Here is a 71,739-nt window from a genome sequence, read left to right as displayed (position 1 = left end):
ATGCTTCTTCCCTTCGGAAATCTTGCTTGTTATTGTCCTGAATATTAAAACTAAGAAACTGTGTGGTTAGAAAGAACAATGAAACAATCCTTTCGAGAGATTACCCAAGCCTTTCATATCACCACAAAGTGATTAGTTCTCCTAGTTGATTAAAAACAGTCATGCAGGCTAGAATAATTAAATATACTCTTTACTCAAGCCTTTCTAAATAAATAGTAAATAATAGTCTCTAAAGCCACTAACTAAAATCAAAATGCAAATTTATAAATTCAACAAATTCTTTAATGTTCAAAGCTCAACTAAATGTTTCAGAATTCAATTACAACTTGGTTGCTTAGTTTCTCACTTGAGTTTTTTCACACACATAAAACAATTCTGAGTTTTTATTTCTTCTTCTTCGTCACTCCTTTGTTTTCTTCTTTTCTCGTCGTTTAGAAGTTCTAAAACTTCTAAATTCTTCTAATTTTCTTCTAATTTTCTTTTCTTGTTCTTTCGACCGTTTGTCAATGTTCCATCTCTTCCTCCTGTGACACTGACTCCGCACTTTCAGTTTCTGTGTCTTGCAACACATCGCTAGCTATTCTGACGCTGTTGGAAGCAGTCCTCCAACACTTCTGCTCTTCTACCCTCTGTTTGCAACAAGGTAGGGGATCCACGTTAGATTCTCTGTTTCGGCAGAAACTGTTGTGGAGACACAATGTCACGTTTCTTTCCAAATCTTCCTTCAACATCTCTTCCTTCTCCTTTCCTCTACGTTCACTCGTCCTGGAAATTCTCTTTGCAGCGGTGGTCACTGCATTCCGATGAGTCACGAAAGCTCGCTTGAAAGCTCCTGCTCCAATGTCCAGCTGATATCCACTGTACACCCTGCCGTGCCTCGACATATGCTTTTTGGCATATTCGTACAACCATGCAGTCATGTTAGCTCTGGACCATGGCATCAATCGTCTTCTTGCCCATATCTTTTTCACTTCCATCGGAATGTTTAGAATCTTGCACGTTGTCTCAAAAAGATCTAATTCTTTTAGACAATCCAATTTCTGCAACTGTTCTCTCGTCGGTGCCTCCTGTCTATTGTTTTCTCTCACATAAGCTTCCAGCCATCGTATCGCCATCATAACTCCCACTATCACTAATGTTATGGGCCGTGATGAGTCTGGTAAACCCATGGAGAGCAGCTCTCCAGAGTCCCAGATCAACACCAGATTACTACGCTCGGGATACCACCAGGTCTGCAGCAAGCAGTGGCAGGGAAACTCGTCATGCGTCAACATGATGCTCCTCCAATTACGTTTTCCCGAAGCTTCCAGTAATGGTTCCACTTCCATCATCACTCGGTGGACTTCATCATTCTCATCTACTGTATTGTAATCCGTAACGGTTGATCCTCTCTGTTTCTGTCTTTCAAAGTTACTGAAGTTCCCACTCACGTATCCCATGAACTTCCTTCCCAGTATCGATTCCAACTCGTCCTTTGTTCTCTCTGGAACTACTGAGAACATCTTACATAGCAACTCGTAAGATTTTTTGGACATTCTCGTTAGTCTCACACACTTTGGCACTGAGAAGGCTTGATCCACGATCGTTCTCGTACTCTTTACATCCACAGCTACGAAATGCACCAGGTATCTACTCTTGCACATTGGAGCCAATGTCGATCCCACCAAATATCGTGCTCCTGATGGTCTACAATAAGACTCACTATGTCTGATGTTCATTTCCGTCTCGATCGCTTCCCTCCATTTTCCTATGTACTTTTGCTCAGTTTGCAGAACTCCTGGGATCACTTCTACACTGATGGCTGTGACCATCTCATGTTTCTGTTCTAGTTTCAATAGTGACTCTAAAGAACCAAACATGCTGTAGAATCCTAGTGCAGTTACTAGATTCATCTCGGTTCCTCCATGGCAATCTGCGATCAGTTCCTTTTCCGTCTTTGCTTTCATCACGACATTCCCAAACTATATCGTCAATTGCTTGTGTTGTCTCTCTAGGGTTTTCACACAATCCAGACCTCCACAAACGTGACCTTCCAGTCCACAGACTTCCGCCAAACAGCTACTAGGTTTGACCCAGTCCACTGGTACCCAGCCAGGCAACTCCACTTTGTCTTCCCCGTTGCTCCTAGAGGCTGTTATCATCACATTATATATGATGTTAAGGTCACGCAGATTACAGTCTGTGTTCAGCTCCCTCTGCACATCTTGTGTCGCCCCTAATATCGATTCAGCATTGGGACTAGGACACCATGATGGTATCATCAGTTCCCACACTACCATCAAGCTCGTTCTCAGTAGTTCATCTGAGAATCCCAACCCAAACTCCACTCTTTTGTCGGATTTTGTGCACGGAAGGTGCAGTCACTTCTTCTTCCAAGACCAGTCCCAATTTGGTCTGTGGATTATTAGCGCTCTTAATCGTTACAATCCTCGACGTCCAGAATCTTAGCAACACTGCATGCGCGTAATCGAAGAAGCAATCGCGTATGTCTTCACTCAGGAAAGGGTTGTACTCTATCCCAATGATTCCGGACACGTAGCTGTACGACTTCTTCTTGATCGGCCCACAGTACTCACTGGATTTCGGTAGTGCCCCCATAGATTCTTCAGTGAGTCTCAGCTCCTTGTTTGAAAATCTCCTGATTTCGTCTATCTTTCTCATGGGCTCTAACTCCTCAGGTTCTTTCATAGTCACCCTCATAGGCTTGCTTTGATGCATCTCCAGTAGTGCTAGCAATAGTAAGGCTTTTGCTCGTTAATCGCCCTCCCTCAACATCTTGACACAGGTGCTCAATGCTGGTACTGAAATCTCCTCTATCAGGAATTGAATGAAACAGAGAGCATCTCTCCGCTTCGCGCACGCTACTGCCATTCCTTCCTGGATTATCAGATCCCTCAGGTTCGTCATCAGGAATACTTTTTCTTCTTTTGACCTTTTCCTTTCTTCTGAGTCATATTCCCCGCGAGTTAATCCCATCATGCACCAGGCGAACCTCAATTGTAATTCGGTTCTCACGTAAGGTACTGCCATGACAGCGTGTATTCACGGCGTAGTCCTCATTTCCTCTTCGAAGTACTTCAACACCACTGCTTTCCATGGAAGGCTCACTAACTGCTCGATCGTTTCCGCCTGCGTCTCGGATGACGCTAAAGTTCCATATGCCTTCTGCTTGAGGATGGTGCCACGCAACATTGTCTCCAGATAACCTTCCATGGCCATTTCGTCTTCCAGAGCCATCACATACCCTCTAGCCGAGTTTCGAAATTCTAACTTCTCCATGTATCCATCGGCGGGTTCATCTATTGACACAGTCTCCGACACTGTCAGTCGGTTATACTCCACTGGTACTAGTTGTCCTGCGACGTTTCCCTTTCCGTGGTTCATGGGAGATGGTTTAAAGTCTTTCATCGTGCTTTCTCCACATTGGCTAAGTATTTCCATTTCTAAGGTTGCTCCAGTCAGAGTGCGGTCACTCCTTTTGGATTTGTAACAAGTCGACTTTATCCCTGCCATGAGAATGGATGGCACCATCGCTATACATCGGTCAACATTCTGTTCGTGCCAGGTAATTGATAATCACCTTGTCCCAAATCCCTTGCCTCTTCGACTCATTTTCGTTTTGCTGAATTGACAGCTTTTTTTGATATCTCTGAATCCACTTTCGTCTTTCCTATTTTTGATATCTCTGAATGCACTTCATCTTCATCTCATTGATCTTATCAATCACCAATTTGGATCGCATCGTTCCCCTCCTGGTTCTTGGCAGATACACCACCTCTCCTTTACCATCCTGCGGTGTCATCTTGATGGGAGAGTTCGCTTCACTTTCATCAGTGGCTGAGTCAATCAACAGCTCACTCAATCTCCCTTCACACTCATCAAGTTTGTCAAGGACTTCCCGCATCAATGGTCGGTTGAGACCTGTTTTCAAAATGGAATGGGTCCCATAGCTCTGAACCACTGTCCAGACTTCTTCCATGAACGCCACTCTGTCCAATCCATATCCCGTCCTACTTTCATGGTCTCGATGATGTACTTCCCACTGTTCTTCGGGCAACGTTCCCAAGAAAGGTACTCTGGCTGAGCCCTCTATTCTTCTTCTCCTTGGTGATTCCATGAGGCTTCTTTGCTCGTTATTTCTTGAATTGCCAGGAGAGCTGCTCTCCGGCAAATTCCGTTTCCTTTCCGTAAAGGCTGACGGAGGTTCCAGTTTCGAAATGCCTTCATCCGCTGGCTCAGTCGCCTCCAACGTATCAACGTTGTTCTCAAGATCACTGAAGATATTGAAATCCAGGCTGGATACTCCTCCTGTCGATGCCCTGTTGAATCCACTTGCATCCTGTTGCATGGGTTCTTCCGCTTGACGGCTTCCTCCCTGTCCGTCATCTCCTTCTGACGTATCATTCTTCGAGCTTGAGGGCCCCTGCTTTTCATTGTCGCCCCATCCAGGAATTTCGGCATGATCAGTGTGCCAGCTGATCCATCTTTCTCTTCTCCATGGACCACTTTGATTTCCTCGCAGCCGAAGGGTGCTAGGAAGGTTCTCACCTGCAGTGTTCCTCCTACTTTCAATTCCGGTTTCACATTAGTCAGGATCAAGGAGGCCTCAGACAGTTCGGTCCAGCCTCTCATCTTCATAGGCGCTAAGCCTAATCCCGCCCATTCCTCGTCAAATCTTCCAGGCTTGGGAGTCGAGGCGTTGCTTATTCGCCTTCTCGTCGCTTGATCCGTATAGGCAAATCGTGTGTATTGTAACAAAGTATGTATCCATCGTTCCCACGAAATTCCCTATTCTCCTTTCATTGGTTTCAAATGCTCTCAACCTAGGAGTTTGTACTACGGAGACTGCTCCGAGCAACATCCTTCTTATCAGAGGGAATTCGGGGATTTCTTCCGGCAGCTTCTCGTAATCACCCCAGTCCTTCGTCTCTTCTCTCACCTTGTGATATGTTGCAGTGAGACGAGGCACTCTGGTTATCTCACCATTCGTTTTATCATAGGGTCTCAGATTCCAAAGCTTCGGAAACACCTCGATGTGTCCTCTTTCTACTTCTCCCATGCGATCACGAAAGTGATCGTCAAAATTGATGACGGTCATTTCTGGCTCTGATGTTTTCGCAACCAACAGATCTTCGCTCATGAGCTCCCGCAACATGTGCTGCTCACACCAGTTCAGCGCACTACCGTCCACTGCTGATATGAGGTTCAGGTGCAGCACCGACCTCCTATACGCCTCCACTTTGACATCATTTAATGGTAGTATCCGTTCGATCACTGTCACAAACTCCGTGGCTCCTCTGATCAACGCTAAGGGATCAGTCCTCATGCCCAAACACATCTGTTAGTAGGGGCATGCCCCCAACATGTCGTCTCACATCTTCCTCTCTCTCGAAAGTCTCATACTCTCCCGTTCCAAAGCGATTTTGTTGTAGGAGATATTGGATAAGAGTTTGTCTCAGGTCTCTTATCTTATTCCACGAGTCTGTGGATTTCTTCATATCTAAATTCCTCGCCCTCTCTCTCATCTGATCTGGACAACGTGTCAACTTCATTAGTCCTCCCAAGTTTCCGTGGGTAATCGCAATCAGTGTTAGAAGCCCATCTAACCGCAGGTTCTGGATTCCTTCGGTGAGCAGCATCGCCGGTCCTTTACCGAAACTCTCTGCTCCAAACGTCACGAACAAGGCTAGTAGTTCCACTATTGACACTTCCACTACTGCTTGGAGGAATTCCTTTATCAAGTAATGAGAGACTTTCGGGTAGACTTTTGCCAAGAAGGACGCGGTCCATCCGGCTCCCAACCCTTCCAGCATGCTATCTGTTCGTTCAAAGCCTTCTTTCCCCTTCACTTCCTGGGTCCAGAAGGTTTTCAAGGTAATTTGGCCCATTCTATTCACTAACTCAGCCGTCTTTTCTTCAGCATTTTCCGCTAGGTTTACCTCCTTCAACAAATAAGCATGGATTTTCTTCATCATTATAGGGCCTTGCTCAAAAGCATCTGCACCCAATGCCGCTACTCGAGGACTTAGATGTAACCACTGGTTGGCCTCCGATTTGGTCCTCAAAACCATCGCCTCCAAATGAGCTCTAGTCTCCTGTGAATTCTTCCTTCTCGCTTTTTCACCCGTTACTTCCATTGCTCGGAACCATAAGTCGTTTGACATCGCTGTGACCACTCGATGGTCGTCGTCTATTCCCGGTTTAAGTTTGAGCTGTCGACTGAAGTTGGACAGTTCCAACCCCAGCACCTCATCCAACACTAACATGTGCAGCGCATGGTCCTTGAATCCTCTCATCGCGTTCGAGATATCTGACCACACCGCAGGTAGTTATGCCCTGAGTGGTTTCAGGTTCTCCATTTCTATCATGCGATTTGGGGCTGATATGATCCCTAATCCCGCCCATTCCTCGTCGAATCTTCCAGGCTTGGGAGTCGCGGCGTTGCTTATTCGTCTTCTCGTCGCTTGATCCGTATAGGCAAATCGTGTGTACTGTAACACGGCGGCATTTCTCCCTACAAAGTATGGATCCATTGTCCCCTCGAATGCTCTCAACCTAGGAGTTTGCACCACGGAGACTGCTCCGAGCAAAATCCTTCTTATCAGAGGGAATTCGGGGATTTCTTCCGGCAGCTTCTCGTAATCACCCCAATCCTTCGTCTCTTCTCTCACCTTGTGATATGCTGCAACGAGACGAGGCACTCTGGTTATCTCACCATTCGTTTTATCATAGGGTCTCAAATTCCAAAGCTTCGGAAACACCTCGATGTGTCCTCTTTCTACTTCTCCCATGCGATCACGGAAGTGATCGTCAAAGTGGATGACTGTCATCTCTGGCTCTGATATTTTCGCAAATAACAGATCTTCACTCATGAGCTCCCGCAATGTGTGTTGCTCACACCAGTTCAGTGCACTACCGTCCACTGCTGATATGAGGTTCAGGTGCAGCACCGACCTCCTATACGCCTCCACCTTAACGTCAGGGAACGCAAACGTGACCGCTGGTCCATAGATCACGGTCACAAACTCCGTGGCTCCTCTGATCAATGCTAAGGGATCGGTTCTCATAACCAAACTCAGATCGGTTAACAGGGGCATGCCCCCAACATGTCGTCTAACATCTTCTTCTCTTTCGATAGTCTCGTCTTCTCCCGTTCCAAAGCGATTTTGTTGTGAGAGATATTGGATAAGAGTGTGTCTCAGGTCTCTTATCTTGTTCCACGAGTCTGTGGATTTCTTCATATCTAAATTCCTCGCCCTCTCTCTCATCTGATCTGGACAACGTGTCAACTTCATTAGTCCTCCCAAGTTTCCGTGGGTAATCGCAATCAGTGTTAGAAGCCCATCTAACCGCAGGTTCTGGATTCCTTCGGTGAGCAGCATCGCCGGTCCTTTACCGAAACTCTCTGCTCCAAACGTCACGAACAAGGCTAGTAGTTCCACTATTGACACTTCCACTACTGCTTGGAGGAATTCCTTTATCAAGTAATGAGAGACTTTCGGGTAGACTTTTGCCAAGAAGGACGCGGTCCATCCGGCTCCCAACCCTTCCAGCATGCTATCTGTTCGTTCAAAGCCTTCTTTCCCCTTCACTTCCTGGGTCCAGAAGGTTTTCAAGGTAATTTGGCCCATTCTATTCACTAACTCAGCCGTCTTTTCTTCAGCATTTTCCGCTAGGTTTACCTCCTTCAACAAATAAGCATGGATTTTCTTCATCATTATAGGGCCTTGCTCAAAAGCATCTGCACCCAATGCCGCTACTCGAGGACTTAGATGTAACCACTGGTTGGCCTCCGATTTGGTCCTCAAAACCATCGCCTCCAAATGAGCTCTAGTCTCCTGTGAATTCTTCCTTCTCGCTTTTTCACCCGTTACTTCCATTGCTCGGAACCATAAGTCGTTTGACATCGCTGTGACCACTCGATGGTCGTCGTCTATTCCCGGTTTAAGTTTGAGCTGTCGACTGAAGTGGGACAGTTCCAACCCCAGCACCTCATCCAACACTAACATGTGCAGCGCATGGTCCTTGAATCCTCTCATCGCGTTCGAGATATCTGACCACACCGCAGGTAGTTATGCCCTGAGTGGTTTCAGGTTCTCCATTTCTATCATGCGATTTGGGGCTGATATGATCCCTAATCCCGCCCATTCCTCGTCGAATCTTCCAGGCTTGGGAGTCGCGGCGTTGCTTATTCGTCTTCTCGTCGCTTGATCCGTATAGGCAAATCGTGTGTACTGTAACACGGCGGCATTTCTCCCTACAAAGTATGGATCCATTGTCCCCTCGAATGCTCTCAACCTAGGAGTTTGCACCACGGAGACTGCTCCGAGCAAAATCCTTCTTATCAGAGGGAATTCGGGGATTTCTTCCGGCAGCTTCTCGTAATCACCCCAATCCTTCGTCTCTTCTCTCACCTTGTGATATGCTGCAACGAGACGAGGCACTCTGGTTATCTCACCATTCGTTTTATCATAGGGTCTCAAATTCCAAAGCTTCGGAAACACCTCGATGTGTCCTCTTTCTACTTCTCCCATGCGATCACGGAAGTGATCGTCAAAGTGGATGACTGTCATCTCTGGCTCTGATATTTTTGCAAATAACAGATCTTCACTCATGAGCTCCCGCAATGTGTGTTGCTCACACCAGTTCAGTGCACTACCGTCCACTGCTGATATGAGGTTCAGGTGCAGCACCGACCTCCTATACGCCTCCACCTTAACGTCAGGGAACGCAAACGTGACCGCTGGTCCATAGATCACGGTCACAAACTCCGTGGCTCCTCTGATCAATGCTAAGGGATCGGTTCTCATAACCAAGCTCAGATCGGTTAACAGGGGCATGCCCCCAACATGTCGTCTAACATCTTCTTCTCTTTCGATAGTCTCGTCTTCTCCCGTTCCAAAGCGATTTTGTTGTGAGAGATATTGGATAAGAGTGTGTCTCAGGTCTCTTATCTTGTTCCACGAGTCTGTGGATTTCTTCATATCTAAATTCCTCGCCCTCTCTCTCATCTGATCTGGACAACGTGTCAACTTCATTAGTCCTCCCAAGTTTCCGTGGGTAATCGCAATCAGTGTTAGAAGCCCATCTAACCGCAGGTTCTGGATTCCTTCGGTGAGCAGCATCGCCGGTCCTTTACCGAAACTCTCTGCTCCAAACGTCACGAACAAGGCTAGTAGTTCCACTATTGACACTTCCACTACTGCTTGGAGGAATTCCTTTATCAAGTAATGAGAGACTTTCGGGTAGACTTTTGCCAAGAAGGACGCGGTCCATCCGGCTCCCAACCCTTCCAGCATGCTATCTGTTCGTTCAAAGCCTTCTTTCCCCTTCACTTCCTGGGTCCAGAAGGTTTTCAAGGTAATTTGGCCCATTCTATTCACTAACTCAGCCGTCTTTTCTTCAGCATTTTCCGCTAGGTTTACCTCCTTCAACAAATAAGCATGGATTTTCTTCATCATTATAGGGCCTTGCTCAAAAGCATCTGCACCCAATGCCGCTACTCGAGAACTTAGATGTAACCACTGGTTGGCCTCCGATTTGGTCCTCAAAACCATCGCCTCCAAATGAGCTCTAGTCTCCTGTGAATTCTTCCTTCTCGCTTTTTCACCCGTTACTTCCATTGCTCGGAACCATAAGTCGTTTGACATCGCTGTGACCACTCGATGGTCGTCGTCTATTCCCGGTTTAAGTTTGAGCTGTCGACTGAAGTTGGACAGTTCCAACCCCAGCACCTCATCCAACACTAACATGTGCAGCGCATGGTCCTTGAATCCTCTCATCGCGTTCGAGATATCTGACCACACCGCAGGTAGTTATGCCCTGAGTGGTTTCAGGTTCTCCATTTCTATCATGCGATTTGGGGCTGATATGATCCCTAATCCCGCCCATTCCTCGTCGAATCTTCCAGGCTTGGGAGTCGCGGCGTTGCTTATTCGTCTTCTCGTCGCTTGATCCGTATAGGCAAATCGTGTGTACTGTAACACGGCGGCATTTCTCCCTACAAAGTATGGATCCATTGTCCCCTCGAATGCTCTCAACCTAGGAGTTTGCACCACGGAGACTGCTCCGAGCAAAATCCTTCTTATCAGAGGGAATTCGGGGATTTCTTCCGGCAGCTTCTCGTAATCACCCCAATCCTTCGTCTCTTCTCTCACCTTGTGATATGCTGCAACGAGACGAGGCACTCTGGTTATCTCACCATTCGTTTTATCATAGGGTCTCAAATTCCAAAGCTTCGGAAACACCTCGATGTGTCCTCTTTCTACTTCTCCCATGCAATCACGGAAGTGATCGTCAAAGTGGATGACTGTCATCTCTGGCTCTGATATTTTTGCAAATAACAGATCTTCACTCATGAGCTCCCGCAATGTGTGTTGCTCACACCAGTTCAGTGCACTACCGTCCACTGCTGATATGAGGTTCAGGTGCAGCACCGACCTCCTATACGCCTCCACCTTAACGTCAGGGAACGCAAACGTGACCGCTGGTCCATAGATCACGGTCACAAACTCCGTGGCTCCTCTGATCAATGCTAAGGGATCGGTTCTCATAACCAAGCTCAGATCGGTTAACAGGGGCATGCCCCCAACATGTCGTCTAACATCTTCTTCTCTTTCGATAGTCTCGTCTTCTCCCATTCCAAAGCGATTTTGTTGTGAGAGATATTGGATAAGAGTGTGTCTCAGGTCTCTTATCTTGTTCCACGAGTCTGTGGATTTCTTCATATCTAAATTCCTCGCCCTCTCTCTCATCTGATCTGGACAACGTGTCAACTTCATTAGTCCTCCCAAGTTTCCGTGGGTAATCGCAATCAGTGTTAGAAGCCCATCTAACCGCAGGTTCTGGATTCCTTCGGTGAGCAGCATCGCCGGTCCTTTACCGAAACTCTCTGCTCCAAACGTCACGAACAAGGCTAGTAGTTCCACTATTGACACTTCCACTACTGCTTGGAGGAATTCCTTTATCAAGTAATGAGAGACTTTCGGGTAGACTTTTGCCAAGAAGGACGCGGTCCATCCGGCTCCCAACCCTTCCAGCATGCTATCTGTTCGTTCAAAGCCTTCTTTCCCCTTCACTTCCTGGGTCCAGAAGGTTTTCAAGGTAATTTGGCCCATTCTATTCACTAACTCAGCCGTCTTTTCTTCAGCATTTTCCGCTAGGTTTACCTCCTTCAACAAATAAGCATGGATTTTCTTCATCATTATAGGGCCTTGCTCAAAAGCATCTGCACCCAATGCCGCTACTCGAGGACTTAGATGTAACCACTGGTTGGCCTCCGATTTGGTCCTCAAAACCATCGCCTCCAAATGAGCTCTAGTCTCCTGTGAATTCTTCCTTCTCGCTTTTTCACCCGTTACTTCCATTGCTCGGAACCATAAGTCGTTTGACATCGCTGTGACCACTCGATGGTCGTCGTCTATTCCCGGTTTAAGTTTGAGCTGTCGACTGAAGTTGGACAGTTCCAACCCCAGCACCTCATCCAACACTAACATGTGCAGCGCATGGTCCTTGAATCCTCTCATCGCGTTCGAGATATCTGACCACACCGCAGGTAGTTATGCCCTGAGTGGTTTCAGGTTCTCCATTTCTATCATGCGATTTGGGGCTGATATGATCCCTAATCCCGCCCATTCCTCGTCGAATCTTCCAGGCTTGGGAGTCGCGGCGTTGCTTATTCGTCTTCTCGTCGCTTGATCCGTATAGGCAAATCGTGTGTACTGTAACACGGCGGCATTTCTCCCTACAAAGTATGGATCCATTGTCCCCTCGAATGCTCTCAACCTAGGAGTTTGCACCACGGAGACTGCTCCGAGCAAAATCCTTCTTATCAGAGGGAATTCGGGGATTTCTTCCGGCAGCTTCTCGTAATCACCCCAATCCTTCGTCTCTTCTCTCACCTTGTGATATGCTGCAACGAGACGAGGCACTCTGGTTATCTCACCATTCGTTTTATCATAGGGTCTCAAATTCCAAAGCTTCGGAAACACCTCGATGTGTCCTCTTTCTACTTCTCCCATGCGATCACGGAAGTGATCGTCAAAGTGGATGACTGTCATCTCTGGCTCTGATATTTTCGCAAATAACAGATCTTCACTCATGAGCTCCCGCAATGTGTGTTGCTCACACCAGTTCAGTGCACTACCGTCCACTGCTGATATGAGGTTCAGGTGCAGCACCGACCTCCTATACGCCTCCACCTTAACGTCAGGGAACGCAAACGTGACCGCTGGTCCATAGATCACGGTCACAAACTCCGTGGCTCCTCTGATCAATGCTAAGGGATCGGTTCTCATAACCAAGCTCAGATCGGTTAACAGGGGCATGCCCCCAACATGTCGTCTAACATCTTCTTCTCTTTCGATAGTCTCGTCTTCTCCCGTTCCAAAGCGATTTTGTTGTGAGAGATATTGGATAAGAGTGTGTCTCAGGTCTCTTATCTTGTTCCACGAGTCTGTGGATTTCTTCATATCTAAATTCCTCGCCCTCTCTCTCATCTGATCTGGACAACGTGTCAACTTCATTAGTCCTCCCAAGTTTCCGTGGGTAATCGCAATCAGTGTTAGAAGGCCATCTAACCGCAGGTTCTGGATTCCTTCGGTGAGCAGCATCGCCGGTCCTTTACCGAAACTCTCTGCTCCAAACGTCACGAACAAGGCTAGTAGTTCCACTATTGACACTTCCACTACTGCTTGGAGGAATTCCTTTATCAAGTAATGAGAGACTTTCGGGTAGACTTTTGCCAAGAAGGACGCGGTCCATCCGGCTCCCAACCCTTCCAGCATGCTATCTGTTCGTTCAAAGCCTTCTTTCCCCTTCACTTCCTGGGTCCAGAAGGTTTTCAAGGTAATTTGGCCCATTCTATTCACTAACTCAGCCGTCTTTTCTTCAGCATTTTCCGCTAGGCTTACCTCCTTCAACAAATAAGCATGGATTTTCTTCATCATTATAGGGCCTTGCTCAAAAGCATCTGCACCCAATGCCGCTACTCGAGGACTTAGATGTAACCACTGGTTGGCCTCCGATTTGGTCCTCAAAACCATCGCCTCCAAATGAGCTCTAGTCTCCTGTGGATTCTTCCTTCTCGCTTTTTCACCCGTTACTTCCATTGCTCGGAACCATAAGTCGTTTGACATCGCTGTGACCACTCGATGGTCGTCGTCTATACGCAGGTAGTTCTGCCCTGAGTGGTTTCAGGTTCTCCATTTCTAACATGCGATTTGGGGCTGATATGATCACATCATATTTCCCTTCCGAGAGCAAGGTCACGATCGCATACACGAACTTCAATCCATCCGGGAGACATGCATACCCCGGAGACAGCGCGAACACTACTCTCGGTGTTACCTTGTTGAACGACCCCTCCTTCGTCGCATCCACCACTTGACCCATTGACTCCAGGATATCCTTTATCGCTGGCCACACTGCATTTTCTGCCATTGCAGGATCGCTGAGTCTTCTCAGAAAACCTCTACTGTGCAAGTGGTCATTGATGCCAGCAATTACGATCGTGACTGGGTTCATGTCCGTCTGTCTTTGTACCCCTATTGCCAGAGATACGGCTTGCAGTAGGTCCAGGTCGACCGCTGCCAACATTATGACATCCGGCCAAAACAGAGACTTGGAAGTGTACACGAACTCTGAATTCGCTACTATCATAATCTTGGCCTTCCTCATTTCTGCTTTGTCGTACGCTGCAAAGATGGTCTCATCTTTCTTTATCGCTTTCAATCCGCCGTACCTTTGGACGTCACCATCTTGAATCACTTGTTTCGGGTATATTCTATCTTTCACATGACCTGGAGGTGAGCTCACCTGCCTGAACATCTTCACATGTTGTCCGATTGGCGCCCTTGTTACCAAAAATCTTCCAGGTCTCTCTTCTCGATTCCCTTCATCATGATTCAACCTCACGTTCTGCAATGGTCTTGCGTTCACTGGTCCCATCGTGTTATTAGAGGGCAGTCCCTCTAGGTCAGCAAATCTCAAGGCCGTCGTGGAGCTGAAATTTATGCCAGCGGCTATTAACCAGTCTACACCTGTTATCGAGTACAGTCTACTGACGGATAGCCTCGCTCCATTCAGCATCCTCCTGGCGTCCTCGATGAAGCTAACCCTCTGGAGATCCAGCTTCATCAGTTCGTCCTTGTACACATGCCAGGGAGATGGTATGGGTCTTGACCACATCAATGAGCCTCTATCCGGGCGTCTCTCCTCTCGACTGGTACTTGTCGTCTCCGATCTCGTGTCTGATCTGGACGTGCCAGTTGCCTCTTCCATTGGGTTAACTGGCCCTATTCTTCTCCTAGGATGAATGGTCCTCCTCACCGGCGCTTCTCCCAATCTATCCTGCACGTCCGTCCTCTGACCTGGTTCGCTGGAGCTCTGTTGTCTGTAGTTCGTGACGGACGCAACGTCCCCAAGCGTGTTTGCAGGCTAGGAGGCACAAAGGTGGTAATCACCGTGTCATTCGATGTTCCTTCCTCTTTCAGCACTCCGGTGTCAAAGAGTTCTGCTTCTAACTCATCCAATCGCTCTTGGTAGACTCGATTCAACCAAGCCTATCCTTCTATACTATCGAAGTGGATGCCGTCCGTGGTCAGCCTGGCCTGATCCATAGCTCTCAACTCATGTTCAATGTCCATGAGGATCATTCTCCCGGCATTCCGACTTGCGAGATTCCTTAGGATGTTATTCCACATGACGACTCCTTCATTGTGCCTTCTCCCTGCTGCTGTCAAGCTCCTTGTATCCAATGGCACAGTGCAAACGGTCAGTACCGCGCAATTGAATTTCTGCCAGAGAGTAGTAAACAAGCACACCATCATTGATTCCCATAGTGCTTCCTGCTCATCCGAACCTCTAGAGATGTCATTCGTTCGAACCAGGATCATTAGTTCCACCATTCAATATAACTGGGCTATCGTCGCACCTCCGAAGGCCATCACCGTGGTGACCCAGGAGGTCCTCAAATTCGATAGCACTCTGACCAAGCTGTCTCCCAGTATCAGATGTGATGTCCCCAGTGGCGGTTGTTGCAGATTTACTGCCGGGTTCCAAGTCGCTCGATTGAAGCAAGTTCTCGGATCTGTCTCCAGAACTCCCGTGAAACTATATCTCAATTGATTATTCTTTTGTACGTCTATCACACGTGAAACTTTCTTCGCTGGCATCTTCTGTATTCTTCTCTCTGGGGCCTTAGAGCCCCCCATTAGTGGCGTCACGTCACTTATTCCCTGTCTGATCACGGTCTGGGAGAGTTGTACTCTGCCCGTGTCGTCAATCGTTCCATAGGGTGCAGTCACCCCGGAACCTGGCGCACTCTTGTTGGCGACCAGTCGTCCAGCTGTCTCTATCAGCTTCCTCACCGTTTGTTCCACGACGGGGTCACCCAAGGTGTCACTAGGGTCCGGGATTGTCACTCGATTATTGCTGTCGGGAGCCGTGTCTCCGTTGTCTGACTCATTTCTCGAGGCGTCAAGAGCTCCATCGGGGACTGCCCACTAGGAATACTCCTTGCAGGTATCATCTTCTCCACGGCCGTGGTCAGCGCCCTGCGTTCCGATCGCTCCTTGTAGTTCTGCCTCAAGCGCTCAATTTTTTCACCCTGCTTTTTGTTACAGTCTTCGAACAATCTTTTCCACATGTCTCTGTCGTCCTCCGCAATGAGCATGGTCTTAGTCACCTCGTCCAGCTCCCTTTTTGTCCTTTCCAGTTCGTCTTTTATCCCATCCAGATCTTGCATGGTTTGGTTCGTCTGAACCCTCTGTTCCACTTTCGCTCTCTTTGGTGGCACAGCTGCTCTCAGTGGTGAACCAGACGAGGCAGCCTCGCGGTTCATCTCCTGATGCATTCTCGTCAGCCCAGGTTTGGGCTTGGAGGGCATAGGCATTTCACCTGGTTGGTAAGTCCTAGAACTTCCCAATCCAGGCTCATTCGCCAAGTCACTCCCTGAGAGAGCCCCGTTTCTCCACCTCATCACTCTCATGTTCGGGCGGTCTAGTACTCCTCTTTCTCCATATGCTGCCATCAACAGGACTTCCGTGGGGCGGTCCCCACGGTTGTCGTGCCCCAAGATGTTGATCAGGGCGGTCAGCAACATGACCACCTCTGGGTCCTCCAGAGCGAAGTCTCGTTCGATCAGCCGACGATAGATCGCATCTACCATCGGTCCTACATATGCCTCTGCCAGGTCCATCAATTCATCCAGGTTGAAGTTGTCCATTCTATTCTTTTCAAGTTTGATTCGATTCTTTGACTCAAGTGAGTAATTTAAATGATCAATCAGGATCTAGAAAAGGAATCACGACTGTCACACCTGTCAGTTTCACCTTAACATAACACATAACATAACATACATATCACACGTATCATACAACTTAGTCTTTAGCATAATACCCTCACGCCCATCACTCAGCCTATACTTAAGTAATATTTCTTATGTAAATATACTTGTATATTAGTATCAGAGAATATCACGTGTACCAGCGCGTACAGTTCTCGAGGGTGCAGTCGTCCTTTGTTCGGGTCGTACACTGGAAGCGAAAGCTCCTTCACGTGCATTTCCACGAGGAAGTCTCTCAATCTCGTCAAGGACAAGACTAGGTTTTCCGGGTCCACGTGCTGCTTCTCCTTCGCCCTCGTTACCAAGAAGCATTGGTATTTTCCCGGTATCTGTGACGCCGCCGGAGGTAAGGCCACTACGCCCCCCTATCCCTGGTCTTTGCTTCCATAGGAACTCTATGTTTTTATATTCCCTCTTAAAATCTGCCGCTAACGCTGTCCTAAAACTCATGTCTGCTGTGATTGCTATCGCACATGTTCTATTTGTGAGTATAAAATCACTGTCTGTTAGTTTTATGTTACTTGAATATTCATTTGGTAAGTTAAAATATGACTCAACTACCCTCCCTATGTCAGGTTTCTTAGGCTCTTCGCCTGTTTCTGCTTCTAAGTCTCCTGTCTCTCTTGTTATTTTTAATTTTTTTATTATCAAGTTTTCAGTGTGGGCAAGTCCTACCCCCACTCCCCAGACAAAAATATCCATCGACGTCCCCGTCGATCGCATACCGGGTATCAAATTGAGATTGGAAGCCGGAATGAGTAGTCGCCCTTCCTGGGCAGCCCAGGAAGGATCTTCTCGTTCGGCTTTTATGTATTTTATGCTTTCACGATCTACATCTTGAATCGTGACAGTGGTCTCCTTTGGGTCCGACGTCATTTCGTTCAGCCATTCCAAGACACGCAGATTCGTTAAGTCTTGTTCATATGACTGCTGTTGCTCGTCGTCGAATTCTACCTCGGGTTTCGACCGGTCATCGACCCACTCATCGTCGTGATCATCGACTATGTCAATGTCCTGTGACACAGATATGTCTTCTAGACCCACTACTTCTTCCCCTATTTTCTTTAGGTCTATCCTGTCCACTACAAAATCGTCGCCGTAAGGGTTATATTTCTTCTTGAATCTTGTCCTGTCATTCTGACGAGTCTGTATCGTGAACGGAAAATCCGTTTCCAAGTTCTTAGGCACCTCCCTTTGTTCAGGGTCCTGCCAGTCCTCCTTCTTCCATGTCTGCCGGTATACACCAGTCTTCTGTCGATGGATTATGTGGCTTAATGTTTTCGTAATGAGCGGCTCGGCCAGTACTCAGTCTGTAAAAGCGTCCCTCCTAATGCACTTCCGTAATCATGAATGGGCCCCTCCACTTTTTTAGGAGCTTTTTTGTTCCTTTCGGTGGTATAACGTTCTGAAATACCCATACGTAGTCTCCCACCGAGTAAGCTTTCGCACCAGCTGCTTTCTTATCGAATTTTTTCCTCTGCCTTGCCTGTGCTTGCTGAGTATTTCGTCTACATAAATCGTTCAACTCCTGTTGACGTCTGATCACATCCCTCACGTAGACCTGTGGAGACGTTTTCTTTCCCTCATACTCTGTGTAGAAAAGGTTAAATGTAAAGACTTTTTGTGTCCAGTCAGCATCATGTGTGGACTAACTCCAGTGGTGGAGTGTTGCGTGCTGTTATAGGCTCCCATCACCTGTGGAAGGTATCTGTCCCAATCGGTCATGTACCTGGAACAATATACTCTCAGCATCGACACTAACGTCCTATTCTGTCTTTCCACTAAGCCATTCGTCGGGGGGTGGTACGTCGTGGAGTGAGCCTGAGCAACCTGTGAGCGTCTCATAAGCTCTTTCGTAAGCTCTCCTACGAAAGCTGTTCCATTATCCGATTGAAACGTCATCGGAAAACCATGTCTTGCTATCCACGTATTGATCAGGTAGTCGCATGTCTCTTCCGCCGAGGCAGTTATGCAGGGCACGGCCTCTGCATACTTCGTGAAATGATCTATCATGACCAACACCTGATTATAACCACTGTCTGTCATGCATATCTTTTGGTAATCTATCTGCACCACCTCGTTGAATTCAGACGACTCGATCGATTGTAAAGGAAATCGCAACTCCCTTGGATCCTTGACCTGTTGGCATGACAGACATGCTGTTACCCACTTCTCGCATGCCTTTTTCATTCCAGGCAACTCGAAGCGCTTCAGTATCCTCTGATATACTTTGTCGATCCCCTGATGGCCCATCTGATCATGCGACCTGAGTAAAAGTTCTGTCTGATAGAGTTGCGGCAAGACTATCGCGTTATATTTGTATAGGACTCTGTCTTCTTCTCTTCTTTTGCAAGCCACAATCCCGTCCTTGTTCAAATATAACCTCCCTTCCTTCTGCATGAAGTACTGTCTCAGGATACGATAACTGTCTTCCTCGAGGTCCCCTTTATCCGGAGAACCATTCTCGATCCACCTTTTCAGGTTGCTTGTCATGCGATCATTTCTCTGCGCCCTTAGAAGATCAGAGAGTCTGTATCTCGCCTTCAAGTACGTCTTCATGACCCTCATCTGACTATTCAGCTCATTGGGCTGGTGTGTGTCTTCTTCCATCTTCACGCACCAAATCTTCGCCAGCGGCTGTGTTTCTTGCTTGAACGGCTCGAGATCAGTCCTAGCTACCTATTTTGTGGCAACAGACTTATCTAACGTTTCGATACCGCTATTGTCTCCAAATAATCCGCTGCGTTGTCAAAGACTCTTTCGCTTGGTATAAGGTAGCGATCACTGTCAGGATCCTGGTACAACTCTCTGTCCGGGTCCCTTGCCCGAGTTTCCACTAGTAGTGTGTGGATCGCTAGTTCGGACAGTTCTGATCCCGAACTCGAGTTCCTATCTGAATAGGTGTCAATTCCTGAGTTTCGGGAATTGTCATCTGTTGAAGAGGTTGTGATGGAGTCTGCACGCTCCTCTCGATCATGTCTGTGCCTTTTTCGCATCCATCTGAACTCCCCGGACAAAACCTTGTTCCCCAGGTCCTGTTTCTCATCAGGAACTTTTTCATCTATCTCAAACTCCCCGGAAAACTTTCTTGTCCCGGGTGTTGATCTTGTACTCGCTGGCTCTTCTCATCGTTCGTCTCCCCGGACAAACAATCTTGCACCAGGTTTCGTTCTACCTTTTCACCTTCTTTATCCTGGTCCACAAAGGTAACGGTTTTCCTTCGCGTACTGCTCCCCTGTTCTTTCCGTCCGTAAGAAGTACTGGTTAAAATCTCGTGGGGTTTTGAGGATACTAGTTGCTGAACTATTGTCCTACAATCCCTCTCGTTCTCTTCGTGTTGTCGTCTGGACGGCATGATCTTCATCTTTTCCCTGATTGTTAGTGAAGCCACTGCTGCTGTCTACTCGGGGTCATCTCTGGTCACTTCTCCTTCTAACAATCCACCCACCATCCGCATCACTTGCGGTGTGACCTGCACCGTTTTATCCAATAATGAGACTGTTTATGTTCATGCGAGAGAGTTCTTGTTGGACCAGGTTTGAGCGCAGCAACAGATCCAAGGGGACCGGGTCCACCTTGGATGGGATCTTTATCTCGGCTGCTTTCTCTACAGGTAACTCAGGATGCCCTGGAATTGAATGTCCAGACTTATCCAACCATCTCGTTAAGGGAAGCGCTTCATAAGTTTCTTTGTCCAGAAACGAAAATCCTTCCTTTATTTCTGCCTGATTGGCTTGCTTCTGCTCCAATCTTTCATAGAACTCAGTTTTCTTGCTGAGGCTGTCAGCATTCTGGTGTTTATCACGCATCCTGTGTTCGATTATCATATGGTAGCCATCCAATCTTACTATCCATCTACCAATATAACTCTGATCCATCGAGTAGGTCTTCAACCAGGATAACGCTCTGTTGTCAACGCGTAACTTAAAGGGAGCGGTCCCCAAGTATGCGCGGTATTTTTTCACAAACGTGACTACTGCAAAAATTTCTGCTTTTGGTGCGCCATATTTCATCTCAGTGTCACTCAAGACCTTGCTGCCGTATGCAATGGGACGGAGAACCGTTCTTCCATTCCATTCTTGCTCCTGATGAAATATTCCTGAGATGGCTACTACCGATGCGTCTGTGTCAAGAACATACATGCCCTTTTCTGTAGGCATGCCTAGCCCTGCGCTTCGCACAGTTCCCGCTTTATGTTCTCGAAGGCAACTTCTGCTTCATCGTTCCATTCGATCTTTTTCCATTTGTTGCGCATCAGCTTCTGCATCGGATACACCTTGTCCGCATATCCCTTTATGAACTCACGGTAGTAGTTGGCAAACCCTAGGAAGCTCAGGAGCTGTGTGTCCGTTCTGGGAGCCTTCCATGTCAACACTGCTTCTACTGCTTCCGGGTCTGGCCTCACGCCATGCCTGTCCACCATTCTTCCCAGAAACTTGATTGAATCCCTAAGGATTTCACATTTCGATGGTTTGCACTTCAAGCCTGCTTTTTTCATGCATCCAAAGACCTCATCAAGCCGATCAATGTGGTCTTCCAGGGTCGGTATGGCTATGACCACGTCGTCCACGTAACTTATCACGAGATTCCCATATTTTCGTGGTCACTCTGGTCAAAGCCTGAGCCATCAGTCTTTGAAAAGTGGCCGCTGCATTGCACAAGCCGAAGGGCATCCTCTTCCACTGGTACAACCCTAATTCGCACGCGAATCCGGTTTTCTCTCTATCCTTCTTCCGCAGAGGGACCTGCCAGAAGGCAAAACTCAAGTCCAATGTGGTGAAGAACTTGGCATCACCAAGCTTAGAGAGGCTCTCGATTATTGGCGGTATCGGGTACGCATCTTTTATCGTTGCCGCGTTCAATTAACGAAAGTCGCAACAAAACCTAAGCTGCCCCCCTTTCTTTTTCGCCATTACTACCCCGCAAGCCCATGGCGATTTCGAGGGTTCTATCATGTCGTATTCAAGCAACATTTCTATTTCCGCTCGGCACGCTTCCGACTTGTGTTGCGTCATTCGTCTTGCGCCTTCCCTATGGGGAACGGCGCCCTCTTCAAGTTCGATTTTGTGCTCGACGAAATTACAGCAACCGATATCCGCCTTTTGAAAATACATCTGCGTTCCGATTTAAGAGGTCCCGCAATTTTTTGAAATCTCCTTCACCTATTTTCCCTTTTAAATGTTCTATCTCTGGTGAAACCGGTTTGTCAGATTCTAGTTCATATGACGAGGGGCGTTCCGGAAAATTCGAGCAGCTTGATAAGCCGTCGTCCGTTTCGGATTTCATTGAAAACAATTTATGAATAGATTTTAATTCATTAATCCTCTTTGAAATTTTTTTCTTTATTTGCATGATAAGGACAGTCTTTCACACTATGTTTCTTCAAGTTTTGTGTCTCCTCATAGTCGGTCCTCATCGGCAAAGCGTAACCAAGCTTCTTTCCACGCTGGATTCAAACCGTGGTGTTCAGTGTGTTCAATAACACACTGACACACAGTCCGTTTCGCGTTACCGAGAAGCTCCGGTCTAAAATCACTGAGCTTTGTCTATTTGGATTCGGTTTCAAACAAACCTGTTTACTATCACTTAACGAATTTCAATTCCTCATTCTAAAAATTGCTACCACAGCCTGCCCTGGCTGCAGTTTTACTTTTCTGTCTAAAAAAATTGGTACCTTGTTTTCGTCTGTTATTATCCTATTAATCGGTTTCTTAACATACTTCCGGTCCGGGTTTCTAATCCGTATCAGACCGTTGTTCAGGTCAATCATCACGTCAAAATTCCTGACGAAATCTCTGTCCAAGATGAATCGGTCGGCGTCGTCCAAATTCTCTACCACCAGGAAGCTCATCCAAAGATCCCGTCCTCCCATGTGGAGAACCGTTATTGGTGTTCTTCCGGCTACGTAAATTGCTCCTCGATTGGCGGCGGCCAGTCGGAGATTCGTTGGAATTAGATCTTCCCTCGTGAAGCCCATTCTTTCCCAAGTTTTTATCGGCATCAGACTCACTACCGCTCGTGTGTCCAGCAGCCCTGTGACTCCGATTTTCTTTCCGTTGGTGTCGAGCAGATGTGCGGTCACATCTGCTTCATACCCACTGTGTACTGCATCTTGTTCCATCATGGCGTCATGGCCTATCCTGCGGACTTTGAGTTCCTCCTCACCCAAATAGATCTGCCCTATCTGGTCACTGTCTGTTGTTACATAAGTACTTGTGTAGATACTGATCCCATCCACGTTCAGCATCATTTGATACGGCCCATAGACCTCCAGGTAGCGTCCATGAAATTTCTTTATGCGAGGGCCACCCGTTGTTAGTAGTGCTCGCACAGCTCTCGACTCATTGCGTGGCTCCACCTGCCTCAGATAATCTGCATATGTGTCCAAATGCATCAAAGTGAACTCGGATGGTTCACTCAGATTTCTGATTACCTGGTGTCCAGCCACCGAGATTATCGACTGTATCTTGCTTCCTTGCGGCACCATGCCGAACGTCTGACCGGAGATTACATTAGGTTTCATGCTCAAACTGCTTGGTGCTTTAGTCTCTTCGACCTCCGTTGCTTCGAAGGTATTCAGTTGCTCCTGTAGTTTCTCATTTTCCAGTTCGATTTTCACTTTCTGTTTGATCTCTTTTGTCACCAGTTCCTGCTGCACTCTAATTAGAGCATCCCTCGCGGCTGCCCTATAATCAATCTTGAAGTCATCGGCCGCAGTCACTGTTTCCGGTTCACATGTCTCTTCAGTTACCGCTTGCATTTTCTTCGTCGCCAGCTCTTGCGGTTTGTCTTTTCTGCGCGCCTCCGCTTCACTCAACAGGCGAGCTTTGCTGGCTTTCACTCCTGATAAAGCTTCCTCATGCCTTGGATGCTTGATGTCTGCCACTGCATCCCAGAATTGTGGACAATCTGACTTAAAATGACCTTCCAAATTGCAAAAGAAACACCGCGGGCCGAATTTCGCAATTACTCGTCTCATGAAATCCTCATGGTCAATTTCTGACGCATCTTCGTCCTCGAGGCTAAAGCCTATTGCTTTCATGCCTTGTTTCTAAGTTGGGCATGCTGACACGTGATGGTCCGTTGAACTGCAATTGGCACAAGAGCGTCTCTTGTCCATATCATCACTCGGTTTGTACCAGTTGATCCCTTGGTTTGCTGGTCCGTTGTTAAAATTTCCATAATTGTTCTTATAGTATCCAGATCTCGAAGGAGGTTTCAACAAAAGACATTCTTTTGACTTGAGCCTCAACTCCTCTGGTATTGGCGCATTGGTTGATAGTGGTGTGTAATGCGTTGCTAGCATTGTTCGAAGTTCATCATTCTTCACACCATCGATGAATTTTGAGGCTACTGCCAGGCTCATCCTTTGGTTCGATTCATCCGGTTGGCTGCGTCTTCTCAGCATTTCCAAGTCATCTAGAAACTTGTCTATCGTTTCATCTTCTCGTTGCCTCCGTTTCTCGAAGCGCATCATTGCTTGGTGCCCCTGCACCCCTGATCCAAAACGGTTTAACAATATTTCGAAGATTTTCTCGGCCGTGTCACGCTGATATTGCTCCTTGGCCATGACACAGTTCAGGGCTGTCCCTTCCAAATTACTGGTGAGCGCACTGCATTCTTGTCTTTCCGACAAGTCCTCTTCCTCGAAATGCAGTTTCATTACCTCTATCCAGGTATCAATACAGCCATCAGATTCGTTTTTGTAGCATCTTAGTTTCTTAAAGACTCTTTTGGACTTTTCACTGCGTTCATTGGTTTTGGATAACCTTGTAAGGAATGTCTCTAAAGACCTGTTTAGGGGTTCAAAGGCTGTGGCCATTGCCGTGGCATCTCTCGAGTGCCCCAACTGAATGCCATCACACCTTGTCAAAGGCTCTGTATTCGGTGCCTCCCTGTAATCCGAATCGCCGTGAGTGTTTCCCCCTTGGCCCACATGACTCCTCCCTGGGCTTGCATGTCTCCTGTTACCGGAATCACTTCTGCCAGTCGCATGTTTGCCTTGCGTTGGTCGTTCGTTAGAGGTCTGTCTCTTCCCCGTTGAACTTGGTCTACTGTTCGAACCCCATGTTCTATTATCCCTTGTGGCCTAACCTGATGAACTGCCCCTACCTCTAGTGGATCCATATGTCCTCCTCCTTTGATGGTCATTGAAGTTCACCTTCGGCTCCCTGCTGGGACCTCCCGAGTTCAGTTCCCCTTCTTTTGGTCCACTCTTGCTGCCTAGTAGCCCGTCCAACCTATCCATGATAGCCTGAGTTCGCCTCTCCATCATCGCATCTATCTTTGTGTCAAGAGTCCCAAGAGACTGCTCTTGCTGAACTCTTAACTTCTCCATGTCGTCTCTTAAGCGTAACTCTCTCTGTTCCGCTTCTCTTGTCATTCGCGATAAGTTCTTCGCTATGTGCTCGTCCGTTCTTTCTTTCAACCGTTTTTCGCTCCTACCAACTTCTTGTCTATTGCGGTTTATTTCTTCCCGCAGACTTTCTCTTTCAATTTGAACTGCTCTTTCTAGTTCACTCATTCTTATGGACATCTGTTCATTTTGTTCTCCTATACTGCCCACTATGTTGTTCAAGGCTTCTTCTAATGCTGCCCCGTTATCCACGAGTGGCGTCACTAGTGGCGGTGTCACCCTGTCGGTCCCAGGTAGCTTCGTGCTGGTCGAGATTCGGGCTTTGATTCTCTGCCTCGACGTCTTTTCATTATCCACTTCAGGATCCGTCAATGCGTTGCCTAGCCCTTTGTTTCTACTCTCCCCAGTTCGCGTCTCTGAATTTGTCATAGTCGCAAAGCCTCTCGACTGGCCTGGTGTGTTTGCGTCTTTGCTTATCGTTCTCACCACACCAAATTTGTCCATGGTTCCAGTCTCTCTTTCGACGTATGCCTCATTCTCCTGGGTCGAACTATTGAGGCTGACTTGAGATCCAAAGTCCACTTGATCGTTGTCGTCCTCTTCTTCCTCCTGGGATTCACCTTCATTTCCTGTGCCCACTCCCATGGTGAATGGAAAGATGTTTCCGAAGGTGTTCTTCATTCTTTCTGAGAACGATGAGGACGTTGTTTGTTTCTCAGTCCCGCTTGCCATCATAGTGTTGTCTGTCGGAGATCTTCTAGTTGCCGCTACTTCAGTTGAGATGTCGGACAGTTCCGACATCTCTTCCCGATCCAATGTCCCGGTGGAAGTGGCAAAATCGTGGCCTTGTTCTACCGGAGTAGATTCACTCGCCAGCCTTCTGCCTCTCCCTTCCAGTCCATTTACATCTTGGTTGTCGTTCATGGTATGGTCCGTATTGACCTCCACTTCTAACAGTTCTCTTCGCTCTTCTGAGGTCTCCTGACTTCTCGTTTCAACCATTCTGCCTGAAACCGTCTCCTCTTTATCGGACCGAGATCGCTTGATCCAATCCACAAAAGGATCGGTCATCGTTTTTCTTTGCTCTTCAGGTATGAATTTCCTAGAGCTATTACCTCGTTTAGGTGTCCTTGACTTGTCTAGACTCATTCTCAATTTGTCACTTCTTAATGCCTATACACACATTTCGATTGCTAGTGACCTTATAGTTTGACTACCAATAATAATGACACAACACAATAAATTTCACAAGATTCTAATAAATAGTGATCACGAATCCCTGTATGTTATCAGAGTACAGCTTGTATATAACTTACTCACACTAACCGGTTATCGGTCGTAAGATTTGAGAACTAGCACAATATGATGTTATCAGTCAATTTAAAAGATAGTGTACTCACTACCCAATCAAGCACAAATTCTGTTGATTTAAAATAAAAAAAAACATATATATAACAGAGTAAGAATAACTCTATGAAAAACGTATGTGTATTGTACTTTTAGTCAGTCGCAGTACAATAGTCGAACTTGTATTTTAAAGAAAAAGGTTTCCCTGCTTGGTGCTGCACCAAACAGACAAAACTTTGAAGGCAGTAATTTTCTCAAGTGGGCGTCTATTGCACCCACCGAGTACTGTGTTACCTATCTGCCTTCGGACTGCCCGAGCTAGACCTACTAAAATCCTCAGGGCAGTCACTTTTCACAAAAACGTTATGGGTTTCAATCCACACCAATGAATTAGGCTCTTTTTAATTTAGACTTAGTGTCGCGAATATCCGAGTTCGGACCTTGTTTGTTTTGGTCTGGTCTTTACTGAAATCAAGTTACCAGTGCAGTCACTGATTCCTAGCCTGTCTGCTAATAACCTAATACCTCTCACTGTAGTCTTTTCTTCTGTTTACCTAAGTCTTTTAATAAAATAATACCCCTCCGGAATGGCAAAAATAGGACCCTTCCGGATCGGCAAAATTGAGACCCCTCCGGATTGGGACCCCTCTGAGTTAGTAAATATAAGACCCCTCCGGATTGGGACCCCTCTGAAATAGTAAATATAAGCACCCTATGGATTGGGACCCCTTCGGTTTTGTGAAAACAAGACCCCTCCGGATTGGGACCCCTCCGAATTTGAAAAAAAATTTGGACCCCTCCGGATTGGGAGCCCTCTTGTTTTGTAAAAGTAGCTTTTCGGAGATTTCCTTCTTTCAACCTATACCCCTCGGATACGTTCTCCGCTGCTATTATGCTTTTTAAATTAACTAGGAAGGGTATGTGGTCCTTCCCTAGACCCTTCCGGATTGAAGTTAAGCCTCTTACTTGACAATTCACGCTAACGGTGAAGGGTCTTATCGCTTACATAACTTCGACTCGATTAAGGTTTTCTTGTGCCTTTAGCCTTCCCTTTTCGTCTAGAACAGCCTAAAGTTACTTTATTCAACCGCTATTACCTTTTGGTAGGGGTGTAAGGGCTTTCCTAAAAACAAATTATAAAACGTGAAGGGTCTACCCTCCCAAATTGGTGAATTTACTAAAAACAACCTCAAAAAATTTTCACGCTTTCTTCATCGAAAAACTTTTGTCCCTATCAGTAAGCTCAGCTAATTTCTGATCTATTGGTACCAAGATAAACAGGATCTGCCCAGTAGTTCTAAAGTTATTAACTAAAACGTCTTTTTTCTAAAGTCAAGAAATGTCTCTCTTATAGGTTCCGCCTAAATTTTTCCGCAATTCTGTTCTTTTCGACCTGAAAATTATTGATCCGAGCTCAGAAGGCCTATACTCTTCTAGTTCAATGCAAAAGACCCGATCTAAAACGCTTTAGGTGAAAAAATTTGCCGAAAAACTATGCTACCTAGACCCCTCCGGATTGATGAATCCACCAAATCAAACACGTAAAGTTCGATTTCTCTGCAACCCTGAAGGCTTTTGGGAAGCGGGTTTTAAGAGTTGTAGATTCACTAGTGGAAGTTGTCCGAACAACTATTCTTACTGTCCTAACTCAAAAATTTCAAAAATTTTTCTGAATTTATAGTGTTCCGTTTTCTCAAAAATCCCGAAAATTCGGTTTTTGGTTCCAAAATAGTTCCAACCACTTCCGAACTAAACTTAACCGGTTCTATCTATTATAGTAGTGCAGTTACGATTTAACACACTAATTTAGCTTTTTTTTCCGTTTCAAAAAATATCGATATCTCAAAAATCGCGATTTGTGGGTGGATCAAAATATCGCTGTTTTGACCCTAAAAACCGGTCTGCTTTCTGTGTTTTTCACTGAAAAACGATATAGGAGTATTAATATAGGCTATATAAGTAATAATATTAGTAATACTATACCCCTCCGGGTTTGTTTAGTATCCGAATTAAGGTGCTTAACTCGGATATTCGGAGTTCGGTGAAGGGTCACTACAGTGCAGCACTGTCGAGCCCCCCACAGATTACTTTGGTGTACATCTTAATTTTTGTACCAAAAGGGATACAAAACTTGTTAACAATACCCAACAGTCGATCGTTGTTGTCGTTGAGCCCCTTCTTGTTGCTCCTTGTACTGCTTGCCGGATCAGTCGTCTCCCAAGATCCTTCCGAATTGAGCGCAAATCAGCTGACCCTTCCGGATTGAGCGCAATTTATCAATAACGTGCTTAAATGCTCAAATATCCTACAGTACAAGCCTCACAAACGGGCCTCAAAATTGATCGTAACAATCCTGACTGATATAAATGCCTGTAACAACAATATATCTATCAACAACAAACGGGGGGGTCGGATCACATCTTGTCTGGGGGGATGATTTCTACTGATTTTTTATTTTTTTTTACTGTTTTTGGTTTTTTCAGTTATTTTTTTTGTTTTTTGTTTTTCTTGGGTACTATACTACTTTTTGTTTGGTTTTTTATATATCTTTAAGTGTTTTTGGTCACGGACCACTCAGGAAATGACGGTACCGCGAATCCCCCCACCCTTCCTGGTTCGTGAATTTTCGGACTTAACTAGGTTAAAAAGCTATTCACGGTAATCCGGATGGCTTCCGCGTTCCAAACTACCCTTCCGCCCCGGCTGTTTAGGCGTATTAAGGGCGTTAATGTGAGCATCCGCTCGGCGCGGAGTGCTCGTTAACGGTTCTGCCGGTCATGATGTTAAAAAAGAATAACAACCAGGAGCGCCATAAAAATATCTATGTAACAGTCGCCCGGAAGATACATATCGACGGAAAACAAAGCTAGGTTCTAAGACGACTGGCCAACGTCTAAACAGAGCTCTACATGTTTTTCACCGTCTCTACCAAGCCAGTACTTTCGGTGGTCTTTCTAACATCGGGTCGACAAAAACGTTACTGCTTTCAGCTTCGGTCAAAACACTCAAATTAACTAGATCACATGCAAAAATAGTGAGCTCATGGCTGGGTCTCAGTATCCCCAGACCACGAGGTCACACCTAAAATCAGGGCTACTACTATTTATTCAATTATTATTGTTTTTGTTCAGTAGATAAAAATCATCATCTCCATCGAAAGGTTAACCGAAAGGTTGGTGGGTCATGCCTACCCAGGAGCGCCATAAAAACATCTATGTAACATTTGCCCGGAAGATACATATCGACGGAAAATAAAGCTAGGTTCTAAGACGACTGGCCATTGTCTAAACAGAGCTCTACATGCTTTTCACCGTCTCTACCAAGCCAGTACTTTCGGTGGTCTTTCTAACATCGGGTCGACAAAAACGTTACTGCTTTCGACTTCGGTCAAAACACTCAAATTAACTAGATTACATGCAGAAATAGTGAGCTCATGGCTGGGTCTCAGTATCCCCAGACCACGAGGTCACTCCTAAAATCAGGGCTACTACTATTTATTGAATTATTATTGTTTTTGTTCAGTAGATAAAAATCATCATCTATATCGAAGATGGTTCAACCCTTTCCCCCAACTCCTAGCTTCTCATCCTAGCAAAATGAATTCAGATGTTAATTAAATTCAATTCAGGACATAATAGGCAAGCTAAAAGTTTGTATAAAAGGCTAAGAGTATCAGTCCCGAGACCCCTCCGGATTCTTGAATCCAGGGAAATAAGACCCTTATCTTCCTTCCGGAAGGCTGTCTTCCACCCTTCACCGTTGTTCGCAACGGCTTTGCAACTATTGTAGCGACACAATAGTTGCAACTCGGAACAGTCTTTGCTACTTCTGCAAATTGTTGTCGTTTTCCAATCACAATTTTCGTCGTTATCGCTATCGCAACTAATGTTGTTGTGTTTTATTTCGGTTTTTTCTCGAAAATGGCCGTTTTTGACGTTTCTAAAAATTGTTACGTCATCAATTCGAATTTTTCAAAATTTAGTAATTTCCAAATCCTTCAGCCTTCCCGATTTGTCCAATCGTTCGAATAACGCTCTTATTCCTTCAAAATCGCCAATTCGGAAGGTTCGCTGCTCAAAACTCGAAATTGCTGCGTTTGCATTTTTTTCCATTCTGGTCGAATGTCACAGTGTTAAGCCGTCTGGTCATCTGCCGTCCTTGTGAAGTAGCCCAACAGGCTCCAAAGTGGATGGGATCTTGGCTGTTTTCAGCGCTTCCTTCACGAGCACGTTGCAGTTGTTGTGCCTGGTGAAACGGTGCTTAATTTTAGGGCATATCAGAGCATGTAACCGATCTGCAGCAGCAAAAAGCCCACATTTGCACTTATGTTGAGCTGTGACTGATGCCCCCAGGCGCAGTGCTGATGCAATGCGAAACTCGTCGTCCGAAAGACTGAGTCCCAGAGGGCGGGATGGTAAAACGTCAATCCAGTCACCTGGTCCTACGGCCCGTGTACCTTGAAGACGAGCAGCTTCTCTTGGCGAAGTGGCGGAGTCGAGAAGGGCGGTGAACTGGCGTTGGAAGATGGGAGAAAACCACCCTTTCTGGTGAACGCTGAGTGTTTGGCTTGTGAAGCTGTGCCCGCTTAGAGACACCCAGTGTCTGGTGGCTTCTGTGAACGAAACATCTGTTGTGACGCAACCGTAGATCATGGTCTTCAGTGTGGCTGTGGCTACGTACGACGAAATGAACGTCGACGAGGAAATACAAGAAGCACTTAGCACGCCGAAATCTCCGTTCTTGGTTGGCATCGAGATTTGTTGTTGAATTCGTTCATTTAGCAAGCAATTGAAGACGCGCGCAAGTTCTGTCGATACGTGCTGGTCGAATTCCTTCATCAGGTCATCGTGCTTGAAAACTGGACTGGCTCGAAGAACATACATCAACTTCGGCATCATGAAACCGTTTTTCATCAGGAAGAAAGCCGCTTGGCTTGGTAGTTGATGGGTGCGTTCTGTCAGTCTCTTGACGTTGTCAAGTTTGGAGTTCACACCTGATTGCTTTCTCACCCAAGCCGGCACCCAGTAAGGTGGTCATCGATGGGTTGACCACTGTAATGTTCGGGAACTTGGCAATGAACTCACTTTCAATGGTTTCTTTGTTCGGACCGAAGGCGGTGATCTCGCACTTCTTGACGTTGATTTGGAGTCCTACGCGCTCAGCATTTTTGCGGAGAACTATGAGGTCTGTAAAAGCTGTCCGCCAGTGGTCTCCGAAAGAAACATAGTCGAGGTAACCAAGCCTCAGTTTACTTACGAGTTCCTTGAGACAAGGGTAGAGGACCAAACAGAAGGCGAAGGTGGCAAGCGGGTCGCCCTGTTAGAAACCTTCAGCTGACTTGACTATGTAATCACCATATAAGAGGAATCTTGACTCATTGTAGTACTTTTTGACAAGCGGAGGATCTCCGGTGCGTGTTCAGCAATGCATTCAAACATTGTGTCCCGTGTGACACTGTTGAAGGAGTTGGAGAAATTGATCTTGACAAATGCTTCGTCCGCGCACGCAGAAGCAATGTACTTTCTGGCAGCGTGTGAGGCGGCTTCGCATCCATTGCGGCTGCCTGCGCCAAGCTGTAATGGCTCGAAAAAAGACTGAAACTTGCGAAGCATTCGTCGAGAAACGTACTTGGCAGTGAGACGTCTCAGTGTTTCTCCAATCGCAATGGGGCGTATGCCTCCGCATTTCTTTGTTAAGGATATCAGTGTGGCGCTTGATAGAACAGGCTTGATGAACTCTGGCAAGTCGTCACGCAAAAACAGTTGCAGAACTCAGTTACTGACGCGACAAGCTGGTTACCTGCTTCGTTCGCTGAAGAGGACATTGCATCTTTCAGATGTTGCATCTTTCCTAATGAAATAACTTGAAAGAATTCAAAGTTTCATAGCTTTAACTGTTTGCTTAGAAAAACTTGAACTTCTCTCGAACCGATGCAGTCGATGAAATAAACTACAATAATTCAAAATTTCATTGCTTTAATAGCTTGCTTGGAATTTTTTTTTGCGAGCCTTTCGTTCTGCAAAAAAACTTGAAAGATATCAAATTTTAATAGCTTGATTAGCTTGCTTAGAAAAAAGTTTTTCAAAGTTGCATAGCTCTATGACCCGATTTGTTCTATGAAACCTAAAGTTTTTCAAAACGATTTACCATATGGCATAACTTGAAAATGTTCAAAATTTCTTTGTTTGGATAGCTTGATCAGAACAACAGCTAATTTTTTGCAAGCCAATTGATTTTTGGAGGCGGGCTTGCTAGTTTATATCAATTCTGAGTAATATTAGCTGAAATTTATTGAAAGTTATCGATTCTGAAAAAGGCTAACTACTTTTGACTGCACTCATCATATATCTGAGTGGCCTATGTAGAATGTTTTTTAGAGATATAGTTTTTGAACTAATTCAGTGAGATGTCACATGAAACAGGCATAGCTCCCGATGAAAAGTTGAAAGAAGAAATAGCGAGGTGTAAAACTTCTGGAGACGTTCGAGTCCTGAAAATTGTTATCAAGAATGAAAAAATGCTGTATGAGATGACATCAAATGTTGAGTCGGATTTCAAAGAAGACTTCAAGACGTTGATTCAAATTGTTGACAATGACTCACCCTGCTATTTACTTCTACGTACCGACATATCAAACAATTATGGCTTCGAATGGGTTCTCATGACTTATGTACCAGTGAGTTCTAAAACGCGAGAAAAAATGTTGTATTCAAGTACGAAGCCGGCAATCAAGCGAGAGTTTGGTGGGAATCAATTGAAGACAGAATACTTTGCCACAGAGAAGTCGGATCTAACTTATGAAAGTTACATGCGAAGCCAGGATAGAAGTGACAGACCTTTTACAGAACAAGAGATAGAGCTTGAAAAAGTTAGAGAAGCTGAGAGACAAGCGATGAGGGGATTGGGTAAGTTAATATAACAAATTTAAAAGGCCGATACTCCAGATTCCTCATTGGCCATTTGTACGCTAGCATTAGCATAACATTACACTAACTTAGTTACTTTCCTGGACAAAATTGAAGCAAATCTGAATAGTCAGCGATTTGTCTACCACCACTTTAAATCTTGAGCAATAATCTTTTGAAATAATAATGAAATGATTAAGCGGAATGTCTATCGATCATTCATATTGCATTATCATGTGATATTCTATAGTTTAAATGAAACATTGTTTTAGGAGATAAAGTGAAGCTGTCATCAAACATATCATTTCCGCCAACTGAAGCCGCTATTGATGCCATTACCAACTTCAAAAACGAAACAGCCAATTTCGCCCAATTTGTCATCAATGGGAAAGAAGAAATAATCGACTGCATTTTGTCGGAGAGAAACGTCTCCATGGATGGAATTGACGGACTTGTACCGCGTGACAGGGCAACTTATAATCTCTATCGAGTGCCAGTGAGTGCCGCAGACGGATTCATCAAGGACCACCCTGTTATTTTCATTCATGGGATATCTAGTAAGTGGTGAGATGATGATTAGGGGTAGTCGATCGTTGTGAATTTTTAAAAACGGTCTTTCAAATTATGCTCAATATGTGCGAAATATTCCTTGTTCTAGGGGCTATCGTAATTGGAAGATTCAGATTTAGGTGTTGCACTTCTAGGCTTTTTTTGAGAAAAGCTGTATTAACCCATGATTCTTGTTGTTTATGGAAAAAATTGATTGCTTTTTCTGGACATCTGGTATAACGAAGCCTTTTATTGAACCATGAGTATCAAACGATTTTTATCAATTTCAGCCGTAAGTTGACTAAAAAAGCAGATTTCAATTTTGAATCATAGCCTTTTAAAATTAAAAAATAATTGAATTACATAAGGGTCCCTCCCGGGTAGTTAAGGTCCGTGCATAAGCTGGATAGGGCCATACCAGCGTTGTATATATATTTTTTTATGTTTTGATCAGTTTAAAACAATAAAGGCCACCCTGATCTTGTTTATACATCCTAACTGTTGTGAAAATTTCTTTTACCTTGTTGCACTGTTAATTGCTTGTATGTTATATTTAGATGCTGGAACAGTGAAAGAGAAGATGCTCTTTTCCAGCTGCAAAAGCACATTCCTCCAAATGTTGTCCAGTGACTCGGTCGGAATATCGATCGACCGTAAAGTAGAAGTAGACATAAATGATGACCAGATCACAGAGCAATTTCTACTCTCTGAAGTAAAAATGAAGGAGCAGGCTGTCAAGAAGACTTTCGAGAAGCCAAAAGCGCCAGGGAGGCAGCGGGCAAATCCAAAAGCTTAATTTATATTTCAAATAAAGTGATAAAATAATAGTTGGTACAAACCGATTAAATTAGTAAATGATATCTTGTCCCACCTAAGACAAATTATGACATAAAGAATTATCAAATTAATTTACACCATTAGTACTCAATTTGTCATGATAATTTTTTCAATTTCTGCAAACTGTTTTCATATTGATTCTAATTCTCCTGCATAAACCCAATCCAAAATTGGATTTTTTACGTAGCTGTTAATGTTGAATTTCTATAATTATTCGAATGTCATCTGTGCCAACTATTTTTTTTATCAGCAACAGATGAATGTAAACTGCTTCACCTTTCATTGCCTTGTCAGACAAATGAAACAATAGAAGAACTGCTTGTGATTTTCACAACAAAAATTAAGCATTGGTAGTTTTTCGAATAGTTTTTTGAATCATGAAGTATCTGTTTCGGTGGCCTAGATGAAATCTGGAAAAAGTGTCCTATCGCTTCTAAAATGGTCTGATTCTTAAAAAAAGATGTCACTCATTAATCATTTAACTACGTTCCTTTGACCCTGGTGCGTCATGAGCAATTATATTGGCTATATTTGAAGTGTCAATCAACGAACTTAAGACACTTATTTAGGTCGTGTTTGATTTTTTTTGTACGGTCTGATCTATGGTTTAAATTTAAATTCAAACTCGGCAAAGTACCCTCTCCAGTCCAAAAATGCAAATGGAGCGAGAAATTATGACTGATTTTTAGTTTTTGTGAGCGCCTAAATCTATCATGATGACGTCTGTAAATTTATTAATATTGTGCGCGTTAATCTCCGCAAATCGAAGAGTTTTCCAATTCAAACAATTGAATTAAAGAGCATTTTCTCGGCAAAATAACTCTAAAACTTCCAATAAATAAAACAACTTTTAAACATACTTTAAGACCGGTAACATAGGGCATAACCGTCTGAATAACTGAAAGTAAGCTCTCAAGCGACCAGTATTTGTCCTTCAGACAAATTGCTCTTTTTGACGGTCAGCCTTAATCAAAGCTGAACCGTATTAGAACAAAAAAAACGGTCAAATGGGCTTATAGCTCCTCGAGTTTACATGTATTAAGGTCTGGGTATGGGGGGGGGCTTCGAACACGGTTGACCGGTGTGAGTGACTTGTGTCATGGCCGCACGGCAATTAATTCTTCTATGTGGAAACAGCACGCTGAACTAATAATTACATCTGTGCTGCAACATCCTCTGCCCCCAAAGAAGGAAAAAAGGGAGCGGGCTTTACGGTCGGGCGGGTCATTTCGCTAGTAACGGTCTCTATGTCGGCGGATTGCGCGCATCTTCCTTGCCGTAGTGCAGTCTAACGATACGTGCGAGTGGGTAGTGTCCACGTGGACTGTCAGGCTCTCTGAGCCAAACCAAGTCGCCAGCTTTAAACTTGAATTCTGATTGGTTGTGCCACTTTGCCTACTGATTGATCTCTAGTCTACCGCTTCTTATGGCCGAAGTTTTCAAGACTTAGCGAGGGAAAACTCAAATAAAGAGCTTTCCTTCAAAAGCAGCGTTGGAACGGCACGGCTTCCTAGCTGCTCCTTTATTGACAATTATGTCTCAAAATTATTTTTACCAGAGTTCCATAGCTCCCTACGTAACCGCCGGACAGAATTCGTAAGCCACGACACTTCTAGTTGCCTGATTATTGACAATAGGGCCTCCAAAATGGGTGCCGGACATCAAGCCGACGGGACTTCAAGCCGAATAGTAAAATTAGGGACTTCAAGCCGAAAATTTTCTCATTAAGTCATGAAATAAGGTTAGTTTGAATACTTTTTCAAGAATTTCTCAATTTCGTGATCTTTATTCGGTAATTATTAGCGTTTTCATAAGATTTAAACCTCCAAATGATGTTTAGGAAAGTTGAAAAATAAAACACGGTTGAAGGTAATTTTCTTGTTCATAATTTATGCATTTCAAAAAACGGCTGATATTATAAACTAATGCCAATCCTAAGTAATTCATTGTCATAAATGACGCGTATTATGGACTAAACTAGCCGAAGATTTTAAAGAAAAAAAACGTTTTACAGATGACAAAATAATGATTTGAGGTGCTTGTAAGGTTTAATTTTCGGCCTGAAGTCCCTTCGGCTTGAAGTCCCGTCGGCTTGTTGTCCTAGACCCCTCCAAAATACCAATACTCAATTTCCACGGGCATTTAAGTGAATGTCAGGCAGCCTTAGTGTGGCACGGCTTCTTAGCTGCCTCTTTACTGACAATTATGTCTCAAAACTACTTTTACCAGTTACATGGGTCCTTACGTCACCAACGAACAGAATTCGTATGGCACGGCCCTTCTAATTGCCTGATTATTAACACTAGGTCCTCCAAAGTAGCAATAATCGATTTCCACGGGCATTTAAGTGAATGTCAGGCAGCCTTAGTCTGGCACGGCTTCCTAGCTGCCTCTTTATCGACAATTATGTCTCAAAATTATTTTTACCACAGTTCCATGGGTCCATACGTCACCAACGAACAGAATTCGCAAGGCACGGCCCTTGTTGTTGCCTGATTATTGACAATGGGGCCTCCAAAATACCAATACTCGATTTCCGCGGGCATTAAATATAGCGTCAGGCAGCCTTAGTATGGCACGGCTTGCTAGCTGCCACTTTTTTGACAATTATGTCCCAAAATGACCTTTACCAGACCTTTATGACCGTTTCTACGCGACTGGCAAGATTTTGGAGGAATGTCAAGGAAGTCCTACCTATAGCACCTGATGTTTCGATGGCAATTGGTTCAAAATGAACAAATGTGTGCAGGTCAGAGTAGAATCGGCGTTTCCTGGTTTCCGCTTGTGAGGCCGGGGTTGAACCAGGCAGGGCCCCTTACTGAACAATGGAGTTCGCTAACCTGCTTACGCATGTGAAGTCCCAAGCAAGGGTTCTACCGACACTCCAGGGAATCAGTGTTAAGCCGTCTGGTCATCTGCCGTCCTTGTGAAGTAGCCCAATAGGCTCCAAAGTGGATGGTATCTTGGCTGTTTTCAGCGCTTCCTTCACGAGCACGTTGCAGTTGTTGTGCCTGGTGAAACGGTGCTTAATTTTAGGGCATATCAGAGCATGTAACCCATCTGCAGCAGCGAAAAGCCCACATTTGCACTTATGTTGAGCTGTGACTGATGCCCCCAGGCGCAGTGCTGATGCAATGCGAAACTCGTCGTCCGAAAGACTGAGTCCCAGAGGGCGGGATGGTAAAACGTCAATCAAGTCACCTGGTCCTACGGCCCGTGTACCTTGAAGACGAGCAGCTTCTCTTGGCGAAGTGGCGGAGTTGAGAAGGGCGGTGAACTGGCGTTGGAAGATGGGAGACAACCACCGTTTCTGGTGAACGCTGAGTGTTTGGCTGGTCAAGCTGTGCCCGCTTAGAGACACCCAGTGTCTGGTGGCGTCTGTGAACGAAACATCTGTTGTGACGCAACCGTAGATCATGGTCTTCAGTGTGGCTGTGGCTACGTACGACGAAATGAACGTCGACGAGGAAATACAAGAAGCACTTAGCACGCCGAAATCTCCGTTCTTGGTTGGCATCGAGATTTGTTGTTGAATTCGTTCATTTAGCAAGCAATTGAAGACGCGCGCAAGTTCTGTCGATACCTGCTGGTCGAATTCCTTCACCAGGTCATCGTGCTTGAAAGCTGGACTGGCTCGAAGAACATACATCAACTTCGGCATCATGAAACAGTTTTTCATCAGGAAGAAAGCCGCTTGGCTTGGTAGTTGATGGGTTGCGTTCTGTCAGTCTCTTGACGGTGTCAAGTTTGGAGTTCACACCTGATTGCTTTCTCACCCAAGCCGGCACCCAGCAAGGTGGTCATCGATGGGTTGACCACTGTAATGTTCGGGAACGTAGCAATGAACTCTCTTTCAATGGTTTCTTTGTTCGGACCGAAGGCGGTGATCTCGCACTTCTTGACGTTGAGTTGGAGTCCTATGCGCTCAGCTTTTTTGCGGAGAACTATGAGGTCTTTGAGAGCTGTCCGCCAGTGGTCTCCGAAAGAAACATCGTCGAGGTAACCAAGCCTCAGTTTACTTACGAGTTCCTTGAGACAAGGGTAGAGGACCAAACAGAAGGCGAAGGTGGCAAGCGGGTCGCCCTGTTAGAAACCTTCAGCTGACTTGACTATGTAATCACCATATAAGAGGAATCTTGACTCATTGTAGTAACTTTTGACAAGCGGAGGATCTCCGGTGCGTGTTCAGCAATGCATTCAAACATTGTATCCCATCTGACACTGTTGAAGGAGTTGGAGAAATCGATCTTGGCGAATGCTTCGTCCGCGCACGCAGAAGCAATGTACTCTCTGGCAGCATGTGAGGCGGCTTCGCATCCATTGCGGCTGCCTGCGCCAAGCTGTAATGGCTCGAAAAAAGACTGAAACTTGCGAAGCATTCGTCGAGAAACGTACTTGGCAGTGAGACGTCTTAGTGTTTCTCCAATCGCAATGGGGCGTATGCCTCCGCATTACGCCCATTGCGAAGTGAACAACAAATCTCGCTGCCAACCAAGGACGGAGGTTTCGGTGTGCTAAGTGCTTCTTCTATTTCCTCGTCGACGTTCATTTCGTCGTACGTAGCCACTGCCACACCGAAGACCAAGATCTACGGTTGCGTCACAACAGATGTTTCGGAGGCATACGCCCCATTGCTGCTAACATTATATAAAACACACTATTTAAAAAGTTTTTTTTATAAGTTTTGGGTCCAATGGGTCCTTTATGTGGCGCCTCAATGTGCGCGCTAATCTCCAAAAATCGAACAAATTTCCAATTCAAGCAGTTGAAATAAAGAGCATTTTTTCGGCAAAATTACTCTAAAAAATCTATAAATAAAACGTTTTTTAAACATACTTTAACATCGGGCGTAACCGTCTGAATAACTCAAAGCAAGCTCTCAAGCGACAAAATTTGTCCTTGAATCAAATTTTTCTCTTTGAAGGTCAGCCTTAATCAAGGCTGAAGTGTATTAGAACGAAAAAAAAACGGTCAAATAGGATTATAGCTCTCGAGTTTGAATTTTTTAAGGTCTGGCTATGGGGGGGTTCGAACACAGTTGATCAGCGTGAGAGACTAGTCTCTTGACTGCACGGCATTTAGTTCTTATTTGCAGAAATAGCACGCTGACCTAATATTTACATTTGCGCTTCAACAAATATAATTGGTACAATTTTGAAAAAAAAACGGAAAAAAAATGTGAATCACTGAGTAACAATTGATTTTGATTTCAACATTTGCTTAAGTTGAGAAAGCCGAATTTTTGTAGAGAAAAAACAGTCGTTTAGAAGTCAATGCCCAATGCTAACATGTAATTAAGATGAGGTCCAACTGTAGATCAGTCATAGCATCTGACCTAAGCATTCCTCAGTTGAAAAACGCCTGATCGAATACACGAAACGTACAATAATATTCTAAAATAGTTAAAAGTCTAAAAATTTGACTACACTAAATAATGATACCCAAAGAGAACAGGTACTTTATATATAGTGAGATCATGGAAGATGTTTACTAGCCAGATTTGATTAGTTGATGGCAGTAGAACGAGTTGTTGACAAAACACAGACTAGAAACCTCAGGATCACTGAAATAGAAGATTGCGCCAGTATCTGTTTCCAACAGTGTTGCGTACAGTGACTACAGCTAAACACAGATAAAACCACAGTGTTTGATCCACTCTTAGGGAACGCTGCTTTGGTTTGTTGATGATCCGATGCCAGCTTAGATTCAACTTAAAGAAAACAAATGTCAAAAACAGTATTTATGAACGTTCAGAGCATAATTTTGATGAACTCAGTGATTTGATGAAGGCTGATTTGATGAAAATGAAACTAATCAGTTGGCATTATTAGGCCCAACCAATCTAAATTTCATCAGGTGCTTTGGTAGATATGATTAGTGCAAGGTTTTTTAGTCTGCCAAGACGAGACATAGAAAGCACTGACAGTTTTTTTTTCGACCCGTCAACTTTAATTACTTCAACTTAAAGTTGTTGCTTATGACAACTGAAAAGATGGTATAAGCACAAGTTTCAGTCAAAATCTTAGAAGAGGAACAATTTCGCTCGGTTTGAACAGATCTTCCAAGGACATTGGAGTAGCTGCGTTAACAGGTCCACAGCAAATAATTTTCTCCAGTTACATCTATGGCATGATACGCTAAGATTGTACCAGGAACTGACAGTAGTGACAATAGCAACTGTTCCTAACAGTCGAACCGTATTAACGGGACACTTCTGCAATCCCCAAACCCAGGAAGTGCAGATAATAAAACATCTTCGACTCGGGGCCAAAAGATATACCAGAAGTATCTATGGTGAATTTGAAAAGAAAAGCGCAACAAGCTTTTCCAGCCGTAGCTCCAATGGTGTAAAAGCAGATGACGAAGCAGTAGATAAAGTCCGATTCAATATAGAAACGGGTGAGCGACAAAAAGAATTGATGTCAATGATCACTTTGACATCAGCTATGTTCATAAAAGGAATGCGAGGATATGGTTGCGATCTCAACTAATTGAGCAACAACTAGCAGTTTAAAGTCATGAGCTTCGCAACCTGGCTCGCGTAACAGCTTACCCATTTTTTTTCTAGATACAGTAGTAGAAAATGATATACAAATTTATGTTTTTAATCACGAAAATGCCTGTTTTGTGGACATTTTTTGTCAATAATGGCTAAAAAAAATCAGCGGTTGGTTTTAAGGGCTTATGAGTTACCGCCCGTGCGTCACGTTTTTTCATAGAGCCTGTGTTTTTTACGAATAAGGGAATTAAAAATAGATGTTTTAGTTTATTCCATTTGCAATTTTCTCAAGATAGAAATTCGACTTAATCAGTGTAAAAAATTTCCTGAAGCCTTCGTTCGTTTGTGTGACAATTCGATCAACGGTAGGAAATTTTGATTCGCACATGGTATGGGGCATTGATCTAAGTTGAAGCAATAGTCTATAATACTTTCTATTGATCTATTTTTACACTAATTTGAGGTTACATGTTCGAATGAATCACCCTGCTTCTGCTTTCTGGTAAATACTGAAATGATCATTGTTGATTAGCGATGTTGAATTTTTATCAATTGCCCTGTAAAATGTAAATTTGATATAATCAGGTATAATAAACGCGAATAAATTATTTTGTTCATTTTTTTGTTCTCAAATCTATTTTTGTCAACCAACAGACAGTTTGAGAATGTCTGCATTTTAAATACCCATTCTGCTCGAAGTTTTTCGTTAGTTGTAAATGTACGATCAACGATTCGGTATAACTTCCGTTTTTCTTTTTTTTTTGTGTTTAGTGGCATCATATTGCGTCGTTTGATGAGCGGAAAAAAGTTTCCTTTTGGTGTGCTTTTGAGCGGGGACGGGGAAATTTGATGTGTGCAAAAGTTTAATTTAAACAATTTTCCGATTAAACGGGTGTCTTCTCACGAATTGTCGGCTTTGTTGCCGCTTCATAATTTTTGTTAAGATGCTAGTTTAACGTTCAATTCTCTTTCTCGCCTTGCTGGCTCAAAATGAACTTTGTTCGAGACCAGTCGCGACATGAAAATGTTGGTAGATCGTTCTTTTGTATTTGATTTTTTTTCTGTTTTCGTCTCATTTTCTGTTGGCTAGTTTGTCATACTATGCTGGTGTGGTCTGTCATTTGGCGCGAAGTTCAGTTTCGCCTCTGTCATTTTTCAATGTGTGCCGTCAAGCTTCACAAAAGTGACAGAGTCGAAACTGAACTTCGCGCCAAGTGACAGATCAAAAGCATGCTTAGGAAAGTTTACTTAAGCTGGTGATCGTCATAATTTTCGTTTGTTAGGCTGTAAAGTATTCGTTTCTTTTAGAGGTAAAAGAATATTTTAGATTTAATGGGCCTCAACATCCTCAAATAGTTGTAGTACAATGGCCCTGAGTAATGGATCAGGTAGTGCCTCTATGGCCCCGCCGAGTGGCAGCAAGAGTATGGTGCACTACGACAAGACGGGCGTGTTTGTGAGATTCGAATATGCTTCGGAGGAGTTTCCTGAAGATGATTCTTACGTGAGAGGAGCAGTGACTATCACAGAACAATATGTGGTAATACGAATGCGTTTTTTACTTGCATGACAATCTCAACGACATCAATGTAGTGTTTTTTTTTTTCAATTTTGGCTTTCTAAACTGCGCCGGCTGCTCATTAAAATTCAACCGACTACTTTTGTTTGTTTTTTTCCGGATTTGTTTTGTACTTGGCTTCAGAAAACGAGTCGTGGATCCAGGAAGAGCCGTTGGATCCTGAGCTGGTCCCCGAGACAAGAGGATGAAGACTGGCTGATGATCCAGTCCATGATTGGAGGGAGCAACACCAACGGTACTGGCAGTGTGCAGTTCAACAAGGGAGACCAATCGGCTTCAGTAGACCCGAAAACGTCGCCCGCATCAAATGGCTAGTTCAAATACTTTTTGTTTGTGTCTGTATTTAAGTGATATTTAAGTCTAACGTCTGTCTATACGGGAGCAGATCTCGGACCCTCCCGATTGGGAGCGAGGGAGAAAGAGAGGGTACGGATTTTCTAAAACTTTATTGATATTCTCAAAAGCACTATAAAGACCCTCTTGTGTTTGAAAAACCTGCTTTCGGCATAATTACTGAGAAAAAGTACCAAAAATATTTCAGCTGTTCTAAGGTTTTTGCCAAACATTTTTTGGAGCTCGCTAACTCTAGCAATCAGGGGGAGGGGGAGGGGGGAAGGTCCCCATTAGGGATTCGACCCCCTGCCGATCTAAAGGGTCTCCCTTTGTACTATTTTGAGATATCCATTTTAGGCTGACCGGGGTCTTTATAGTGATTTGAGAGAGCTCAGAAAATCAATTTGGTCGACCTAAAAAAGTCGACAGTTTTCGAAATTTTTTTAGAACCTGCCCCCCTCGAGAAAATCCTAGATCCCCCCTGCTAATAATATTTTTGGCCTTGAGGTAACTCCGTCGCTTTTGCACCCTTAAGTCTGTCTTCGATTCTCAACCGGACCTTGCTTTTTCAGTATGCATGCAATTGAATTTTTTTTCGAAAATTGAATTGTCGGAATTTCGTTTGTCTGCTCAAGTTTTGTCGGCATCACGACGTCAAATTTTGCCTCGTCGCGGATTTTACTTGTGGTGTAAGCAAACTTGTTTTGTAGTTGCAAGTGTTGTTCATTCTATTTTCAGGGGGGCTTGAAGCGTATTTTTTTTTCCGTAAAATCATTTTTTTCTGGCTTAACTGATGTCTGCACAAATATTGTTGGCTTAATTGCCACATCTTGGATTTTTCTTGTGCTTGAGTTACTTTTATTTCAAGTGCAAGTGTTGTTCATTCTAGTTTCAGGGGCCTTTAAACTTTAAAAAAGAATTTGTTAAGTTTTTTCTTGGCTGAACTTGTGTCTGCAGAAAGATTGTCGGCTTCGGTATCAAAGATTGTCGGCTTAGTTGCCACAACATGGATTTTTCTAGTGGTTAAGCAACTTTCATTGTAGCTGCAAGTGGGTACAAGTGTTGTTCCTGTAGTTTCAGGCAGGGCTTAAAACGAAAAAACACATTCGACTCAACTTGTGTCTGCTGAAAGATTTTCGGCTTGAAGTGGGAGTTAAAAGTTTTTGGTAAAATGATATTTTTTTCCGCCTCAACTGGTCTGCTCAAAGATTGTCGGCTTAGTTGCCACAACACGGATTTTTCTAGTGCTTAAGCAACTTTCATTGTAGCTGCAAGTGCGTGCAAGTGTTGTTCCTGTGGTTTCAAGTGGGGCTTGAAACAAAACAAAAAAAAAATTTTCGACTCAACTTGTGTCTGCTGAAAGATCTTCGGCTTTGTTTCCTTTTCATAAGTGTTGTTCCGTGGCTAATTTATTATTCTCATTTCTGGCGTGTTTGGCTTGAATGAACTTCTAGCGGGACAAACGAAAGTTTTTCATTTTTTTCGACTTGTGTTTTCTATGTTTGTGTTGTATCGCAAGTAGTGCGAAACTCAGCTTTACCTCTTTGATATATCTTACCACCGAAGGCGTCTGTGGAACATGTTGCATTTGTTTGACCATAAATAAATGCCGTAAAATAATGTCGATGGGAGACCCTGTGAGGTTCAAAGGTTCGAATCTGAGTTTTCATTCATTGTGGTATCTAAAATTACCGAATTTAACGATTTCGAATTGGTGCAACTTTTTTTGCTCTGCGAGTTTTAAGGCACATAAACTGAATAGACTTGTGTTAGTTCAATAAAAGATGAACTTTCATGGCCCATATTCCAATCCAATCTACTGTTCCCTTAAATAAAATGGTTTTTCATATATTAATGCTTAATTGCGTTCATGGTGATGCGATTTCATAATCTTTTCAGGTAGTGGTGGGCCAAACACTGAATCTTCTACTCAGTCCAAGGCTTCCAAAGTGTCTTTCCAGATAGATGTGGAGCAGGTGGCCGAAATCAGGAAAGTGAATCCAGGAGTTGGCTACCCTGTGCTAGCCTTGTTTGGCGAAGATGCGGATCAGCCTGTATGTCCTCTCCTGGAGTTCCATGACCGAGGCGTGAAAGAGTTTTTTGGAGTGCTGAAGAAATTCATGTCTATTAAGAAGTGGGTTTATTGAGAGTTACAAATCATAAATAAATTGTCGCTTAGTATTGAAAATATCTCATTTTTGAATAATTTAGTGTCAATTTCTTACAATGGTGTCCAGTTGCTATTCAATAATTTTGTGCTGCACCCTCGATAAACCAACAACGCTGAAGTTGTTGAATATGATATCATATTTTGTTAAATACCATAAAGAATTATCAGATGGGTTTCGTTCATTTACTTGACACTATATATGATTTTTCAAAACTCTGGGGGGGAGGACTATGCGTATGGTAGAATAGTATGGGGTAGATTGACTAAGGGTGATTGGTATTAATGAAATATGGTAGAGTGGAATATGATATTTTCCCCGACTCCTGTTGGATCATTTTCAGAAATCATTTTCAACTCAATCTTCAAGCTGATGTTTATTTTACTAATGCGTTTATTGTCCGTTTTCCCATTGTCGAGGGGTTGGACATCCGTAAAGCGCATAAGCAATGGTTAAGATGAGGGCATTCTGAATAGCATTCAAGCTATTGAATGGAGTTGTTGAACTGAGACCCCACCTTCAAGCGGCATGGCATCACTGTTGTCATTGTTTAGGTCTAAGCAGGATGACAACGTGTGGTACTTGGCTCCGAGGGGACACGATTGGAGTCAGTCTCTGAGTGCACTAAACATGGGATTCCCAGACCCCACCTATGTCGCAGTGAGTGTTCAGAATTGTAATAGGCCAAAGTTGTGGAATGTTTGGGGGCAAGAAGCCAAACCGGAAATTTTACAGATGATACAAATTTGCGCATAAATCATATCTGATAAATTAGGCACTTTGGCGCTACCAAATTGACAGAGTTTTTAATTTTGTACATTCAGATCTCGTCATGAAACTCGTAGATAAGCTTCTAAGCATTGCGAAAGTAGTTCAGACTCTTATGTAGGAAGTAATGATTTTTTTCCGTTTTTTTTTTTCAAGAAACGAAAGAAGAGCTTTCATCCTTATTAATGCACACAGTGGCGGATTTAGGATTTCTTAAGGGGGGATTTTTAAAATTTTGTCGCCCTTTTTTTTTAGCTCGATCAAATTGATTTTTCAAGCGCTCCCGAAGCAATTTAAAAACCCTATTTTAACCAAAATTTTGTGCGCAGGCAAATTTTTGGGGAAAAATGCGATTTTTGGCGCGCGCTCCTTCAAATTAATTTTCGTTGGTCGGCCTAAAATGGATGTCAAAAATTAATAACAAAGGGGAACCTTTAGTTGGCGTGGCGAGGTGGTCGAATCCCTGAAGAAAAGTGGATGTCAAAAATTAATAACAAAGGGGAACCTTTAGTTGGCGTGGCGAGGTGGTCGAATCCCTGAAGAAAAGTGGTGGTCGAATCCCCCCCCCCCCCACTAAACCCGCTCCTAAATGCACTTATGAATGAATTTAGTTATATATGCACTTTTTAAATTCAATTAAGAATTTTAATTCTCAGATTCTTCAGCTTTGTTATATGTTTTGTTGGCGAACGTCTTCTCAGCTATCAACTTTCTGTACTGTCTGTCTGTAATACTTTTGCGGGTTTTCTATAAAATTTGACAAATCTAAAAAATTTAAAAGTAGGCTTTTCCGTATTGCTGTGAAAAAAAATGTAGTTTGAATATAACTTATAATAGTATAAAGCGACTATCGTATAACGTATAATCGTATATTTTGGGTTCCGTATAAAAAACGTATAATCGTATTACTTGAGACCAAAATCCTACCTCAATTACAGATATCGATCAATGTTTTTAGATTGTTTTTGCTCGATAGCTTTTTTTTGCCAAAAAAATCTCTGATTGCTATCAAGAAATTTTTTATGTTGGGCTTGTGTCGGCCCTAATATCAATCAATCCTGCAGTATTCAATGAAAAAACCATTGTTTCAAAAAAAGGGTTGCCAGTTATCGGTTTCGTGTAATCGTATAATTTATCGTATAAATCTTATTCCTCGTATAATCTTATATCGTATAAGGGGTTTTTTTCGTATAATTTGTCGTATATCTTATGTGGCATGTGTGCAAAACACTGGAAATTGGTCAAGAGGTTGTTTCCTTCACTATTTTCGTTTTAATTATGAGTGGCTAAAATAGGAAAGAAAAATCAAGATTCGCAATCCTTAAATACCGATTGAACAACAGTGTTTCTGTTCTCAGGGCGTGCACTCGGGAGGTGCGTATGACATGACTGTGGATGGACTGAGTCGAGTGAAGAACTACGTGTTCGACAACCTCCTTCACCAGAAGAAACTGAAGAAGACCAGACCGAAAGAGGTAAGTAGTAGTGCTGTCATAATACAATAGATGGCACAATCTTCAAACCAATCCATTTCAACACTAGTTATACTAGCTGGGAATTTTAGTTTTAGTAGAATCAGTCTATTTAACAAGTGGAGCGTGAACGAGTCTATGTTTTTGTTCGGTGAAACCTCTTTTTTGGTCTATTTTTGTTAAAACTTGAAATATTGAGCACCCTGTTGATGGCTCGAAATATATCATAATTAATGTACCTTGTGTTAATCAGGAGTGTGTGGGAGAGGAAGAGGATATAAGCGAGGAGGGTACAGCTGCTCTAGCGGCCGAGAGATTCGGAATCAACAACAGACTGGAGCCAGGATACGACATGATCACATGTGTAAGTACACAATAATTTTACGAATTCTCAACTCAAAACTGAGGCACCATGTGACGAATTGATCACTGGAACTGGCTTTTTTCAGGTCTCAGTTGGGGATCGTCCTCAGATGAAACAGGAACGTGCCCACCCTATTGACGAGCTAGAGTACTCTCACATGATAGATGTTCACGGACGAATCACAGACCCGGATGCATTTCTAAACCGAGTGTTTCAGGGGGTGAGTTCTTATTGATGCTTAACTTGGTTAGTTAAACTTCGCTTTAAGAGTAAGTCAATGAAAAAAGTCAATAGTTGGAATTGAGAAAATGCTTTATGTTCCGATAAAGACAAGTAATTTTAAAAAGTGTTTTTTTTCAAACGTTTTTTTTTTGCTGGTGAATGCGAAGCCGCTTGTCATAGGAGGTTCAAAAAATTTTTATACAAATGATTAAGAAAAAAAAAGAGGAACAGAAATGAAAGTGAAGAAGAGCACTGTCTTCGGGTGTTTCTTTTCTTTTTATTTTTTTTTGTTATCCGCGCATAATCGGCACTACAAACAATCATCGGAATGTCATTTACAAACAATGATTGTCATATTAAAACATTTTCACGCGTGATTCGGATGACATTTGAAAAAAAACCGGTGTCGAGAATAAAACTGGTTTGAAATTTTGGGTTTTTATCTAATTTCGAGCGAATAAAGCAATCGAGAAGGTCTATAATAGGGTTACAAGTTAAGCTGTAAAACCGTGGTTTTACTACAGCAAAATTAGTTTTTGAAGTTTAAGCGCATTCTTGTTTTTTTTGTCTTCTTATCACTTTTTGAAGAAAGCTGTTGTCGGATATGCCGAATTTATATTTAAGTATCAAATATGCCTGAATTTTAGGCTTTGGGTCAGATCCTCTTATCACACCCCGAACAATAAACGACACAATTTGAAAAAAAAGATACTAATGTGGTCGGAACTTTCTGTGTTAGTTGACCAGCAACTGACTGTCATTGTTTTGATCAAGCGTTCATCTAAGTAGCTTGGTTTCAGGGAATCATTCCAGCTTTGAGACCTACGCTATGGAAATACTTGTTGGGTTACTACTCGTACAAGAATACTCTGGAGCAGAATTTCCAACATCACAAGCAAAAGGAGTAAGTGAGCTATCAAAAAATGCAAATCTGACAATTTGGGGCTCGTTCCTATCAAATTCATCCAAGCTAGTTTATAGAAAGCGTAGCCCACCACTCTGATAAAGTAGGGGGGGGGGGGCTGAAATGGAGATACCCATACTGTGGTTCTTTTAAAAGAAACAAAACAAAATGTCCATTAAATAATAGCCGAAACGAAACTAATGTTGAATTGTGATGAAGAAACTTAGGCCTTACTCTTCACCTGTTCGTTATTGTTTTCTTTCAACAGTCAGTTTAGGCCAAATTTTTTACTTCAACGAAGTGCTCAAAAAAGTAGATCGATTTTTTCAAAGTCCGCCCACTTCCTCCCATTCGCCAAAAAAATCTGTTCCTTTACCTAATGATCTCGTATTGAACGGCTTGTTTTTATAAATTTGAACACAAGTTTCTAAGATAAAATTGTTGTTTTTCAGAGATGAGTATTTCCGGATGAAGCTGCAATGGAAAACGCTCTCTCAAGAACAGCTTAAAAATTTCTCCAATCTTCGCGAAAAACGAGCACTCATCGGTAAGAACAGGTCATGCAAAAATTGGAACTTGAAATCATAAATGATGTTGCAACCGGGTTCTAGACTCTTCGCGTTCGAAACTGTTAACAATTTGGCTCTCCTTTTGTATTTATAGCATGTGACGTTACTGAGAATAGTGGTGTAATGACAAATACGACTGTAATTGTAGCTCAAACATGCTCTATAATTGCCTGTTTACAGGTCCAACTGATTTGGCACAGCCGAGCCGAATTTCTAATGTTTAACAGCCATTTTTATGATTTTTGACTTGAATTCTAATTGGCTTGAATGGGTTTAAATTGTTTCTCAATAATCATGCTTTGCATTTCAAAAAGACTTTCCTTGGCTGCTATTTGATTTGTTTGGTAACGATTGTGCGGTGACGATCAGGCTCTTGCAAACATCATGTGCTCAAATTGAGAATTTGGGGGGCTGAAGAATTGGAAATTTTTGCTAAATTTTGTGAATGAATTAATGGTATTTAATGGTTTATTATTGTAAAGGTCTTTGCTTTACCCTTAATTTTCTGTGTTTTGGTTTATAATGTCTTTGGACTCCGTCGAAGTAATTTTCATTTTATTTCAAAATGGTAGTCAAAAGTTCATTTTTGGAAAATTCCAAAGGGGGATTATTATCCGGATCTATTTTTTTGGGGGATTGTATCCGGATCCACTTAATAATACCGCCCCTCCCCTTTCAAGCAACTAACTTTGCTAAATTTTCGACCAATCAGAAATTATAATGCTCTAATTAGCAACAGTTGTTGCAATGATTATACAAACAGTTCTGATTGAGAGGGGTGTTTTTTTTAGTAGTTAAGGTGGTATATAAACCAGTCGCAGTATGAACCGCAACTTTTTAGTAACAGTAATGTAACGATTACGAAAGTCGTGCTAAATCCATCCAAATGACATCACTTCTGTCTGGTTAATATGCTCTGCGCATTTTCTGCTCAAAATAATTACTTGGTTTGATTCGGCATGCATCAGTTTGATTTTTAAATGCAAATGTGAGAAATCAAGCTTAATTCTAATTGGGCTAATAGCCGCGCATACTAAGCGGTACGCATGCAAGTAGGCGGTTCCCCGTTTAATTGATATATAATCTGTAGATTTTTACGTGTTTAATGCAGTAAGTAGTTGTTAACTCCTTTCATTGCGAAAAGTGCAGCTTGTGTTAAAGTACGAGTCTTTTTGTTCCAATATATATGGCGCACTTCATTGCGTAATGTTTATTGAATTTTGTTTCTGCGAATCATTCCGAATTTCGCGAAATGACGTGAATATTTTGACTAGCGAGCTTAGTGCAATAGTACGACTTTTTGGGAGTGGATGAATGTAGGAACGTAGTTCATACTCTTATGTAGGTTGCGATGTTTTTTGCGGTTTTTTCAGCAAAAATCTTAAAATTTGTTCAGGCTCAAATTTACTTTTCGACATTTGATTTTTTATTTCGTTTCAAGTTTCATTTCATTTCCTTTGTTAAAATGAAAGCGAACTCCACTATCGAACAGTAAAAGTGTAAAGGTCACGAAAAACGTTATCGACTTCTAGTTTCGAAAGTGGAATTTATTTTTCAGATTTCCCAGCAAAATAAAAATTTTACCTTATGATCCTATTTTCTCAAATTGGGTTGATTTTATCAAAAAAAGTGCCAATCATAAATTGTTGCAGAGATTTTAAGAGCTTTAAACGCATCTATTTTTTTTTCAATTCGAAAGTTTCTGAAAGGTTTTTTCATAAAACAAACCAGTTTTTTTTTCTGTTTATTTGCGTTCGTTGGCTCATTGCTAACTCTCTGTTGGCTATGTTTTTTTTTTCAACCGAAGTCACAAATATTGGTGCCAGTTTTAGGTCTGCGGTATTTGGTAGCGTGTGCTTTGACATTCGACGAGTAATAAGTTAACAGTTGATGCATTTTTGATTCATCAAATGAACCGATAAAAGCTATTTGTTTTAAACAACATTGCAAAAAGAAAAACTCACTTTCAGAAAGTTTTCTAATCAAGATATCGGGCATTTTAAAAAAATGCATAGTTTTTAATAGTTTCGCTTACTGTTTTGCATTTTTTACATGCAAAGTTAGTTTGGGCGCCTTTAGTTAGTATACTCCAAATTAGTATATGCAAAATTTGGTAATATTTATATTTAGTGCCGCTTTTGCTGTATAGAATTGGCAGTTTCTTAGCATATGTAGCTGGTTTGTTTGAGGCTAGTGTTAATGAAATGTCAAGGGCCCGTGGCCCAGATGCGAGGACAGGGGACTCTAAATCGCCTGGTCGTAGGATCGAATCCGTCAAAGCAGAATATTTAATTCTAAAGGCTTTTTCTTACCTTTTCTTTATTTCTTTTTATAGAGCTGCTCTTTTCTTCATTTCCTCGCTAGTGTCTGCGACGAGCAGCTTCGCCTCTGTAATGATTGTTTTTTTTGTATCCGGAAGTTTTGACTTAACAATTCTTAGACGAGTTTTAATTTTTTTGTCATCAAGGTATTGACGTGCTGAGCTGAAATTCAAAAGAATATTTTTCCTAAATATATGGAGTTTGAAAATTGCCAATTTGGGATAATGAATGTGCTGCTTATACCATTGTTTTGTCATCGCGTAGTGTGTACGGCGAATTAAACATTCTCTAATAGAACTGTGGCAGCTTATTTGTTCCAAATAAATTGTTACTAGATGAGAAATAATATATCAATTGACATTTCAAAATTTTAATTAAAAAAAATTTGTATTTCAAAAAATAAATTCGTTAATAATAGAAAAAAGACTGTTCGTATCCTTTAAGGTATCTGCGGACGTTATTTTTTGAAATTCGTCGTTACATCTTGTCATTTTTTTTCACTTCATCAGCGGAGTAATATTCGTTTAACTCTGGCGCAATCACTGCGTTGTGTTTATTAGTATAGCTTAAGTGAAAGTACGAGAGTTGTAAGACTCAGTGGTCTAGTTGTAATGTGCTTTTTTACGTAGTTGCAGATTCTCCTCGGTGTGCGAAGCTATTTTTTCAAGCTGTGTTTTCTGCTGATGCTTTTTTTTCGTTTTTGTTTAAGAGTCATGAACTTAGTGAATACTCTCATATAGGTCTTGGCGATTTTTTGTTTTTTCAAGAAAAGTTTTGAAAATTGTTTGCGCTAAAATTTGATTTTGAGCGGTTTGACTTATGATTCCTTTTCAAGGAAGGCAAACAACCAACGAAAGTTTTTATCGTCCTGCTTTGTAAAGCATGGGTTTAATTTAGGTTTCAATTATGTTTTTACTATAATTGAAAGTTCTGTAATTTGTCATTTTATTTGATTTTGTTTAATTTTTTTTCCCAATTAAACGGTTTCCTATTCGATAAAGTGACTCTTTTCCTACTTTCTGTTGGCCATGTTTTTCCTAATACTCCAACTCGCCGTTTTTTGCTTCTGTTCAAAACTCAGCTTCGCCTTTGTATAAAACTTTGCGATGTGTTTTTAGCTAGATTTCAGAATTGGATGCACTAGTAACCTTTTTAAAAAGAACTAGGCAAACAATCTTAAAACATTTTTTTATTACCCTCGCGATAAGCAAGGTTTTTGCGATTGGATACAAGACTTTTTTCTCGTAAATAAGTTTGTTCACAGAATGGTCAGTTTTACAGGAATGGTAAATTTCAATAAGCTTAATTTCTGAAAACTCTAATAAAAATACCTCATCTAGGTAAGTTTTGGGGCTTAATTGTTTTTTTTTCGAATTAATATGTTGAAAAATGTGGAATTTATTTTTGGATTCCTGAACTTCGGTCCAGTTTCCGTCGGTTCATTTTCTTTTTCATTTACATATATCTGCTTCTAATTATTATCCTCCTGATTTGTAAAGTATGAGTTTTATTGTGGTTTCAATTATGATTTTACTATAATTGAAAGTTCTGTAATTTCTCATGTTTGATTTTGTTTAATTTTGTTTTTTTTTATTAAACGGTTTCCTGTTCGATAAAATCAGTTATTATGAAAATTTGTGGGATTGGGTTTATTATTTTTACTTTTTTTGAGACGCTTTCAATTTTTTTTTGTTCCGCAAAATTTTTATTTTAGTAGAAAACTACTCTTTCTATAAAAGAAATCAATGGAAAAACGGCCCGTTTGTGTCTCTGGATAATCCCCTAGTATTTTTTTTTACCGTAATGTATCGAAAACGTCTATTGGGGAAATACCCATAATTTTTATTCTTTTTCGTTTTGTAAAAAACTACTCTCCCAAATCTAAAAAACTACTCAAAACAACAGGTTGTGTGAATCTGTAGAAGCGGCTGCACCCGAAAATTGTTACACAAAGGTATGATTCTCGAAAAAGTGAAAAAGTCAAATTACTACCCTGCCCTTTTTTAAATTAAGTGTTCAATCAATCGAGAAAGCTGGTTTTGAGAGTGTTCTCTGCTTAAGCGGCAACGACCTTCGTTTTGCAGAAAAACGTTACGGATTTCGGAAAGTCAAGTTTTTGAGTATTATTCAATTTCTATTAACTGTCAACAACTGACGGCGCTCAAAATGATTTTCAATTCGGGTATGTGAAATTGCATAATTCGGTATGAAAATCACATAAAAGCCAGTGGCCCGCGCAGAAATTTTTGTCGGTGACTCGACTGAAAAACTTAAATGACCATTTTAGCTAAGTTTTCTGCTAAGAGGGCACTTAGTGGGAGCGGGATGAAAGTAACGTTTTTGAGCACTTATAGAAAGGCTTAAAAAATTACATTTTATTTTCAGAGAAGGACGTAATTCGAACAGACAGGTGTGATTCGTTCTTCAAGGGCACTCTGGAAAACAACCTGAATCTGTGCAAACTCTACGACATCCTGATGACCTACTGCATGTACAATTTCGATCTAGGTCAGAGTTTACTCTTGAAACTAATCAACAAATGACAATCGAGCAGTTCAAAGGAAGGTCAACTAGATAAGAGAAACAATTTTCGCCCCAAATTGATCAAATGAAGGATTGCCTCGTTAAGTCGGTGCTGGTTTCGTATCTTTTTTCGTCGAATCTTACCCTGACGAAGTTTAAATGAAGAATCTGTTTCAACTTGTAGCTAATAATATATGAATAAGTTTGCTAAGTTCCAGTTTTAATTTAAGAAGGTTTATCCACAATATAAAGGACCAACATACAAGCTGTTTACAACTGTTATTGTGCCCCTGATTAAGATCTACATGCTATTGTTTTGGTTATTTTACGAGCTGGGTAATGTTGCGTTCACCCGCAAGCAACGAGCACGGTCCATGGTTGGCTTCAAAGTATCGACCTTTGGATTGAGAGGCGGAGACTTATTCACTTTACCACCGCTTTGCTTAATAATTCCATAAATCATGTTGATTGTTTTAGGGTATCTTCAGGGTATGTCTGACCTGCTGGCACCTCTGCTGATGATCCTCGAGGATGAAGTGGACACTTTTTGGTGCTTCACTGGACTCATGAAACTCACGGTTAGTAGTTACTTTTTCCCAATTGAACCATTTACCATGAACACAATTTAAAATCATATGTTAGCTACAGAACACAAGAGGAATGTTATTCTATATGGAAAATAATATCGTTCTTGAGTTTACTCCAAGTTGCTGTTATGAGTGAGCGGAAGTCAAAAACAGCGTTTAGATTCGGAATCCATAGTTGATCTTTACCGTTGCGATAAGCAAGGGATTTTCAACTGGTACTAGACTTTTTCCCGTAAATAACTTTGTTCACAGAATAGTCAAATGGTCAGTTTTATAACAGCTGGATCAATAGAATGGTTGGAGTGTATTAAATGCGTACGTACCGTTTTACGTAAAGAGTTGCAGGTGAACGTTAATATGTGCAAAGTATTTTTTTTTATCTGTGCCTTGCTAAAAGTTTGTTGCTTTGTTCCGTTTCTAAATTAAAATTGAAAGGTCTTGCTTTGCCTGTTTGCCTAGAATTGTCTTTATCGAAACGAACGAAAATTTTAAATTTTTTGTTTTCTAGCTTTTTTCTCTTGCAATAGTAAACAAGGGTATTGCCTCCCGGTACTAGGCTTTTTTCTCGTAAATAAATTTTTCACAGAAAGATAAATTTTTAGAAAGAAGTTTGAAATGGTAAATGTACAAATATGCAGATTAAATATGCGTACTTTTTTTTACTTGTATAGGGCTTGTATTGTAGCCGGTAGATGCAAATAATTTTGTATAATTTTTGAGAATATTGTGGCCTATTAAGTGTCGGCTTTAATTCAGCCGGTTTATTTATCGATGGTTTTTGTACCCTTGTCTATGTTTGCGTTCGACTTTTTTTGATATTCATTCAACTTTAACAAGGTATATTTGAAACTTCTCCGACCTTTTTTTTTGAAAAAGACTAGAAAAAAAAGGATTTTTTTTTCGAAATTTTCAAGTTTTTTACTCTTGCGATAAACAAGTGTATTGCAATCGGATACTAGACTTTTTTCCCGTAAATAACTTTGTTCATAGAATGGTCAAAATAAGAAATGGTAAGTTTAGGTCCAGGTCATAATAGATTCAATTTTTTGTGTCTCTGGCGCACTTGGTCTGGAGATAACGAATACGCCTGGGACGGTAAAGTTCCTGGGTTCGAATCTGACAGGGCCTGTTTTTTTTTAAATGGTTAATATTCCGTTTCAAAAAAATTTTGAACTTATGTTTTTTCGTCGTAGTTCTAACATCGTAGATTTTTTTGTTGTACCGAAGTTGCATTATTATTGTTCTAAGTGTTTTAATTTTTTTCTGCTGTTTGTTATTTCACTAGCTTTGACCTCGTATATTTTTTTTTCGCTGAAAAAGTTTCTTCGGTCCAAATGATTTCGTCTTATTTTTTATTGGCTTATTTTTGAGTTACTTTGTTATTTTAGTGGAAACGTAATTTCTATGAACCCCTCTAGATTGCACAAAATGCTAAAAAAAAATTCATAATAGAATTTCATGACAACCAATTTTTTTCGTTTTTTTTCCGCTTGATAGGTTTTTGGCTTTATTGAATCGGCTTAATGGCCTCATTTTGCGTCTATCGACGAGCGAAAAAAGTTTGGTTGTGTGTGTGTGTTTTGTGGATGATGGGGATTTAATATTTTTTTTTCGGCTTTGGTTTTTTTTAGTTTCCTTTTTCGGCTTACTAGGTTTCGGCCTATATTATATCGCCATAGTGGCCTAATAATTTTCCGTATGAGGAGTAAATATACTTTAATATGTTTGTGTGTTATGAGGGCGAGGGGGAATTATTCACTTTTAATAAGTTTTAAATCTTGTTGATTTTTTTTTGTCATAAAGGTCTTGTGGTAAGGCGTTTTCGGCTTTGTTACCGCTCGCTAAATTTTTTTCCGATGCGAATTTCTCATTCTATTGTTTTGGCATTTTTTTCAATACTGGCCCATTCATTTTGATAGATCTAGATTTTTTTTAGACTTCGATTTTTGCCGACTTAGCCGCCTTATTGTTTTGTATCGCTAGTGGGAAGCTCAACTTCGCCTCTCTGTGAAGTATCATTTCCGAGTTTTTTTTCTCTTTTCAAAATAAAGCCTTGTTTGGATGTTTTTCTCGCGACTTCTTGGGAGGCCTACTGTTCTTATCATATTCTTTTTAGCCTAGGTAATTGAACTCAGATTTTTCTCGCAATTTACTTGGTATAATTTTCAATCAGTTTTTTGGCAATTGATTTTTTTTTATTAATGAGCTTTCTAGCCTATTTGTTATGGTAGAACGGTTACTTCTTTTAGCCAGATACCCGGGTTTAGGAGGCCTTAAGAGCTATCAGATCTGTTTGCTTCTATTTACACTACCGAGCTTGTGAGAGTTGTGTATTACTATGAACATTCTTTTTTCCAACTAAGCTCGCAAATAAAAGTGCTCATTTGATGGCACTTTTCCTTTAATTTCGATCTGTAGATTTTGAAATTTCTTAGCATATGTTCTCTGCTTTATTTGCAGCTAGTGTTTGTGAATTGTTAAGCGTTCGTGTCTGAGTGGTTAGTGCGTGAGACTCATTATCTCTAGGTCGCATGATCGAATCCGACAGGTAGCCGAATTTTCACTTATTCAAGGCTAATTTCTACTTTTTCTTTGTTAACTTGATAGAGCTGATTTTTTACCGTGGTCTTACTAGTGTTTGCGAAGCTCAGCTTCGCTTCTGTGTGCACTTAATATTTTCCTCTCCTTCTGTATAGTGTTTTTTGCATTTGCAACTCAAGTGTAAGCAGGTTAATGTAATTAGGTGTTTTTGTTTTAATGCCTTCCTTTTAATAACATATATATTTTTAAGAAATACCGTTAAATAATACCCACCTAATAATACCTAACTTTTTGATAGCGGAACAGAAATGAAATAGACGAGTTGTATGCCAGCGTTTATCTTTTGGATAAGTTATTGCCTTAGTTTGTTTGAACTTTTCGTCTTAGCAACTTTTTGTCTGAACTTCTTGTCATATCTGAGAATTTTTGTTGCTTATCGTTTCAAATTACTGGCACATTGAGTTTTCGTTAAAAAAACGTAAGTTCCTCTACATTTCCTGCTTTTAAAAACTCCCACGTTTGGATTTTCTATGACCATTTATCCCGGTTTTGTCTGCATACTTCCTGCTCTTGGTATTTTTTTTGCTAGTTTATTTGAATTTTTAAACAGTTAGCCGAAACTATTGGAACAACCGGAATGACCAAAAAAAAGTTTTTTTTCTGTTTATCGTTTATTTAACTGAAATTTTTCTCGTCGGGGCAGTTTCTTAATGTGACATGAAATTACTGTTTTTTATTTGACAAAATTACAAATTTTTGGTAATTTCGGCTATTTTTTCTGTTGGAAAAGTTGACTGAAATGTTTGACCGTGTTGCTTGAATTTATTGGCTAATTTTAGCCAATCAGATTCGACCGCATAAATTTTTGCTAAAGAGTTAAAGCTAGTGACTTTGAGCCGTTTTGTGCACAAGAAACCTCAGATTCGCCTCTGTGTCCAAGTTATCCTTACTAAGACTCTTTAGAACTTATAAATAACTTAAGTCTGAGAAAACTAAGGCTCGTTGGAATTGTGGCCAAAGAGTTTCTTGATTTCTTTCAGGGCAACAATTTCGATATGGACGATGACAAAGGCATGAAGTTGCAATTGAGTCAACTGAAGTATCTGCTAAATCTACTTGACCCATCATTCTACGCATTCCTTGGTCAGTACAAATATTAACATCAGTTTTAGCCTTTATTCCTATTTGATAAAAACAGGTATTATGAAAATGCTATTGGGATCGGGCTTTTTTATTTATTTTTTTTGATACGCTTTGAAAATTATCGTTTTTCTCAAAAACTACTCAACGGATTTTCAAAAGAGTGGTACCAATGCAAGTCCGCTAGTCTCTCTTTTTTTTTACCTTACCCCACTTTCTACAGCCTTCGAAAAAGTGTGTGTGTGTGTGTGTGTGTGTGTGTGTGTGTGGGGGGGGGGGATTTTTGACCCATGGATTTTTTAAAACATTTTCTCGAAAACTATACGTCCAAGTTTTGGGTTCAACGGATAGAACAGATTGTGGTAAGCTCCCCTGCATAAGTGGCTATGCCCAAATTTTTTTACACAAAGTTATGGCCCCCAGAAAAGTCGAGTTTTTGATTTTTGACCATTTTTTGAAACTCTTAGACCACCTTCCCAAATCTGAGATTTTAGTTTCATTCGAACCGAGGAGTTGTGTGGAACTCCCTTGCGTTGAGGGTTACGCTCAAGTTTTTTCACGCAAAAAGTTATGACCCTCAGAAAAGTCAAGTTTTTGATTTTTTGATCGTTTTTTCAAACTTTTTGACTTTTCTCTAAAAGTACCCTCCCATATCTAAGGTTTTGGTTCAATGAGTAGAATGGGTTGTGTTCAGCTCCGCTGCCTTAACGAATACGCTTAAATTTGTTTACTCAAAAAGTTATGACCCTTGGAAAAGTCAAATTTGTTTTATTTTCTTACCGTTTTTTGAAACTTCTTGATTTCTCTCAAAATTTACCCAACCCAAATCTAATGAGCAACGTTTTAAGCATATTTCAACCTAACAAGCCCTTGTAATCATTTCAGTTTTAAGAAAACTGAAGTAATTGATAAAATTAACACAGATTTTGAAGTCATTAAATTGGGATTTACTTTTCTTTGCTATAGGTCTGTTTTTGAAATGACACTTGTCCGTCCGCATTATCAAAAATTATCAAACAAGTATTTCCAGCTTTAGCTGGCCTCTAGTAATGTCACGAATGTATACGAGGGGAGATTACTTGCAGGTTTGTTTACAAGTAGCATAAAATGTAATCAATGCAATATATATTTGTTTTTCTGTAGTTTTTTTTTAAAGGGGAAGGCATTGAATTAAGGTCTCAGCAATATGATGAAAAAATTTAATAATGTGTAAAGAACTAATATGATCAAATTTGAGACTAGTCCTTCTTTCCCACCACCTCAACTTAGCAATAAATTAGACTGTATAGCAAAAACGACAAAAAATCTTGGTTGGAATACATAAAAACTAGGAAGATAATTACGTGAGTGCATTGCTTCGAATGGTCTTGTTTCGTGATCTGCAGCTGTAAGTCAAATATAATCTATTTATAGATTGTCGAAATGGTAAAAGTAAAACATCTATTATGACTGGTTTCTTCTCTATTTGTACCAGAATTTTAGTGAATTAGAGTTTTTGTATGGTGTCAGATATTCTCGTTTCACGTTTAGAAATAAACTCTCGTCATGTTATAATCTTCTCATGATGTCCGGAATTAACTTGAATATAAAAGAAGACCGATAATTGAGTAAATATCCATTGAATAGTTCAATTCCGCGAATATTGCGTTATAAAAATGGAACATCTTATTTTCAGGCTAAAAACTTGTTTAACAGAATCACTGAATCATTTCGTGCCAACAGACACATAAATACTGATACCTGCTCGATTCGAAATTTTTTTGTTTGTTTTAACGCAACTCGGTTTTTATAATTTCCTTTTTGCTTTTTTTCCTCTGTGACTTTTTTTGGCTCAAAAATTGATATCTTAGTTTAATTTTTTGATTGAAATGAATCTCGTAAAAAAATTCAGCTCAATCATCTTTAGATTTTGATTATTGAGACACCTGTGAACGAATCTGTAGCTCCAATGGTGCTCTCCCAGGTAGTAAAAGTAAAATCGTGTTTGTAAATTTATTTAAATAACTACCCTCCCACCTTGTATTTGCCCGAAATCAGTTTTAATGATTATTTATTTAACTATCTATATCTATCTATCTATCTATATCTATCTATCTAAACTATATTTAAATGCGAGTGACAGCTATCTCCCATGTTTAAACATAATAATTTTGCATGTTTAACGAAAGAATTTTTTCATATTTAAGCTATATCATATATTGAAATGCTTAAGAAAATTTTTCAATTAGTTTTTCGCCAGGTCATTAGTTTTTCAGTATTTTTTTGGAGGCCAAATTAAGTATGTCTGTTTGTATACCTGCTTTTTAAATTAATTTGATTATGTCTGTCTACCCGTCGCCTAATTTTTTAACTTTCATCTATTTTCTATCTATTACCTATTATTATATATTTAAATGCGGGCTTCACTATCTCGCCATGTTTAAGCCTTTTCAACGTATTATTTTTGCATGTTTAACAAATGAATTTTTTCACGTTTAAGCAATATCGTATATTGCAATGGTTATGGTTTTTTTTTTTAATTTTTCCAGTTTAAATTCAGTGTTTATTACATCAAGTTTGAAAATAGCAACCCAATAGTAAGATATTGTCAGAGTTTTTCCAAGTTTTGCGATTCTGGCCTCCATATATGAATAACCAAATCATTTTAGTTTACGAGATTGGCAATTTTCGAGGTTTTTCAAAAAAATTCTAGAAAGTTTAATATTAAAAAATTTCTCAATTTTTGAAATTCTCGCCCTGTAGTTGGGTGCTGTCAGGGTACTCTCAGGAGTTGCGAATCTTGCCTCCATTTTTCACTTCTCAAATCCGTTTAGTTTTCGAGATATGACGTTTTTTCATGATTTTTTCAAAAAAATTTCAAAAACTGGTTTTAAAAATTCCAAAACGTTGATGATCTCAATCCTGTTGTTGGATATTGTGAGGGTACTCTCAGGGGTTTCGAATGTTGCCTTTGATTATGGCTGCTCAAATGCGCGTAGTTTTCGAGATACGGCGTTTTTTTGGAATTTTTCAGAAAACTTAGATATAAAAAATTAAACAAAACTTTAAATTACCATCACTGTAGTGAGGCTCTGTCAGGGTACCTTCAGGAGTTGCGAATTTCGCCGCCAAATATGACTGCTTAAATCCTTGCAGTTTTCGAGATATGACGTTTTTTATGATTTTCTTCAAAAAAAAACTTCAATGTTAAAAGTTCCAAAAGTTTGAAGAAATCAATCCTGTTATTGGAATCTTTGAGGGCACTCTCAGGGGGTTGCGAATCTTGCCTCTCAATAGGACTGCTCAAAATCTTGCAGTTTTCCAGATATGACGTGAAAATTAAATTGTTTTTTTTTTGAATGTTTGAAATTCCTAGCCTGCAGTTTGGGGGCTATCAGAGTAATTTCAGGGGTTGCAAGTTCGGCCTCCAATTAAGAATGCCCAAATCATTTTTGTTTAAGAGATAAGACAATTTTTGTGACATTTTTGGAAATTTTCAGAAAATTCAAATTACAGAATAATTCGTCAAAGTGAAATTCCCAACCCTGTAGTTGTGTACTTTCAAAGATTGCGAAAATTGCCATCAAAAGGACTGCTCAAATTTTCGTAGTTTTCGAAATGTGAATGTTTAAGAAAGTTTTAGAAAACTTAAGGTGAAATTTCTCAAAATCTGAATTTCCCAACGTTGTAGTTGGGTACTGTAAGGGTAATCTTAGGAGTTGCAAATCAAATCTTGCGTCGAAATGCGACTGTTCAATTGCTTTCAGTTTCCCAGATGTGACGTTTCTTAATTCATTATAAACTTCGATAAGAAAAAAAAATGTCAGTTTTTATGGTTTTTCAAAATTTGAATTAAAAAATCGAATGAAAATTTTTACAGAATTTGAAGCTACTCTCAGGAGTTGCAAATTTTGCATCCAAATCCGACTGTTCAATTTTTTTCAGTTTCCCAGATGTGACGTTTCTTAATTCATTATAAACTTAGATTTAAAAAAATGTCACAATTTTTTTTTGGTTTTTCAAAATTTGAATTAAAAAATCGAATGAAAAATTTTACAAAATTTGAAGCTACTCTCAGGAGTTGCAAATCTTGCATCCAAATCCGACTGTTCAATTGTTTTCAGTTTTCCAGATGTGACGTTTCTTAGTTTATTTTAAATTTTTCGAAGAACTTTTATAAAACTTCACAAAATTCTATGGTTCTTCAAAATTTGAATAAAAAACTTTGCAAAATTTTTAATTACGAACCCTGTAATTGGGTGCTCTCAGAGTACACTCAAAGAATAGTTTTTTGAGTTGTTGAAAATTCGAAGCGTTGGAGGTGCGGTACATGCTTGTTATTTTTTATTTTGCTTTTTTTCTCAGGAAAAGGTTTATATTTGTTCAGGAAAATTACTTTTTCGCGGTTCGAATTTGATTTTGTTTTAAGATCAGTTCATTTCCTTTGTTAAAAGAACGGAAAACTGCACTATCGAAAAGCGAAAGTGTAAAGGTCACGAAAAACGTGATTGACTTCTAGTTTCAAAAGTGGAATTTAATTTTCGAATTTCCCAGCGAAACAAAAATTTTACCTATTGATCCAGTTCGCTCAAGTTGGGTTAAGTTTATCAATAAAGTCAATCACAAAATGTTTTAGAAGTTCAAAGGGCTTTAAGGCCATTATTTTTTCTTTGAAATTCGAAAGTAAAGATTTTTTCAAAAATTAGGTCAGTATTTTTTCTTTTTACTTGCGTTCATTGACTCTTTTTTCAACTGTCTGTTGGTTATATTAATACAATTCGCATTATTTTTCGTCAGTTCTATTGAAGCGTTTTTTATGGTTGATGAATACAATTTGGAGAAAAATATTTTGAATACTAACTGCGAGCTATCATGAAGATTTTAATAAAACCCATGGCAACCCTGTTTCAGAGTCCAAAGAGAGTGGAAACCTCTACTTTTGTTTCCGCTGGCTCCTAGTCTGGTTCAAGAGGGAGTTCTCCTTTTCCCAGATATGTACCCTGTGGGAAGTGCTGTGGACTAAACTGCCCTGTCCCAATTTCCACCTGTTTGTGTGTCTGTCTATGCTCGACTTAGAGAAGGGACATATTATGGCGAAAAATCTGGAATTCACAGAGATACTGAAGGTATTCAAAAATGAGAAATTGTTTCACTTTCAATTACTTTTGAGAAATTCATTAAGATTTAAAAAATGCATGATCTCGCGAAGCTTTATGGTTCATACAACCTTCTTCATGGAAATTTTTTAACTTAAGCTCACAATAAACGTGGTGTGTTTCAGCATATAAATGAGTTGCAATTGAAAATGAATATAACGAAAGTACTGAAGAATGCAGAGGCAATATTCCTGCAAGTTAAGCAGATAGAGACGAAACTGCCCAAGAATATGAGACGCATTATCTCCTCAGATCCAGTAGAAGCCAAATCAGCCCAAAACGGATCAACAGGTAAAATAATTGGGTTTTATTCTACTTTTTATTATGTTATCTTTCCTTAAAAAAATTTGTTTTACCATGTCAAAGTTCGTTCACGTGGCTGAGTATAAAGGGGTATAATTCAATTAGTTAAATACCAAAGTGTTAAAAGCTTCCTATTTTGGGTCGAAAATTTGATAAATCATCGGAAGCGATAAGGTTCCAAATGTTATTTTTAAGACTATTTAATGTGCTCTAATTTTTCTGAAAATAAATAGTTTGGGTAAAACAAAAGTTAATCTAATGAAGTGTTGATGAACGTAGTGAAGACACGTAAAGAAGTCCTGTCGTTTTTTTAAAAGTCTTAAAAGTTGATCATACTAAGTTTTGACTTTGCGAATTTCACTTTTGATTTGTTCTTACGGTCAATTCAAATTCATTTGATAAAATGAAACAAATGATGCTATCCCACGAAGAAAGGATATGGCGCAAAAAGAACCGTGAATAACTTCTAGTTTTGAAAAAGTATTTTAATTAGTATGGTTCCCAGCATAATGAAAGAAATTAGTTATGGACCCAGATTCCTTTAATTGACTTAGTTTTATGTGAAAAGTACCGTACAAATAATAAAAGATTCTTAAAATATGAAGAGCTTTAAAGTTATGCATTTTTTTTTCGTAGAAATTGAAAGTTGAAAAAGGTTCAATAAATTGTCAGTAATTATCTGCTATTTCTGAGCTCAATGACACTTTTCCAACTCTATTGAATATGTTAAAGAGTTATGGAGTTAAAAAAAATTGTAGGAAATATCGGGTGGTGCAGTAGTAAGTTAGTCATTCTGGTGACCAAATTTTTTGCTGCTGCAGGTACAGACGACGAGGACATGGGCGAATTAATAGACAGTGTGGCGCCAGTGACGTCGTTGAATTGCAGTGTGAACTTCTCGGAGATGTACAAATCTGTTGTGAGTTCAACTTCACCATCTCTCATTGTTCCCCCCATTGAGACATCTACCGAAGAAGAACAAAATGGAGATGAAGAGCTGACTTTGTGATAAAACCCTAATGACTTGGCTCGAAAATATCTGACATATTTTCTATATATATATATACGCAGTAGATTAAGTTCACAATCAAACAGATTGGTTCCGAGCGAAAAGAATACTGGTTAAGTTGATTGAAAGAGGGATTTTGAATAGTACGAATGGTTTTGCAAAATATATAATTTACTTGGCAGGTGAAGCAGTAACAGTTTTCAGGAATAGTTTAGGAGAAGGTTTTAGTTTCAATTTTTTTCTTGAAATTCAATCTGAGGCGCCAAATAGCAATTGTACTTCTAGTGTGATAGCGAATTTGTTCTAATTAATTTCTATTTACTGAAAAAGAGATTCTAATTTAATTGTTTAGTTACAAACTATATAGTTTTGACGAAGATTTAATTCAGATTAAAATCTATGCGGTATCTTTTAATACAACAAAGTTGTTCTGAGAACAAGTCTAAAGCGAGTTATTTAGATTTTATTTAACAAGCCACTCAGCGTTGTGACATAGTGTTTTTTTGAGCGTTCGCATCAACCTTCGTCTGCTCGGTTTTTGAAAATTTTTTTCCAAAGTTTATTTAATAAATTGCTCTGACTTAAAATATTGCAGTTTTCAGAAGTAGCACCGATAGCGTTTGACTTGTAGTCTTAAAATGCTGTCAAGATTTCTCAAGCAGTCCAATTGCATGCTTTTGATGGAGAAAATTAATCTTATGAGGGCTGAAAATAGGATAAGTGTACTGAAAAGTGCTTTCATACAGCGCTTTATGCTCGACAACTATGTTAATGTCAGATCTTAATCAAATGTATCAGTTCTTTTGTAACACATGATTTGGCGTAAACATGAATTGAACGCAACCAAAATGGTTGTTGTTCTAAAATGGTTGTTGCGCAGAAGTAAAAGTTAGATTACGATCCAGTGCTAAGCATGCTATGTTTCTACCATTGAATAGCAGAGAATGTCAAGAATGTGATATTTTAGTTCAGGAGCTATCTTAGTCTGGGTTTCGGTTTTATTTACGCTTGCAATTAGCAAGCGTTATCAAACAGGAAAATCTACTTATTTCGGGTGAACTAGTTTAACAATCATTTGAACTTGAATCTTTTTACCTTTGGTTTATATGAAGTTAAAACTCAGACGTTAATTCGCGCATGTGGCGAAGAGCCAACGCACCAAAGTCAAAGGTCAATGGTTCGAATCCGGGCGACTTGTTTTTTATCTGAGTGGGGCGTAAAATTGCCCGCGCGTCAAAGAGTTTTCGTCCGTCGAACTTAGGTTGGTCTGCGTTTTTGGTCAGCTTTTTCCCGCTGTTCCAAATTTGCCTAGAGTTGAGACATTTTTTTCTCAAAATAATGAAAACATTTAAGTGTATTCCAGTTTTGGGCAAGTAATTGAGTTCCACGAAGTTGTGGTTCATTTCTTGTTTGTTTATTGAAAAAATTTAAGTTGTTTTCTTTAGAATTCAAGGCTGTGCATTTGGTGCAGTGGTAACACCCATGCTTGAGACGAAAAATCCCAGAATTTCGATTCCCGTCGCGACCAGTTTTTTTTCTAGAAACTGAAATTGTCCGACTATTCTAGGCTTTGTCTCTGGTAATTAAGGCTAATGAACGCAGTGAGTACTCTTATAAAGGTCTTGCTGATTTTTTTTTTTTTTTCGGGAAAATTTGTTCACGCTCAATTTTGATTTTTCGCGGTTTGACTTGTGATTTCTGTTCAAGTTCAGTGCATTTCTATTGTTAACAGGAAGGCAAAATCCGCCATCGAACAGCAAAAATGTAACAGTCACAAAAAAGTTGATCGACTTTGAATTTCGAAAATGGAAATTAATTATCAGATTTCCCAGCGAAATGAAAGTTTTGCCTATTGATCCAGTTTTCTGAAATTTGGTTAATTTTATCAAAACAGTGTCCATCATAAATTGTTGTACAAATTCAAAAAGTTTTAAGGCCATCTATTTTTTTTCTTCAAGTTTCAAAAAGTGAAAGTTTTTGAAAAAACGAGTCAGTTTTTTTCCAGTTTGTCTGCATTCATTACTTTTTTCAAACTGTCAGTTGGCTGTGTTTTAAAATTAGGTTCACTAAAGATTTCAATTATTTTTTGCGTTTCCGGCACACTTGGTCTATGTATTACGAGTACGCCTGGGACGGTAAAGCCCGTGGGTTCAAATTTGACCTCGAATTTTTTTTTTTCAAATTGGAAATATTCCTTTCCAAAAAATTGTTCCTCTATAGTTTGTCAGCTTAGTTGTCACATCGTAGAACTACTTTTTGTGCGTAATTTTTAATGTAATTGCTTCTAATGTTTTGAAAAACTCATGCAGTTTTTATTTTTTTAGCCTCGACTTCTTTTGTTTTTCTGTTTTTTTTTCACATAAAAAGTATTATCGGCTTATATGATGTCGGCCTATAGTTTATTGGCTTAATGACCTAATTTGGGGCCAGTTCAAGGACAGAATTGTTTTAAAAGTTTTATTCAGGATCTTACAAAATGCTGAATTTCTTAGAATAGAACTTGAAGGTCAAAGTTTTTCATGAAAAAAATACATCTTCGGTTCTACGTGAAACTTTAAGTTTCGTCGGCTCAGTTGCCGCTCGATAATTTTTTTTGAAATATCCTTCGTAGCTGTCGATTGTGTTTCTGGACGTGTTTTTCGCAAAGAGAACATGAGCAAAGAAAAATGCTCATTTGTTGTTAGTTTTAGTTTACTTCAATTTAATAATTTTAATGCCTTTATTCACATAAGAAATTCAATGGCAAATGCTGCTTTTATTTTTTTAGTGTCTATTTGTGTTTGAAAAAAAAGGTATTTTGAAAGTGTATGGGATTTGTTGTTTTCTGTACATCAATTTGAGATGTTTTGAAAAAAAATTGCACTTTTTGCAGAAACGTATTTTTTTTTCAAATGGAAAGCAGTAAAAAAAGGGAAATAGGGAAGACTGGATTACTCTCTAATGTGCCTGCAAACTTCGTTAGTTTCTTTTCAATTTACCCCACGTTCTACAGCCTTCAAAACTTTCAGTTGGAGGATTTTTGACCGCATTCTTTTGACCGAGTTTTGGGTATTTGACCAAGTTTTGTCAACTTCTCAAGTACTAACCGCACAAATCTGAGATTGAGGCTTCCAGAAAAAAAATCACGTGCATCTCCGCCCCTCATAAGCGGCTATTCACTTAATTAGGTTGATAAAAATTATGGCCTCAAAGAAGCCTATTTTTGACATTCTGTTTAATATTTATTTTTGTTTATTTTTCTTGAATTAATTGCCAAATGCCAAATCTGAAGAATTGCAAGATAAAGTGGTAAATTTTTGTTGCAAAAAGGCTACTCTATGTCCTTTTTTAGAACCCCTTTGAACGTTTTGGCTTTTCTCAAAAATTACCATGCGAAAACTGAGATTAAAGGGTTGAAAGACAAATACTAGTTATGTAAATCTTCTCTGTGAATCCAATCAAAAATCAAAAACCAGTTATGTGAATGCTTTCTGCGCAAGCAGTCACGCTTTAGGTTTTGAAAATAAAATAGAAAGTGTCCAATTTTTGGAAATTTGTCCGTTATTTTAGAAACATTTTTTTTTTAATTTTACAGCGCGATTCTGCAAATGATGGTGTCTTCTTGAAAACATGGTGCTTAGATCTTCCCTGCGTAAAATATTTTACCCTGTTTTGTTTTAGAAAAACCGGTATGGACTTCGGAAAATCTTTTTTTTCAAAATTTCCACCGTTTCTCTTAAATTTCTTCACTAATCTCGAAAACTACCTTTTTGAAAACTACTAGCTAAATTTGTAATTGAAGGATGAATTTAAAAACATCTCATGGCAGTTTGTTTCCTGCCTGAGAAGCTTGGGAAATGTTTTTATTTTTTGATTTCATTATAGAATTTTTTCACTTTTTTTCGACTCAGCCAAATGAATTTTATCAAGCTTGGCTTCTTGTCTGCGGAAAAAGCGTCGAGGAGCGTTCATGAATGAGTCTGCTTAAAAACCCTGGCACATTTTTAAGTGTAATGCGCGGGCGGTGAGGCATGTCAAAAATAATCCATATAGTTTGTTGTTTTGTCATCATGTTCGGGAGACGAATTGTCAAAAGATCGTCAAACCTGTTTGCTGGAAGGGAAATGGTTTGTAAGTTGTAAAGCTAAGCTCCAGTAGAGGTGCGAGCTCGTTTGAGTTCGCAACAATTTTTGTTTAGTTTTTCTGATTTGAGAAATGATGCAACTATAGCAAAATTCAAATTCAGAAATTTTTTGTATGCTGCCCAGATGAGTTCTGTTTGTTTGTAATATTGCTTTAACCGGAAGGTGTGTTGACGAATGTTCTTCATCTAAAATGATGGGTAGTTTGGTGTAAAAGTCAAAATTTGACTTTTGAATTTGTTCACGTGTCAGTAGAAGACCGTAGCTGTCAAGGAAGTGGTTAATTTTCGATGGCGGCTGCTTTGAGCGATATCCTGGTTCTTTATTATCACTGTCCTTGCTGCAGTTATATACTTGTGTAAAAGAAATTGATTTCCGTTGTAGGTTCTGATGATGGTCCTGTGCCTTGAAAAACGCTGCGAGCGTAAAACGTACGCTGCTTATTGCGTTAATCGATACCAAGAACAAAAACTTTGGTAAGCAACAAAATACTTGCTTGTTTTTGCCGCTGACGGTTGAAATGACCGTCAACTTGCTGTTGGGCGGTCGTCTTGTTCATTTTGTTGCTGTCATCGTTAGTTATGATGCTCATGTTTGTTTCATTGATACTGATTTCACTGTTGTCATCGGCATTGATGTACATTTCCAAACCGATGCTTTCAGTAGATAGTATTGATGAGTTTATGGGCTGAAGTCGCGTCCATTGCTGCTCGAAATGATGAATGAACTGTGGTCTTGTAATCATCTAAATTTTTTGTGGAGTTACACTGAGGGTATTGCCCTTGTTCCGTCGTCGGATGTTTTGAGCTGTCCTGGGCATGCCTTCATTGAGACAATGTAGTGTGCAATCCTAAAGTTCAGTAGTTCAAGAGCTCCAAAAAATTTCTGGCATTTAGTCGATCCTTGAATCCACTGAAGTGAGTTCGTGATATCTGTCCACAAATGAGTCTGGTCGATTCTGACTCGTGTATGATGATTGATGAATTTTGCTAAATGAGCTCTGAAAACTGTTTCTTGAAGCTTCGTTTTTGTGATGTTTTATTGCTTTAGTGGTTCTACCCCGGGTTTTTATTGATCAAAATTATTACAGTTTTAGGGATGTTACTGTGTATGAGGCCTTTAAGGAAAAAAATAGGTCGAAATTGTCGAGTTTTTAGAAATAGCTCAGGTACAGTAAAGGTAAGAAACTCTTTCATTCGTATATATGAAGAAACTCTCCGAAACGACAAAAAAGAAAGAAGTTTTTGTAACACTATTGGAATAAAAATTAAGGGCGGGAATATAGAGAAATGTGTTTTCCGAGAATTACACTACAATATTGGTCGTTTCCTGGATCAAAAATGGGAAGGTACCAGCCGGATAGGCAAACGCAAACGGTATGTTTTTTGATTGAAAAAATTGTAGGTACTGCCCCGGGACGACCATTTTTAAAATTCAAGTTGCAAAAAAGATGTACATTGTAAACAATGCCTTGAAGGAAGTGAGCATCCTTCAGCTTGCCTCATTTGGTCATCGTAATTTTTTAAAGTTTAGTGTGTAGGGAGCGGAGGGATTCCTAAAAGTTGAAAATCCACTCTCGGTACCTTCAAGTTTGAACGACATTTTGTTGTTCCCTGAACTGAAATAGCGCCGGCCAAAACGCTAGCAAGGCATTTCAGAAGCCTTTCTTTACTCTGCCATCCATGTGAGCGAGGAAGATAAGTACACTTCAAGATGCTGGTGGAAGCAAAAAACATACTTGAAGACGTAGACGCGACAAAAATATCTGATAAAAGAGTCTTGGAGGCTGCCAAGAGTTTTTAGAGCAGTCAGATGATAATTAAGAAATTTGAAGCTAATAATAATTGTTTATAGAGATATATCAAAAAAAAGATGGTGCTTATCACGGATGATTGTCATACTATCTAATTACCAAAAAAACCTTGCTATAAACTTTATCAAGCTCAGTCGTGAGTGGAAACACTACTTTTTCAAGAAAGAAAACATTGTAGGGAATCGGAAGTATTTTTTTTTGGGAAAAATCAAGGTTAAAAATTGAACGTATTTGAGAGTTTATAATATTTGAGAGCTGATATCAACCATTAACAATATTGACACTCAGACAAACAATTTCTCAGGTGGTAGCAGTTCGTCATATATATAATTGTTAAGTTTATAATACAAGCATAAAGAAACCAAACTGAGAAGAGTCGAGTTATTGCTCAGCAACTATTAGCGATATCAAAGAGGAAACCCGAGACAATCAGTAAAAATATTCAACCTCCCGAAACAAATAATAACCGAATCTAGTCCTAAAGTTTTATAATTCTATTGAACCTCTGTAGATTACTGTGACTAATTCTGGATATTTAGTATAGAGAAGCTATTTGAACATTAAAATTTCTAATTGTTTACTTCCTGCTTAGCAGTTGCACGGACAGTCGCCCGGATACCCGCATCGTACAACAATTCAAATTGTAATTTTTGTTTGCAGGCTGATGACACATATATTTGTAGTTTTCTGGTGTCATTTGTTTTGTTGATGTTGCTGTGGGAATGAAAACGTGATACACTAGTTTTTTTTCGAAGAAACTAATTAAATCACAATCAGTTTATTTTCCTAGCGATCAGTCGGTTCTTTTAATGCTCTTTTGATTTCTTCTCTTAATCGCCATGTTTGACCTCGAAAGTTTTCAAAGTTTTTCCGATCAAATTAAAGCACGAACTCTACAAAGATGCAAAACTCCAGATTCTGGATCTAAAAATGAAATAGAAGCAAAAACTAGTAAACATCTTTATAGTGAAATTAACCAAGATAATTACAATTGGCACAAAGATTTTATTAGGAAACACCGGGGAAAAA

At 40.8% G+C, this 71,739-nt stretch overlaps 2 protein-coding genes across 2 annotated transcripts; both read left to right on the top strand.

Annotated features, from left to right (window-relative positions):
* Nucleotides 1–32,416: 32,416 nt before the first annotated feature.
* LOC134848397 (twinfilin-1-like) lies at nt 32,417–34,702 on the top strand. Its single transcript, XM_063865829.1, has 3 exons — nt 32,417–32,953; nt 33,226–33,510; nt 34,060–34,702. Exons 1-3 carry the CDS (start codon nt 32,455–32,457, stop codon nt 34,296–34,298), a joined length of 1,023 nt encoding a protein of 340 aa, XP_063721899.1. The 5' UTR covers nt 32,417–32,454; the 3' UTR covers nt 34,299–34,702.
* A 7,447-nt stretch (nt 34,703–42,149) lies between these two features.
* On the top strand, nt 42,150–65,127 carry LOC134848009 (TBC1 domain family member 15-like). The gene is made up of 15 exons (XM_063865339.1): nt 42,150–42,378; nt 42,541–42,727; nt 44,650–44,884; nt 45,473–45,578; nt 47,045–47,161; nt 47,412–47,522; nt 47,608–47,742; nt 48,545–48,648; nt 49,101–49,195; nt 53,924–54,046; nt 54,539–54,639; nt 58,230–58,332; nt 63,220–63,434; nt 63,590–63,755; nt 64,589–65,127. Exons 1-15 carry the CDS (start codon nt 42,205–42,207, stop codon nt 64,774–64,776), a joined length of 2,160 nt encoding a protein of 719 aa, XP_063721409.1. The 5' UTR covers nt 42,150–42,204; the 3' UTR covers nt 64,777–65,127.
* The last annotated feature ends 6,612 nt before the right edge of the window (nt 65,128–71,739 follow it).

This window comes from Symsagittifera roscoffensis, chromosome 6 (assembly GCF_963678635.1).
Source record: "Symsagittifera roscoffensis chromosome 6, txSymRosc1.1, whole genome shotgun sequence".
NCBI lineage: Eukaryota > Metazoa > Xenacoelomorpha > Acoela > Convolutidae > Symsagittifera > Symsagittifera roscoffensis.
Note: the sequence above shows the minus strand (reverse complement) of the source record. Positions and strands in the feature narration are given on the sequence as shown.

What these genes read in the sequence shown, in the direction of transcription:
- LOC134848009 (XM_063865339.1), top strand. Translation starts at nt 42,205, where the DNA reads ATGGCCCTGAGTAATGGATCAGGTAGTGCCTCTATGGCCCCGCCGAGT. An exon ending in CAGACCCCACCTATGTCGCA is followed by an intron (nt 45,579 to 47,044) that starts GTGAGTGTTCAG and finishes TTCTGTTCTCAG; the next exon opens with GGCGTGCACTCGGGAGGTGC. An exon ending in ATCATTCTACGCATTCCTTG is followed by an intron (nt 58,333 to 63,219) that starts GTCAGTACAAAT and finishes ACCCTGTTTCAG; the next exon opens with AGTCCAAAGAGAGTGGAAAC.
- LOC134848397 (XM_063865829.1), top strand. Translation starts at nt 32,455, where the DNA reads ATGTCACATGAAACAGGCATAGCTCCCGATGAAAAGTTGAAAGAAGAA. An exon ending in ACAAGCGATGAGGGGATTGG is followed by an intron (nt 32,954 to 33,225) that starts GTAAGTTAATAT and finishes ACATTGTTTTAG; the next exon opens with GAGATAAAGTGAAGCTGTCA. An exon ending in TTTCATTCATGGGATATCTA is followed by an intron (nt 33,511 to 34,059) that starts GTAAGTGGTGAG and finishes TGTTATATTTAG; the next exon opens with ATGCTGGAACAGTGAAAGAG.